Source organism: Triturus cristatus, chromosome 5_2 (assembly GCF_964204655.1).
Source record: "Triturus cristatus chromosome 5_2, aTriCri1.1, whole genome shotgun sequence".
In the NCBI taxonomy this organism is placed as follows: domain Eukaryota; kingdom Metazoa; phylum Chordata; class Amphibia; order Caudata; family Salamandridae; genus Triturus; species Triturus cristatus.
The window spans coordinates 950,829,786-950,901,874 of record NC_140588.1 but is presented as its reverse complement, the minus strand read 5'-3'; positions in this window follow the sequence as shown (position 1 = coordinate 950,901,874).

The following is a 72,089-nucleotide window of genomic DNA, read 5'->3' as shown; positions in this document are numbered from 1 at the left end:
GTAAAGCGTTTGCGCAACACACACACACACAGCAGCAACACACTAGGCACACTACAAAAGAAACTCCACACAAGGTTATATAAAAATAGCCTTTGTATTATCCAAAACACATTAGAATCATGAGCACACATATAAACTGTGCCAAATGGCAGCAAGAGAATATACTTTTATTTGATTTCATAAAAAACCATAAAAGGGTGGAAAAACCACCATAGATAAAACTTACAAGAATGTAAATTGTGATAATTATTATAAAAAGTATAAAAAGTTAACATGTAAGCAGAACTTTCAAATGGTTTCAAAACCAGGTAATCTAATGCTGCGTAAGTTGGTTAACGGGTTCTGCGTTGTCCAAATCTCTTGCTGCATTTTTTAAAAAGTTTATGGCTCTGCAGGACAATGGAAATGGCAGTAAGCAATATTCGCAGGGGGATATATACATGACAGGGCCAATCAGGCTACTGTCAGAACCATCAGACTGTAATGTAATGTAATGTAACCAGCATTTATAAAGCGCTCTATCACTCCACGGGCATCCTGGTGCTGAAAAAGACAGAGGTTCCACTACACCCACAGAGTTTACCCACCGCAGGCGATGCAAGCATTACACCCTAGGGAAAAGGTAGGTTTTAAGTTTTTTCCTAAACTGTACGAACTCCTCTAATTACCTGATATTAGGTGGGAGGTTGTTTCACAGCTGTGCCGCCGCACAGCTGAACGCTCTACCTCCAAATCTGGAAGTTCTTGCTCTGGTAGTGCGAACCAGGTGAGCGGTAGAAGACCGAAGAGTTTGTGACGGGGAGTGCCAGACAAATTGTTCCTGCAAAGGCAGAGGCCCAAGTCCATGAAGGGCCTTGAACACAATGCATGCAGCTTTGAATTGGATTCTCTGGACTAGAGGGAGCCAGTGGAGATCAATAAGAGCCGTAGATGCAGATACGTCCTATCTCCTCTTTTAAGGCTAACTTGGCGGCTATTGTTTGAATTCTTTGTAGTCTCTTAATGAGAAAATTGGGTACACCAAGAAGCAGGGCGTTACAATAGTCCAGCCGGCTCAGGGTGACCCTTCTAACTACTAGAGCCCTGGCTGACAAAGGCAACATGGGAAGGATTTTCCACAAGGCTTTAATGAGGGAGAAACAGGTTCCAACTGTTTTATTTACATGTTTCTCCATACTCAGCTTGTTGTCGAAAACTACCCCCAGATTGCACACATCGGCCACTGGTGTGGGAGGTGTGTCTGCCTGGATAGGCCAGAATTCATCTGGAAGTGGGTGAGGGACTTTTTTCACTGTACAGTGCAGTATTTCTGTTTTCCCACCATTTAACTGCAGGGAATTATCCATTAGCCAACTAGCAGTCTTCTGCATAAATTCGTGGAAGTCACTGAGTGACGTAGACTCTCTGCCTTCCAGAGACAGGATGAGCTGCATGTCGTCTGCAAAATTCACCAGCTTAATGTTATAGGATTTAATGATGGGAATCAGTGGTCTTAAATAAATTTTAAAAAGAATAGGGCTAATGGATGATCCTTGGGGAACCCCATGCTGAACCGTTCTAAATTTAGCTGGAAAAAGGGGAAGGCGTACATTGCCTATTCTCTAGATAGGACTTAAGCCAATTAAAAGCAAGGTCCTTCTGTCCCAGTTCCACAAGCCGCCTCAATAAAATGTTGTGATTGAACGTGTTGAATGCGGCAGAAATGTTGAGCAAAATCAGAACAGTTGACTGACCTCTTTCTGCCCGCATTCTAAGTTCATCCAAGACCACTACTAGGTCTGTCTCTGTCCCATGGCCCAAAAGCCAAATTGCTTGTCTTCAAATATCAAGTTAGTTTCCAAAAAAGTAGACAGAGTTCTGCTGACCAGGAGTTTTACAGGGTAAGGGAGAAGGGAAATAGGGCGATAATTGTTTGGGCACTGAGGGTCAAGGGTAGGTTTCTTCAGCAGGGGTGCCACTAAAGCCTGTTTCCAGCAGGGAGGGACTGTCCCACTGCTCAAGGATTGACCACAGATCCGATGGAGCTGTGGTATTAACTGTCTGCCATACTCCTTCCAGACCTTGTGGGGGAGAGGGTCCATTGGGGATCAAGATTTGGTGCTCCTAGCAAGTTTGTAGAACTCTTCTTCAATAGATAGGGCAAACTGGCTTAGAGTGGTAGGTCTATACATCTATCTGACATGCTGATGACTGAGCGTAAGTCTCAGAGACCGAATCACAAGAATTATCCTTGCTTACTGACAGCCCAGATATTATCTTAGAAATGTTCGCCTAAAAAAAATAGCTAAGCTGTCGCAAAGTTCTTGAGTTGCGACAGTTTTATTTTTTATGCAATCAGGTTTGGATAATTCTTTGACTATTTTAGTTAGGGGCCTCTAGAATAGAATTGGCAAAAACTCCGCCTTTGCTTTGGAGATTTCATTTTTATAGTAATTCAAGGTGACCTTCAACGCTTCTTTATCAGCAGTATCATAGCCTTTCCACCATTTCCTTTCTGTCAGTTTACAGTTTTTTTTAGAACTTTTAAATTCTCGTTAAACCAGGGGGTAGATGGCTTACGCTTAGTTTTTAAGTTTTTCATGGGAATAAACTGGTCAAGCGTCTTAGTGATCTGTTTACAAAATTCCTGGTAGTTAGTTTCCACAGGCTTATTTACGTCGAATACATTAGTATCAGTGAATAGAGATGTTTGTTTGTCAATATCATGCATTTTGCTCCACTCCCTGCCTTTGCGATAAATAGGTGTGGTGGCGAGGTCAAGGTTTTAAATGGGGATACCCAATGTGAAGGTAACAAGGAAGTGATCCGTCCAGCACAGAGGGGAAATGGCCTCAACTAAAATATGACCACCTTGGTGGGTAGGAGCCAATATCAGCTGTTGTAAGTTCAAATTCTCACAAGATTGTACAAGATCGGTAAGTGCTGACCCATTGTTTCCTTTAGCCCAGAGGTTAAAGTCCCCTACGATAACCATATGGGAATGTGAGAGTGCCAAATTAAACAAATTATCAATGAAATTCTGGAAATGAGAGTTGACTGTACCTGGCGGGCGATAGTACACCATGCCAGAAAACAAGTGTCCACTAGGGCTCGTCAGGGAAAATCCCATGAGCTCCATGCCCTCGGTGTCGTCAGCACACAGTAGTAGAAATAAAACAGAACCAGTCACTACTGGTACAATAATGACCTCAGCATTATGTCTAGCAACATAAACACAGTATGTCTGCATCACATTAGTCATAAGCATAATCACATTACGCAACCTCTGTAGGCATAAAAACATTATGCAATAAGCATCATAAGCATAAACTTATTTTGCAATAACTCACAATTAGGAGGGCACCTTGGTGACACTCCCCAGGTCTATACATCAACTTAGGGCCTTGCGCACTATCAACACCATAAAGCTGACCCCAGGCCACCTGGCCTTCTATGGGGCTCAAATTCCCATTGTACAAAATGTTAGGGCTCTCACAGGACCTTCAACAGGCCCCCAGGCTGCCTCAGCAGTGAGAACAAGGTGCCCAATGCACTGGGGGCGGGGGGTGGGGTGTATCTCATCCCCTTCTTGACATCAAAAAGAAATGCCCCCTCTGTTGCAGCTGCCAGCGGTTCTGGGGTGCAGCTGTGAAGAACTACCTTTGACACTGCCGTGCCTCCTGAGAGCCCACTGGGACTCTAAACACAATTTGCCCCCCGTTGCAGCCGCCCTCTGTCCGGCGGGGCAGCTGTAGGAAATTGGCCTTGGCACCACTGTGCCTGGGGAGCCCCACTCCGGGACTGTAAACACACAATTGCCCCCAAAAAGAACTCAGCCCAAGTGAGCTCCGTCCACGGGGCTCCTCCCTGTGCACCTCTCTGTGCACCAACTGTGCTGCACATGGAGCCCTTGCAACTCCAGCCAAACCCCTCCTCCGCAGCCTCACTCGCCGGGCGCTTGCCAGACTTCTCCGGTCTCCTCTGGCCAGGGGAAAAGGGCACCACCAATGCGCCAGTACAACCCCACTCACCGGGGCTGCTCTCTGTCGACTTCTCCATTCCACCTTCAGTGCAGGGGAAGCTCGGTGGCGTCTCTCCCTGGCGGACACTGCGGTGGTGGGTGGGACGCGGAGGGAAGTCTTCGCCGGCCTCGTGCCCGCTGCCTATCTTCCAGCCTGGAACTTCCTCCAGGCAGCCCCGCCCACAACCAGGCAGTCAGCCTGACCTCCGGATCGGACTCCTAGCGGCGGCCTCTCCTCTCCGTGGCAAAGTGCAGGGTGGGCTCCCACCGTAAAACAAACACCAATGCGTGGTGGGCTCCCACTCGGAGGTGCACACAATGACGGGGTGGGCTCCCACTCTTCAATACTTAATAACTCCAAAGCGGGTTGGGCTCCCACCAATAAATAACTCAAATGCGGGGTGGGCTCCCGCTTTCCTCTGTAAGTATGGGGCAATCCCCACATGTGGCAGCCTCTTGCAGCAGTCAGCCAGCACTCCTCCTGGAGTAAAAATATAGCGCGGTGCAAGCAGTGGTGTCTATGTCAGCGTGGGGCAGCATCACCAGTGATACGGAGGTGGCGGCGTGAAGGGAGGCAATGCAGTTTGCGGTGCCCACAGGTCACGGTGCAAGCAGCGGGTGGGTGGCTGTGTCAGGTGGCATCGTCGGTGAGACCAGGGTTGCGGTGCAAAGTGCGGCTGTGCCCTCTACAGTGCCTTCAGAACATGGAGTCCGCAGCGGCTTTGTTGATGGCGTTGGGTTACTTTTTCTTCTGTTGCAGCATAAAACACACAGAATCTAGTGCTGGTAACAGATGAACTTGAAGTCTTTGCTGGTCCTGAGACTTCTTGAACATGAGGCTATCTCTGTCTCAAGCCCATGGAAAAACTCACAAATGGAAGATTCAAAAAGTTCGATCCAGCCTTTCACTGCCCAAGACAGAAGCAGCCACTGCAGGCCAACACAGCAAAGCACACAGCAAAGTAGCAAAGTGGTAGTCTCTCCTCACAGCTTTTTCAGCTCTTCTCCTTGGCAGTCTTCTTGGTTCCAAAAGAGTTCTCTCTGAAGTCTTTTTTTATCCCTGAGACTTCCAACAGGAGGGAAGTTCTACTTCAAGCCCTTGAAGAACACTCTAACAGCAGGATGATGAAGGTACACTCCAGTCCTTTCCCTACCCAAGACAGAAGTTGCAAGCAGCAGGCCAACACAGAAGAGAACACAGCAAAGTAGTAGTTCCTCATGACAGCTTTTCCAGCCCTTCTTCCTGGCAGGTTCCTTAGTTCAGCAGTAATCTAAAATACTGGGGTCTGGGCCACACTATCTATAAAGCACATTACTTTGTTCTCTTGGTTCAGAGAGGCCCTGTGCTCAGCCAAAACCAGTTCTGTCCTCTCTGGTGAAGCTTCCCGACAGGACGTGGAGACAGCATTGTCCAAGGCAGACAGCGCCTATTCTGGTGCAAGGGAATTCACCTCCCACTACCCTAAATGCAGACCGGGCCTATTCAGGTGCTAGTGAAAACTCCTCCCACTACTCTGAATGCAGCCCAGGTCTATTCAGCCCATCCCTGACTCATCCAGGAAAGGCAGAGTACACATCAACCCCCTCATCCCCTGGTGGCCGTCTGAGAGAATGCACCTCCCCAACCCCTGTCACTCCAAAGCCAGACTGTCAATACACAAACCAGCAGAGGCACATAGAATGGCTAAGCAAGAAAATACCTACTTTCTAAAAGTGGTATTTTCAAACACAGACTATGAAAATCATCTTTACTAAAAGATGCACTTTTACATTCTGAGCCCAGGCATACTAAACTCCATTTCCCTATTGTGTCCCAATAGGAAGTTATGCTTATAAGATGTTATAAGTAAAACTCCCTTTATACCCTATGGCACAAATAGCCTTCCATAGTGAAAAACAAAATGCACTGTAATTAACAGCAGGACATGACACACACACCAGTACACATGTACATGTCCTACCTTCAACATACACAGCACACTGCCCACAGGGGTACCTTGGGCCTACCTTAGGGATGACTTATATGTAAGAACAGGCAAGATAAGGGCCTGGCAAGAAGCTGCATTTGCCAGGTCGACATGGCAGTTACAAACTGCATGCAGACTCTGCAGTGGCAGCTCTGAGTTACCTTTACAAGGCTACTTCTGTGGGTGGCACAATCATTGCTGCAGGCCCACTAGTAGCATTTGATTTACAGTCCCTGGCACTCTCAGTGCACTGTACTAAGGACTTACTAGTAAATCGAATATGCCAATCATGGAAACACCAATCCATAACAAAATTTACATAGAAAGCATATGCACTTTAGCACTGATAAGCAGTGGGAAAGTGCCCAGAGTCCTATAACCAACAAAGATAGGTCAGGAAAAAATAGGGGGAAGTAGCAAAACGTTTGGGGATAACCCTGCAAAAAGGGCCATCTCCAACATACCTTGTGAACACTTTCTAGAGACCTTGTCCTACAGAATCGGCTGCAATTACTTGCTTCTCTTCCTTGGCTCCAGCTTGTCTTGGGGCATGAAAATCCTTTGTGAATGTGTTGAGGCAGAGTCTTTGTGATGTGCAAGTGTGGTAGATGACAGCTCCCTCTCTCATCCTGACAGAGATGGCCCATCCTGACAACACCTATTCCCCCTTTGTCTTACATCTGGGAGTAATACACAAAGACCAACTGCCAGCTACACCTAGTCATTTGACACAAGATGCAGCACCAAAAGGTTAGGACATGGAAATGTTATATTTTCAGAATGGTGATTTAAAATGCAACTTTACCATTAAAAAGAGTATTAAATTACAACTTTTTAGAGACCAAACTTTCCTATGTGCTCCTAATTTACAGTTCTTACTGATATTTAATGTGATAAGGTAACAAAATGCTATACTATGGGAGAGGCAGGCCTTGCAGTAGTGAAAACAGAATTTAAGAATTTTTCACTACCAGGACAATTTAAATACACCGCATCATGGGTTGTTTAGTGCCTGCCATATTTGTGACTTATATGTATTAAAGAGGAAGTTTCAAGCATGGTGAAAGTTTTATTTTGCCATATCAAAATGGCAGTTTACAACTGCACGCACAGGCTGCAATTGCAGGTCTTAGATATGTTTAGAGGACTACTTAAGTGGGTGGCACAATGAGGCTTCTGGCCCCTTCGTAGCATTTAATTTACAGGCCCTGGGTAGATGTAGTACCACTATACTAGGTACTTACAAGTAAATAAAATGTGTCAATTAGGTGTAAAACAATTTCACAGTGTTTAAAGGAGAGAGAACAAGCACTTTAACACTGGTTGGCAGTTGTAAAGTGTGCAAAGTCCTAAGGCCAACAAATATGAATTATGCAAAGCAGGAGTAAAGTCAAAAGTTTGGGGTAAGACCACCCTAAAGGGGATAGGTCTAACAGTTCCCAATAAAATGTTAGTTTTGTAGTCAAGGTATTTTTCTATAAATCATAATCTTTAAGTCTCCTCATTTTTTCATACATGGCAAACTACTTCAGAAATAAAGTCTTTGAGAGCTGTATTGCTTCTTCCAACGGGAGACATTTGGTAGGTGTGAATGCAACCAAGAAACAAATGTTAATAATTTTACAAAGATCACAGCCTGTAAGCAAAGGAAGAAGTTTATTCAATTTTTCAGCATATAGAGGAGCCAAAAAACTGCTAACAGTCTTTCTACAAATTCTAACCTGGTATAAGCTCAAACAGAATCTCACAATAGTACTAAAGAAACTACAAGGTAAGACAGTTCTAAAATAGACATGGAGAAATTAAGGACACCTCTTTAACATTACCCCTCTCACATGACCTCACAACTCTTCTTACATTCCACTGTGGGGGTTTACCTTCACCATATTGATCAGTTTATCAAGTTTAGATGCCCCTTTCATAACATGGCCTGGCTTGAGATTACTTACATGCTTTATACTTTAAAACCAGGTAAACCCTGTTACCTTGTAGGCAAACAACTACAAAGTAAGGGGCGTCCCAAAATAGAAATGGAGAACAATTGGCCTTAAACATAATAATGGAAGAAGGAGATAGTCTAATTGTAACAAATAACCTGCAGGTCACAGATAATAAATCTAGCAGAAACTACCTAGCTTTTTATCCTTCTGAAGATGGTAAAAATTGCATAGGGATGTTTGTCATTCAAAATGACTATTATGTGCTTTGCTAACATAAATTACTGCTTTTGCTGCACAGCATTTTTAAAGTCAGTCTGTCCTCCAAGAAATCAATAAAATGACTCTGTACCCATAAAGGTGAAAATATGAGAGAAAGTAACCTTTTTACCCTAATATATTTAGCAATAATTTTTTGCAATACAGAAGGTAACTTGTAAAAATCAACATACTTCTCGATCAAAGAATAACAGTATTCTAATAGATCCCTTGCAAGAGTTCAGATACTAGAATCTACTTAGGGGCCAATTAGGACGTCGTTAGGAAAGGCTCCTAATGGAAATCAGATTCTGCAAATCTGATTTGGTGCCTCCTCTACCGGCCGAATCGGTCACCTTTCCGGATGGCCAAGTACGATGCAAGGAAGTCGTCTGGGCGTCTGAATCGGTTCTAAACGGGATTCAGGCAGCCAAAGTCATTCAGAGCCGAATAGTACAGCCCAATGGAGATAGTTTCCGAACGAGTGAGTACGGTAACCGATTCAGACAGCCGTTCCGAATCGGTTCGACTGAGACAAAAAGGCTGTGGGAATCAGACTTTGGGTGCCCGTAGTAGGCCCCTCTTTTCCCGTAGGCCTCTGGATTGGGCAGGTGTGTGTACCCAAGGGAACCCCCCTTTCCAACCAAGCACAGTGTGGTGGGCACCATGGGGTGACCGCCACAGGGTAGAAGGGTTTCCCCACCCACCCCTTTTTTCAAATGGGAGCCTTTGTTCTTGTTCAGAACACATTCTCCCATTGAAGTTAATGGGAATCCAACCAAACCGAGTCCGTAAGCATCTGGACACATCGTAATCAGTCAGTAGGACTCCCCGAATATGAATCGTTCAGAAAGAATTCCAAACCCCATTCAGTGGGAATGCTTTCCTGACAACATCGTAATCAGCCCTTTATTCTCCACATCACTCTACAGTACTTACAAGACCAGGATTTGAGATTGTTGAAAATTACCACATTCTGCCTGCTGTACCCCTATATTTTTTGCCTTGACTGCTTTTGCTGACCTGGTAACTGGTGGTACAATGCCTGTGCTCCCCCTTTCAACATGATGAAATTGGCATACCCATACCTGGCCAATTCAACGTACCCATAGGTCCCCAGTATATGGTACAATGTGTAAGTTAAATGTCACAAGTGGACTGAAGCATCCATTGAGCCACCCACTATAGTGACAATGTAAGCATGACTTCATGCCTATCCTCTGTATCCTCTGTTGTGAGTAGTACTGGAAGGTGTTTGTATGTGGTAATTATAAGAAAAAGGCAAGAAGATATATTAGAATATTTTGGGGAAAAAATAGTTTATGTATACACACTTGAGAGGGAGGGACAAGGAGCATAGAAGAAGAGAGAGGAGTAGGTCCTGTACCGATGCTCCGAGAGTAATTACACGTACAAATGAGGTAACAGTTCCTAAGAAAAACAGTGCCGCTATGGTCTACTTTGAGGCGAGAGATAGACAGAGCAAGGGCTGGGCTGAAAATTAGGTGGAGGTTAAAGTGAGAGAGAGGGTGTAAAAGGGGTGGTCAACATGTTTCGCGCACACACCCGCATGCACAACTACGGCGACTCCACTAAAAGATCTCCGACAAAGAGCCCTCCTGAAGGGCCCGTGAGGGACTACAGCGCCACCCCCACGAGGAGCACCGCCCGATGATGATGCTTTGCACCCGCAAGGGTGTGTGAGAGCACTTCTAGTACCACCTAGGAGTATCTGGTCTTCACTACACCTTCATCTTCGAACCTAATTTTCAGCCCACCCCTTGCTCTGTCTATCTCTCGCCTCACAGTAGACCATAGCGGCACTGTTTTTCTTAGGAACTGTTACCTCATTTGTACGTGAAAAAATAGTTTAACCTTTCAGTACTTTTTTGGTGACTATTTATTCCCCACCCTTTTCTTACCTAAATGTTTCCTCTTTCCCACCAGCGAGGTTTTAATCATTAACATCAGGAAAGTGTGTTACCCAATTGTATGTCTAAGTCCTAAGACAGGCGAGACACCTGTTTTCTACTCTTTTTTCCCACAATTCACCCCTCCTTTGATCACCTGAGTTTAAATATGAAATCACTCCACTAGTTTTACATCCAGGAGTTATTCTCATACCTTGAAACTATGACAGATGCAGCCTTCTTTAAAACATAGTTTAAAGGTATGTGGGTTGAAAAAAAAGATGTTCTGGTCGCCAAGTGTCATGAAAACAAATATTGCTCTATCAATTGTTAAATATTTTACTAGTAAATAAATCAAGAGTTTTTATTTTTAATAGAAAGGATTAACAATATTTGTTCGTCTTTTTAGGTCCATCAGAATCCAAAAATCAAAGAAACTTCAACTTCAGGATGATAAGCACAAATTTCTTACACAGAGCAACAATAGATTGCATTACTGTGTCTTCCAGACAGGTCTCTGTTAGTGATTTGTTTTGGGTTCTCTCTTACAGGTAAAATGTTTGACAGTTAAATACAGAAGGTGGCAATCCCAGGAATAATGACTCGCAAAAAACAAGAACAAAGAGAGGTCGCTGGCAGCAGTTTGAGGCACGTAGACCTAGTGTAAGTAGGATTCAAAGAGGAACTTCCCTGAGGTAACAGGAAGGAAACAACAATACCAGGCATTTTAAAGAGTATGATGCAGTTTTTATGCAGGAAGCATCCTAAGGATGGTTCTGTTCTCCCGAGAGCTAAAACTCTTATGATCATGTGATCTAGTGTTTTGACATTGGGACATAACGGACATAGCATAACGCATCAGCTTTAAATCATTTTATCCTACATGAATTTGTGCAACAGCTTTGACAGTGCACCCTCAACGCCCTCCCTACTTGCTTGGGCTTGGATGGTGTTTACTGATGAAATTCGTTCTACAGTCATGGGGTATGTACAGGACCTGTCCATATCCTTTGAGTCAATGAGTCAATAAAGACAACAAGTTATTCTTTTCAAATCGAGGATCACTCTTACATCATATTCAGCTTGGTCTCCTACTTGAATGGAAGGAGGCATAGGTAAAATCAAAGTTTCTTCAATTACTGGTTTAACCAATGAAATATAAAAAACTGGGTGTACTTGCATGGTAGTAGGTAATTTCAACCTTATGGCTACTGAACTTACAATTTGATAATCTTAAAAGGCATAACATACTTAGGCTGGAATTTGTTGCAACCCCTAAGACATAAATCGTTTGTAGTTAGCCACACTTTTTTCCCCATGCTTTATGACTTTCGTGGTTGCCTCTGTTTATCTGCATTAGCTTTGTACATTTGTTTAGTCTGAGCAAAATTCTCTTGAGCTGTTTGTTTAAGTGCATGAGATGTTCAGGAAATTCATATGCTGCAGGTACTAATTCTGGTGTATGAATCTCGATGTTTATCATTCTAGGGTATAGACCATATGTATAATAAAGTAGGGACTATCCTAATGATTCATTAAGAGAATTATTGTATGTGGAAACTGTATACCACAAAGAGTCTCAGCAATTTGTCCCATCTTGTATTGTTTGACAACCTATGTTTTGCTCAAAGCACTGATGTATTCTTTCAACTTGCCCATCAGTTTAAGGCTGATGACCAGAGTATAATCTAACTTCGATTCCTAGGATGTTACAAAGAAACTTCCAATAATAGAAAATATACTGTGACTCCGTCAGAGATATGAACTATAAGAGTCTCATGTATTTGAATCACAACTTGAACAAGACATCAGCTAATCTTTTAGCAAAACGTTATCCTTTTAAAAGGGTGAAATGCGCCATCGTTCTAAAATGATCGGTCACTAAAATTGTTTTGTATTCCTCTGATGTTTGCAGTAATTCCACTATGAAGTCAAGGTATTCTGTGTGCCATGGTCTTGGTGGAACTGCTCTGTGTTGAAGTAAACCTGCAGGAGGTGCATGAGATGTCTTATGTTGTGCACAATCTACAAAGGTATCTAAAAACAGTTTGATTTCCTTAGCAATAATAGGCCTCCAAAAGTGCAGTTTTAACAAATGTAAAAATAAATTCTCCCTGGGATATCCTGCTAGTTGAATAGAATGACTCTTATGTATTGCTTATTCCTGTAGGGTGCTAGTAGGGAGGTACAATGTATAATTTAAATAATACACATCATCTTTCTTGACTGCTGCATATTGCTTTATTGCCTTCAAACGTTTCAGATTCCTGCTCCTTTTGAAGCTGAGCCATGAACTCAGTGATTTACATAGTTGATTAGCAGGTGTTAAGGGAGAAAGATCAGTGGAATATTCTGTTGGTGTGTAACCATAACAAGACAAGGCATCTGCATTACCATTTTGATTTCCTGGTTGAAATGTGAGTACAAAATCATTATCGCTGAAGAATTGTGCCCAACCTTATTGCCTTGCAGAAATTGCACAAACTGATGTCAAGAACTGTATGTTACGGTGGTCAGTAACAATAGTCACGGTATGTTGGGCACCCAAAAGGTAATGGCACCCCTTGTCAAATGGCACTTTAATGGCTACTGTCTGCTACCACATAATTGATTTCTGTTGGACTCAACTTACAAGAAATATAAGCAAGTGGGTGCAATTGTACATTATACTCTGGTTACGCTGTGAGAACTACCCTCCAACCCCATAGCGTTTGGAGGTGCATGAGTTTCAACAATAAAAGACTGGTAGGTTCTGGGTGACAGAGAATGGGAGCAGTGACACATTTTTCATTCAAAGTTTAAAAAGCCTTTTCTGTTTCAAGCTTCCACAGAAAGTTTAAACAGCCCTGTGATAGGTGAAACTGTTGCAGCAAAATGTTCGACAAAACACTAGTAAAAGTTTGCAAAGTCAAAAATCTTTGCTCTTTGTTTACCATTGTGGGGCGTTCCAGGTATCAATGGGTTCAACCTTTTGTAGATCCATGTGGATTCCTGTTCGGGAGATTATAAACCCTAAAAACTCCACACTGATCACATGAAATAGGCATGTCTCAAGCGAACTTTAGAGAAGAGATGATTTTCGATAAATCTTTGTAAGAGGGACCTCACATGATTTATGTGTTCAATAATTGAATTTAAATTAATCAATATGTCATCAAGCTACACCACAGCACATACAACAATGACATCAATGAGGAACCAGCACAGACCTGGAGTAATGTCAGCAATATACAAGGCCAATAGCAGGCACTGCAAAACCCTCTTATGGAAAATAATGGAGGTAGGGACTTAAAATAGAAATTCCTAGGAAATAACGTTAAAAATCTTTTTTTACATGTTTCTAAAATATATCTATTTATTTTAAAGTATCTATGTTTATTTTAAAGTTACACATGTTAAATACATAATATTTCATTTTTTAAATATTGTAATACCTATTTTTAATTTAAAAATAAATGTAAAGTTAATTAAAAAACTATAATTACAAATTAATTCTATACATTTAGTAACTTTTAATATGTTAATTTAATACATAATAAATAAACTTAACACTTTAACTTTAGGTGGATATTTTTTAAATGAATCTTTAAAAAATAATTTTAATTTCATGTAATATAGTTTTTAATTTAATGTAATATACTTTTAAATTTAAATATAAATGTAAAGTTAATTAAAAATATAATTAAAAATTGATTCTATACATTTAGTAACTTTAATTATGTGCATTTAATAAATAATAAATTAATATAACAATTTTCCTTTAGGTGGATATTTTTTAAATAAACTTTACAAAATAATTTTAATTTTATGTAATATACTTTAGTGAAATATTTCATTCAAAACATAAGTTATAGTGCTCTTGCATTTTTATATATTTGAACTACTTTAAAAAATGCATAAAATTAACATTACATTTAACATAATAATATATTTTTTAATTTTAATAAACATTGACATTTTTCCTTATACTCTACCACTGATTGCAGAGTCTCAGCTAAGTTCAGATCGTCCATGGTAGTAGTAACTTTACAGTTGTATATGAAGTTTTGACTAACTGCAACTCCTTCTTTGGGGGTAGATATTAGGGGTGGGAGGAATTTGCGAAATTCGCTTTCGCAAACTATCGCGAAAATGTTGAAAATCTCCGCAAACACACCGGAAATATCGCGAAGACGCGGAAGTTTTTTTCCCACTTGTTCGCGGTATTTTTTGCGTGATCGCGGCTCGCCAACTTACCCATGCGGTTGCTCACGGGCGCGGCCATCTTGTTTTCACTTGTCTCGCCCTCCCGCGATGCTTACTTCCTGTTCCGGGTCGCGTAATGCATGGTCGCACCCGTTCACGGTAGATATTTCCTGTTCCCAAACGCTTTTACTTGATCGTGTTGCTTTTTGCTTGCTCGGGACGAACTTGCGCACGTGGTCGCAATGGCGCGGCCATCTTGTTTTTCACTCTATTGCATGGTTCTGGGGCCTGATTTTGAATCCTCCCTGCATCTTTTCAATCCTTTGTTTGAAGCCACTTTTTTTTATCTTTTTATTTATTATTTCTCTAACTATTTTCCTGCTTCTATAATTTTGGTTTTTGTCTACTTTTTTTTGTTTTTTAGCTACTTTTTCACTCTTTCTATTTCCTGCTATTTATTTGCTTTACTCCCTTTTTAAATTTCATTACCTTTTCTTTCCTGCCCCATCCCAGAACCATGTCAAAGGGTAGGGCTCGTCGCAGCCAGAGCCACGACCGCCTTCCTTGCGGAAGGTGGCGCCCACAAGGGGTGCAGGCACGGGCCTTATTTGGGGAGGTGGCGTTGGCTGCACTCATTTTCTTTGTGCAGCGCCACCTCCCCTCAAACCTGGCAGCAGGTGGCAGGCCTGGGTCTGGGTACGGCCTCCGGGAGCGTCGACAGCGGTGGAGGAAGGTGCGCCGGGCAGTGTTGCGCTGCTCTGGGGTCCGGCGCACCCAGGCGCAGTTGACACACCGGTGGTCCGACATCCTGGACCATGAGCAGGACCTGCTGGACATGCTAGGAGTGGAGGTCCCGGGTCTTGGTGAGTAGCTATTTAATTATTACTACTTTGTGTCTGTTCTTCTGCTCTGTGTTATATTGTGAATATCTTTTTTTTCTTCCACCCAGCTAGAATGTTGCTGCTTACATTCCAGGTTAATTACGTTTAAAAGTCTTCTGTGATTGTTATGACACAGGTGCTCCTCTGCACTACTACTTATCTTACTTGTTTGCAACTTTGTGTTTGCGCTCGCTTAGCGTGATTCTGTAAGAGTTTATTTTAGAGAAATTAAGTTACGTAATGCTACAGTGACTCTAGTCCTTACTTTGTCCTGTCACTAAGAGATAGGGGCGGATTGATAATTAGGTTTAGGTACTTTGTATGAGTTTGTAATTTTTTAGTGGTATGCATGATGCCCCCTCAGTTACGTCATGTGCTGCTAGTACGCCAGTCTTTATTATAACCTTTTCTAGTTTGTTCAATGAGTGGTGGTAATTGGCTTAGCACTAGCAGAACATCAGCATCAATCAATCAACCCAAAATTTGGTGTATACAAAAAATGTAGTCATGTGTCCTCCATTTGACCATATGCATTGTTGAGGACTAAGAGAAGTGGAAATGCATACTTAATGTACAATTGGCACGCCTGCAATAGGTGGGCTAGGTCGGGTGGTACGTCGTACTTAGGCTTAGTTGTAACTTAGTATTCTTGAATCAGAAAGGAAGACTGGATTACTGTTGATAAATAGTAACTTAAGTAGTCGATCCGCGAATCCCCCAATACTACCTGTTAACCAGATGAGATCGGTCAATTTAGTTATTGCAATTGTTGTTTACATAAGTGTTTTTTGACCGTTCTTTGAAAATATTGTATTTGTTTGACACCATCCATCAATGTTTGTCTCTTTCTTATATCTTTCCTGTTCCTCAGCACCCAGGGGCAGGCAGACAGGGAGTGGGCAGTCAGCGAGAGAAAACCACCACCAGGAAACACCAACGAAGGCTCCTCTGCTGGCCCCAGTAAGTCTTCTTGTTTTTAATAATATTTCTTATTCCATAACTTTTACTGCACCATATTGTTCCCGAACTATTGTTTCAGTTTCCCAATGCTATTTTTTACCAACAATTATCCTTCGATCTGTACGGTTTCAAAAATATTGTTATCCCTGCCTCTGCTATGATGACTCTCTGTACTGCTACTACTATCAGTCTGTCTGTACTGTAGTAGCTAAGCTTGCCCAGTTGGCCAGTGCCACTCTTTATTTGAAAGGTTGTAAATAAAACTCAGATTCACCAGTAGCTCTAGCCATTGAATCCAGTCCTTTGGGTCGTCCTCTTGTACTACTTCTAGTCTTATTGATCTTGAGTCTTTGTTAATCTTGAGGCTTTGACAATTCACAGCAACAAATGCCCAACCAGATTTATTACTATTTTGATATGATAGCCTATAGGACATACTACTACTGTTGTAGGGATCTTGCACATACAGACCTTTGCACAAGAAAATAGGATGTTGGTGATGGTAGGTTGGACCTTCCTTACACACCTCAATCAGAAATTCAGAACCCACCACAATCCCCTGCTCGACTATAGTACTGTCTTGTCATAACTATTAGGTCTCCGAACCCTCACCCCAAGATACCCAACAAGTAGACAGCCCAGAACATAACACACCCAACCTCTTAGTCGTGGAAGCAATGCACATGCACACCCTTCCTTTAATTTGCTCACTCGTGTAAGTTAGTCAACAGCAAATACCACCAAGTCTATGTAAGTTCAAAATGTTTATTTTGAATTGAGAAGCTCTGTACATTGTTCTATTATATAATGTAGCACCAACCGGAAAATCAATAACATCAAAACAATAAACATTGTTACACTTACTTACAGTTGGGAATTAAATCATGATAACTTAACAGTGGTGGAAGGCGGCACCACCATCCCCTAGGAATTTAGTTTATATAAATTTATAAATGAAGATCTCTGAGTGAAAGGACCCCTCACCTTAGAAGAACCTAGTACTGGTAGTTGTTGCATCATTCATAATCTCTGCAAAGCTCTGGTTCGTAGAAGGGAATCTTCCGTCTGCAATGGGAAAAATGAAATGGTGCGCGTTAGTATATTACAACTTGCAAGCATTTCTCTGCCGTGCCAAAAAGTGTAGCATTTATGGATAAGCAATTTGGACTAACAGTACACCAGTACTTCATAAAAAAGTGGCTTGTTAATGCTTTTGTTGACCGCTTGTATGCAGCGCGTAGACAGTAGCAGTGTGAGGCAGGTCATGTGGGCTCAAAGGTGTCTTATACAAAAAGCTGCAAGGTAACGTCACATGTGCAAAAATAAAAGACACAAAGGTGAAATGGCTGCATGGCTCTGGCTAACTAAGCAAAGGCTAGAATGACCCTAGGGGGGACCATATATAACTATTAGTGTCTACTCTACTACTACCTGATTTGTACTAGTGATGTATGTTAGTATTAACTCATTTTTCAATCTTGCTACTGACCAATAGGGGGAGGTGTACATGACGTCTAATAAATGTGTAATGTAATGTTTTCTAGGCGCACTACCGACCACCATTGCTGGGGCCAGCGAAGGCGACGCGGAGGGAGAGGATGCGGCAGTTGCTGCAGATACCGACGATGGAGCGGTAGGGGGAGTGCCAGCACCAGTGGCGGGCGGTGGTAAATTAGATTCATAATCCTTAACTATTGTTGACAGTACACTCACTGCAAGGGTGTACTGTATGTATACTGTACTGTTGAGACTTAGGGCCCCATTAGGATGACGGACGGATTGCCCCCGCCGGGCCGGCGGCAGTCACCGCCGACCCCGCAGGGGCAAACCTCCCGCCATCCCTGTAGAAAAGAGTCAGACCCCCCACATGTCGACCAGGCGGAAAAGGGTTCAATATGGTGGTGGTGGCTCTCTAAACACACCGCCAGCCATATAATCTGCATTTTGGAATGCCTTTGCGTGGCAGCATTGCCGGCGGCCACGGAAAGGCATGCAGAGTATGCTTGTGGGCCCCCATGGAGGGTACCTATGCTATGGTACCCCCTGCCTTTCAAAGCAAAACGTGACAGGCTCCGCGCAGGGTCTGTCATGTTGTGCTTGGAAAAGCACAACATGTATTTTTGTATTGTATTGTATTGTATTGTATAGACTCTTGTAACGCGCGATTCTGCCACCCAACGGGTATCCTGGCGCTATGAGACACAACAGCATGAGACAACACAGAAACGACTGGCCGGTGGTCAGGGTTGATGCCAAACTATTCCTGACGGAAAAGCCAGGTCTTTAGATCTTTCCTAAAACCTAGCAACGTTTTGGCCTGTCGCAGCTCTAGGGGCATCTGGTTCCACAGACGAGCTGCCGCCATGCTGAAAGCCCTACCTCCCATCCTAACACGTTTTACTCTGGTGACAACTGCCAGGCTCTGGCTAGAGGAGCGGAGGAGCCTTTCTGGTTGGTACCAAGAAAAACTATCTCGCAGAGGCAACGGGCCGGAGTTATGTAAGGCCTTATAAACCATAACCAACGACTTGAACTCAATCCTCCTCTTAACCGGGAGCCAATGGAGGTCCTTTAGTGCCAGCGTGACAGATGATTCACGCTGCCTTCTGAGAGCCAGTTTTGCTGCCATCGACTGAACTCTTTGCAATCCCTGCACAATAAAAAGTGGAGCACCCAAGTACAGTGAATTACAATAGTCCAGTCTACTCAGGATCACACTCTGGACCACCAGAGACCTTGTCTCATCAGGGAGGAGCGGGAGGATTTGGCGGAGAGCTCTCAACAAAGCGATACAGGAGCCAATAGTTTTGTTGGCCTGGGATTGCAACTGGAGGTCTTCGTCCATCATGACCCCCAGGTTACGGACTGACTTTACTGCGGTTATAGGATGATCCTCTGGCCATAGTCGAAACTCGGCCAGCGGAAGTTTGGAAATTTTAGCTGCGCCGCAGTGTAAGAGCTCAGTTTTCCCGGCATTCAACTGGAGTGAATTGGTCTTTAGCCATTCAGAGACCTTCCTCATACAAGCCTGGAACGAGTTTAAAGGGACTGCATGCTCTCCTTCCAGGGAGAACATCAGTTGTATATGTCCGCATAATTGACTACCTCGATCCCATAAGATTTTATTAGGGGGATCAGAGGTCCTAAGTATGCATTGAAGAGGATTGGGCTGATGGCAGAGCCCTGAGGTACTCCATGGCGAACCGGGAACCAAGGGGAGACGAATGGCGTCAGGGTCACTGCCTGTTGACGGTTAGTCAGATAAGACTTCAGCCATTCCAAGGCCCCGCTCGTAATCCCCAAACTTTCCAGTCTTGCCAGTAACACCGAGTGGCTAACCGTATCGAAAGCGGCCAACATGTCCAGCAGTACCAAAACTGAGGAGCTGCCGTCGTCGGCTCGCATTTGGAGTTTGTCCAAAACGGTTTTTAGCATTGCTTTCGGCACCGCCCACCAGAATGTAAAAAAACAGGATGCGACCGCCACTGTGCCGGGAGCATCCTCCTAATTGTCCCCACGGGACCCCCACCCTTTTTAGCGTGAGGATGGCAGGCGGACAAAGTCCTCCCGCCATCCGATGTCCTAAGTAAGTATGAGCTGTTGTGAATGTTTGAAGAGTGAACTAGACTACACACCCTTTAATTGGCATAGGGGCGGGAGTATTGAGTAACCAATGGTCTCATCTATCTGATTTCAACTCCGCTTTGAAAGTTTTATGGAGAAGAGCACCTGGTGCACTGTTCAACTAAAAAGTGAAAGACGGGTGGAAGGAAGAAGGACGGGCGAGATTTAAAATGTTATGTACTGTGCTTTATAGTGCTACTCTACCATGCCACTATGTGTATAAATATTTAACTTGTCTTACTGTTTTTCTAAGAGTATATTTTACAATTGTCTTGTTTTTTTCTTTTTGATACACAGCTACTCCTAAAGTCAATCGGAAGGAGTTGGCCGCCAAGGCACGCTGCCGGAAGCTGGAGGCAATCCAGCAGGAATATCGGCGGCTGGTGGTCTTGGCAGAGGAGGAGGAGACTGCAGCAGCACTTGAAGCCTCCTCCAGTGCCCCGGGCCCCAGCCACTGCCATCCAGCGGTATGGCGCCACCGTCTGGCGGCTGCCCGCCGCCACCGCAATGCCATCTCTGGTGCCCCCCCCACTGTGGCTGCAACTGCCGCGCCCTCAGACACCGCATCGCCCGTCTAGTGGAGCAGATGCGTGTCCTCCTGCAATCCCGCCCCACACCTTAGTCTTCTGCCCCTTTTTTAATTCTTGTTTGGGTGGGTGGGAACTGGTTTGGGCGTTGGGTTTTTGCTTTTTGGACTAGTATTTTCTGGACTTTCCTATGGACATTGGTTGGGGTTAGGGAGGGGGGTGGGTCAGCTTTTGTGGGTTTTTAGTTTATTTTTGTTAGGGTCAATTAAATATATTTTTCTACGTTACATGCAATGTTGTTAATGTTTTGTAGGTGGGGTTACTGTTTTACATCACACTATTTCCTTGCTGGTGCAGGGCCGCCCATAGCCAGTGTTTGATTTAAATAATTGGCTGACTGTGTAAGACACAAAGAGATAGATGCGACACCCCTCACTGAGTGACTTGTCCTACTAGTACTTTCAGTCTCTCCTCTAGTCTATGCATTCTTTATCTGGACTCAAAGGGGCGTGTGAAATTGAATTCATTGAAAACATGTCCATTATTAATTCTGCCTCCCACAAACTTCTCTTACCTTTGCTTGATGTTTAACTTAGGCACAGCAATGGCTGCATGGTGAAGATGGTTTCCTTTTTCTTACATGCCATGATTGGGGTGGTGGTGGTAGTGTAGTAGTAGTAGTAGTAGTAGTAGACACTGGCAGGGCAGCAGCATTTGCAAAAAAAGAAAATGAGACAGTCAATCGCTTTTGAGAGACTGTTCGAGGGGTAGTAGAATGAAGTACAGTACAGAACTTACCGAGCAACAATAATATGCTAAAATATTTTACAACAAAACATAATGGTGGTTGGGATAGCCTACTAGACAGAGTTACAAACTATAGTTGTGTCGAGTCACTTGACTAGGCCTACAGCCTAACAGTTAGTTCTGTGTATGAGGAATGACAACAAACAAATCCAATCAATGCCGGCAATTAATGCTGAGGTATATGTTCCTTTGTTGAATAAAATCACCTCTAAAATATACTACTCATGGGTGGGCAAGAAGAAGAAGATCATTGCTCTGCCTTGAAATTGAAGTACTGTTGCTTTCGCCACATCCGCCCCAGCAAGCGTGTGATTAAGTATTGGTGTACATTTAATTTAGTCACACCTCAACAATAAGTCACACAGCCCGGGGGAAGAGGGTTAGGGTTTGTTGAATGGATGGGAAGGGGGTTTGGGGAAAGGTTTGACATTGAAAAACAGTATGCATGGACAAACAAACGACAATCTTTGAAGACTACCATATCAATATGTTAAGGGAGAAAAAGGAAATGCATGCATGATGATGAGAGACCCGGATTACATACACTTCTTGTTCTGTTGTTCCGGCTTTCATACTTTTACAGATAGCAAATAGAAATTTTAAATATTGGTAGGGAAGAATCGTAAAGAGAGAGCAAACCTAATGATGATAATAACAACAACATGAACACACTGTTGTAAAGATTGTAGACAAAAAAATTATTCAAATTATTTAAAAGAAGATGAAAGTTGATACTGTTACTGTGTTATCCTGGTCAAAAATGTGGACTGGATTTGCATCTCGGCATTCCTCTTGGTCCTCTCGTCCATCAATCTTGGGTGTCGCCACTCGCCACTGCCCGGCTAGAAAAAAAATGTTGATTTATTGGTAAGGTAAGTGTGCATTGTAATGTTTTCCCAAGTATAGGGCAAGGCCCGGCCTGTAATTGTAGATGGAAAAACAAAGGGGATATTGAGAAACAAAGTTGAAACAAATGCACAAGTTATGGTGTAGTGCAACAAGAACACTTTCCGAGGTGGCATGTATGCCTCATCTCTACTCTAGTCTGTTTCCAGCATTGACCTTCAACAATAACAGGAGAGAGCAGGCCCACAGTGACAGGCCTGACTGCACATTGCTTAGCAGTAGCACATCCTACGTTTAGACTTTAGAGTACCTTTTTTTTTTTTTTTTTAAGGAGTTGGACAAAGGCAAAGCACATTATCCATTCCAAACATAGCATTTTACAGTTTAAGTTAGTAAATCAATGCACCGCAGTCATCCCACCTATACACTCAACTCCACTTCTACACAGACATTTGGGTCTGCTGTGGTTGTTGTTGACGTGTTTACCTTTAGGCTTTTAAGTTTTATGCCACTCATGAAACGTCCTCCTGACTTGTTATTATTCCATCAATCATCTCCGATACTTGTACTGACTGACTGTGAAGATCGACCTGCAGTAGAAGTAAAATTGTTATTACACAACAAGAGTAGAAATGTTATTGACTTGAGTCACTCTTTAGTGTGTACAGTAAGATTACTAGTACACTTTGACTTCACTTCGTGCACAACAAACAAACAACAAAAACACAAATACCAATCGCTCAGAGTCAGGTGTCCAATGCATGCCATTAATTGTCATTACCTGTTCCTTCACATCTTAAGTTAACGGGCCGTCTATTTTGCCATCATCTTTATGGACGGTGCTGTTGTAAATCATACTCAGTGCGCAGATAGAGTCCCCTTCTTGTATTGAATTAAAAGCAATGTATCAAGCTGCAGGAGAAGTACAAATTTCTTATTTGCAAGAAGGGAAAAATTCACCTTGAGTTAAGTTTAGTGTGTACTGTAGAAAGATGATTAGTGCACAATGACATAACTTCATGCACAACAAACACAACAAAATCACTCAGTCTGCGACTCTGCGTCCAATGCATGGCATCAATTATTACCTGTTCCATCTCATTTTCAGTTAATGGGCAGTCTCTCTCGGCTCTGAAAGGAGGATAGCTATAGTAGTCATCTGATTCATGCTCCACTTCTTATGGCGGGACTAGGAAAGTTTAAATTTTTTCTTCTATTTCCCATCATCCAATCATCATTCATGAGGGCAATGGATTTGGGCGGGAGATTCAGTATGATGGAGCGGAGGAGCTGGATTCGTAGGACTGTACTGACAAATTGCAGACACCTGAAACTTGTATCTTAAATAAGAAGAGTAGAAGACGGTGGTAATGGATTTGTTGTGATTCACAAGTTTGTAACCGGAACGACAGACACACAAATAAAGGGGGAAAAAAGGGAGGAAGACAGTAAGGGCAAGCCTAATTGTCAGGGAAGTATAGCTCGTCCTCAAACTCTGGGGGGTCAGCCAGTAGTAGGTAATCATGTGACACACTACTTCAGTCACCTGAGCCGCTGTCCTCATTTTCCTCCATTGATTCATGTATTGTGTAATTCGGTGGTATGAAGTGCTGATTCATTTTGATCATTGTTAACCTCTCCACGTTTTTGGGCGAGAGACTGGTCCTTCTCAATGTTACAATGGAACCAGCAGCACTGAAAACACGTTTGGAAGAGACACTTGCGACAGGGCAAGCCAGATAGCTTATCGCCAACCTGCTGAGCAGTGGCCATTCAGACCTTTTCCTATACCAATACTGCAATGGGTTTTGATCAATGTACACCTCTGTTGGGTCGTCCAGATAGGCCTGGGCCATCCGCTCAATGTTCAGGGGTGCTGCTGGTAAGCTTTCGGGCTCTTTTCTCTGTGCATCAGCACTATGCTTATTAATACCTAACTGTACATACCAATCGTCTAACGATTCTACTGGGCCTAATGATCCAGTTATTGTTGCTGTTGTCGATAGTGATGGTGAGTGTTGTGATCCAAACGCACTGCCCTCAGCCGACGAAGTTGCACTTGATCCTGCATGCCCTGCTGCAGTACTTCTTGTGGGTTGATCTTACGGCTTTTAATTAGCAGCTGTTCGTTTTTCAACTTACTGGCTGCCTCAGCTATACAAGTTTTGTAGCGGGCAACATCGATCTCTGAAAAAGCAAAGAATGTCTTCAGTCCAAATTTTGCACATGGATCCAGAATTGTGGCACAAATGTAATGTTCTCGTGACAAAATTTTATTTTCTATCCTTGTATTTTCAGCCAAGCGACGGGCTAAGCTCTCCACCAAGTCATAGGCTTCCCTTTTGTCCTCTACAGCTTTGTATGATTCAGACACCTTCTTCAGCTGATGCTCTAGCATTTGCAATAATGGGATAGCTTGGCCCATTGTACAGTCCTCCTTGCTGACTTCACGTGTGAAGACCTCAAAAGGACGAAGCATCTCAGTCAGGCATTAAATTAGGCTCCATTGCTCCATCTCAAGGTTCATGCCTTTAACAGTAGCATCCCCTCTTTTCCAGACATATTCATGGAGTGACCTGTACTGCTCATACAGACAATCAAGCAAGTAATACGTTGAGTTCCAACGTGTTGCCACCTCCTAGATGAGTGCCTTGACTGGCATCCTATTTTCACGTTGGATGATCCTCAGCTGCTTCTGAGCTTTAAAAGAATGGCTGAAATGAGTGCATATTCTTCGGCAGAGGGACAGTAAGTTGCTGACTATGGGTTGTTTTTTCAAAAAGTCTTGAACTATAATGTTTAGGCAGTGCGCCAAACACGGAACCCTGAAATAGGAACCAAGATCCATGGCCTTAAGTACTTTACTGCCATTGTCTGTGGCAACAAAACCAATACTAAGCCCTCTTGGGCGCAGCCATTCAAAAACCTTGCTGCAAAACTCTTGCAAAATGTTTACAGCCGTATGAGATTTCTCCATGGCGAACATGGCTACAGTTGCATGTTTCCGAGTACCTTTAAAAATCGCAACTGTGTCAACAGCACATCGTGCACATAGCTTATCTCTAACCCCCACAAAAGAGACCCAGTGTGCAGTGATGCACATGTAATCTGTGGCTTGGCAACTGGTCCACATGTCTGTTGTCAGGTGGATATTGTGTACAGCACTCTGCTGCAAAGCTTGTCCAACCAATTCCAGCACATCATGATGTAGTGCCGGAACAGCAATTCTTGCGAAATAGGACCGGCTGGGAACCTTCCATTTAGGGCAGATGGCTGACACAAATTCAAAGAAACCCACCCCTTCCACAAATGAAAAAGGAAGAAGGTCCAGCGCTAACATTTTAGCCAGCTTCGCATTGTACAACCGTGCCGTTGGGTGGTTGCGTTGGAACTGCCCCTCCAACCTAAGCATGCTCTCAATGGTAGGCTAGATTACTTTCCTTTGTGGTGCTGTTGTTTTCATTAACCCACTTAGGCTCAACGACACAGTTTGTCTCATTGTGGTACTCGGTCACCTTGGTGTCTCAGCCTGACTCTGAGTATGGCTCTTACTGCGGCGCCACTCAGATGTTACTGAGGAGGATGCGGGCGGTACCACTGCACTACTGGGGACAGGGCTAGAAATGCCTCCCTCTTCTTCACCTTCCACCGCAATAATATTGCTCCCTGATTCTTCCCGACCAACTTCAATGGGTTGAGTTTTTCTACTTTCTTTTAACTGAAGTAGGTGATTCTCCCACACGATAGTGTTGTGTATTCTGAGATGACTTGCTTGGCCTCCGGTACCATAGTTTGTACCAAGCTTACCCTGCTGAACACCTTGTCGACAAATTGAGCATATAGCAACGTTCTCCTCCTTGGTGCTAACAGAAAAGAAGTCCTAAACTGGGGAGGAGAACCAGATAAATTGGAGGGGGACTTGGAATGTGACCCTGTGCAGCTACACTGTGACATTTACTACCACTACCTACTGAGATGGTTGAGCTGGATGTAGGTCCCTGCTGGGCCTTGGAAAAAATGGCAGCTGGAGGTAGTGGTGGTGTAACCTGGGTTGGTGATATCCGTGCTACATCCCGCTCAGTAGCAGCCTTTCTGGATAGGGTGAGAATGTTGGTCTCCAATCCCTTTGGGGCGGGAGTGATGTGCGTGATGACTGGCTCGTCTTCATCAACATCACCCCCCTCTTCTACATCTACCTCCATAACTCTAAGTTTTTCTGGGACCTTCCTTTACAGAAGCATTGTCTTGTGGTGTGCATCACTCTCAGACTGAGCTGGTGGATGCCAAGTGGCGCCACGATCATCAGAAGCGGGGCTTGAAGAAGAAGATGATGGACTAAGCCTCCTTTTCCTTGCTGGTTGTCTGGAAGACAATAGATCTTCTGAAACAGTGGTTTGACTTTGCTCCACTTTGTCTGCAGGAAGCTCGATTTCCTGAAATGACCCTACGTCAGGAGCAACAACTACTATGGTGGGCTGTTGTTGCGGCTGCTGCTGTTCTTGTTGCGGCCGCTGCTGTTCTTGTTGCGGCCGCTGCTGTTCTTGTTGCGGTTGCTGCTGTTCTTGTTGCGGCTGCTGCTGTTCTTGTTGTGGTTGTTGCTGTTCTTGTTGCAGCTGCACACTTATCTGCTGAGTTTGCGCCTGCGTTGATTGTGTACTACTTTGCGATAATGACATTTCAACATCGATGCTTGTTAGTAGACTGGCTACCTCTGCGACACTAAAGCACTTGGCCCTAGGTTGGTGGGGTTGGACCGCTGGTGCTGAGGTGCTGCTCCCAGCTTGTTTCCCGGAGAACGCTGCTGCAGGCATAACTTTTTTGGTGCCAAAAAAAACATTGGCCGGCACACCACCGGTCGTGGTTAATGGCACTTCCTTTTTCTGTTCCTTCTTCTCACCGGCAACTTTCTTGGTACTGGACCTGGTAACTTTCTTTGGGGCCATCTTCTTCAGATGTCAGGCAGGATGCAGATGCACAACAAGTTCTGGTCACACGTGGACGTGATGCGCAGCAGGACTTCTGTCTGGCTGTCAGTACAACAGGTAGCTGGGTGATGCTGATGACACCTCCTCCTCTGGCTTTTTGTGCACCTAAAAGCAAATAAGCCAGGAGAAGAACATCAGTGAAATGTTGCATTTTTTGTTGTGGTTCAGTTACTTACTACTGTACTAGTGCAAACAAAAGATATAGTCTAGCCATTTATGACTTTTTTTCAACAAGGGCTATGTTATACTACTCAATCAATCAATCAATCAATGACACTTATAAAGCGCGCTACATACCCGTAGGGTCTCAAGGCGCTGGGGAGGGGGGGGGTGCCGCTACTGCTCGAACAGCCAGGTCTTCAGCTTCTTCCTGAAGGAGAGGTGGTCTTGGGTCAGGCGCAGGTCGGTCGGGAGGGAGTTCCAGGTCTTGGCGGCCAGGTAGGAGAAGGACCTTCCTCCTGTAGTCGCTCTTCGGATGCGGGGGACGGCGGCGAGGGCGTGGTTGGCTGATCGGAGGTGGCGTTTGGGAGCGTAGAAGTTGACTCGGCTGTTGAGGTAGCTCGGGCCTTGGTCGTGTAGGGCTTTGTGTGCGTGGGTGAGGAGGCGGAAGGTGATTCTTTTGTTGACGGGGAGCCAGTGAAGGTCTCTCAGATGTCCGGAGATGTGGCTGGTTCGTGGGATGTCGAGGATGAGTCTGGCTGAGGCGTTCTGGATCCGCTGGAGTCTCTTCTGGAGCTTGGCGGTGGTACCGGCGTAGAGGGCGTTGCCGTAGTCCAGTCGGCTGGTGACGAGGGCCTGGGTGACGGTTTTCCTGGTCTCGGTGGGGATCCACCAGAAGATCTTCCGTAGCATGCGTAGGATGTTGAAGCACGCCGAGGAGACGTTGTTGACTTGCCTGGTCATGGAGAGGGAGGAGTCCAGGATGAAGCCCAGGTTGCGTGCATGGTCTGTCGGTTTGGGTGCGGTGCCCAGGGCGGGGGGCCACCAGGAGTCGTTCCAGGCGGAGGGTGAGGGGCCCAGGATGAGGACCTCCGTCTTGTCCGAGTTCAGTTTCAGGCGGCTGGTCGTCATCCACTCGGCTACCTCTTTCATCCCTTCGTGCAGGTTGGCTCTGGCGGCGGTGGGGTCGTTGGTCAGGGAGAGGATCAGCTGGGTGTCGTCGGCGTAGGAGATTATGCTGAGGTTGTGTTTGCGTACGATGGCCGCGAGGGGGCTCATGTAGACGTTGAAGAGGGTGGGGCTCAGAGATGATCCTTGAGGGACGCCGCAGATGACTTCGGAGGCCTCTGACTTGTACGGTGGTAGGCGGACTCTCTGTGTTCTTCCGTCGAGGAAGGAGATGATCCATTCCAGCGCCTTGTCCTGGATTCCGATGTTGCTGAGGCGCCGTACTAGGGTGCGGTGGCAGACCGTGTCGAATGCCGCGGAGAGGTCTAGGAGGATGAGGGCCGCTGTTTCTCCATTGTCCATCAGGGCTCGGATGTCATCGGTGGCGGCGATGAGGGCGGTCTCGGTGCTGTGATTGGCTCGGAAGCCGGACTGTGAGGGGTCGAGGGATCCGTTCGTCTCGAGGAAGGCGGCCATCTGCTTGTTGACGGTCTTCTCGATGACTTTGGCTGGAAACGGGAGGAGCGAGATGGGGCGGTAGTTCTTGAAGTCGGTGGGGTCCGCTGTTGGTTTCTTGAGTAGAGCGCTGAGTTCGGCGTGTTTCCAGCTCTCAGGGAAGATGGTGGTGTCGAAGGATGTGTTGATGATGTCTCGCAGGTGGGGTGCGATGACAGCGTCGGCCTTGTTGAAGACGTGGTGAGGGCAGGGGTCGGTCGGTGATCCGGAGTGGATGGAGTTCATTGTGCGGATGGTGTCTTCGGTACTGATCGGGGTCCAGGCGTGGAGGGTGGTGGTGGGGGGTGGTTGTTCGGTCATGGTGTGCGTTGGTTGGTTGTAGAAGCTGTTGTGTATGTCCGCGATCTTGTTGTGGAAGTATGAAGCGAGGGAGTTGCAGAGGTCTTGCGATGGGGTGATGTCGTTGTTTCCTGCGCTGGGGTTGGAAAGCTCTTTCACGATGTTGAAGAGTTCCTTGCAGTTGTGTGCGTTGTTGTCCAACCGGTCCTTGAATGCTGTTTTCTTGGCGGCGCGGATCAGCTGGTTGTGTTTCCGGGTGGCAAGTTTGAAGGAGGTCCTGTTGTCCGGTGTCGGTTCCTTTCTCCAGACTTTCTCGAGGGCTCGGCAGTTCTTCTTGGAGCTCTTGAGTTCGTCGGTGAACCATGGAGCCTTCTTGCTGCCGGGTCTGCTAGGCGGGGTCCTCAGTGGGGCGAGTTCGTCCGCGCAGTTGCTGATCCACTTCGTGAGGTTGTCGGCGGCCTGGCTGGGGTTCGCTGAGCTGGCAGGAGGGTGCTGGCTCAGGGAGGTGGCGAGCTGGTCTGCTGTGATCTTGTTCCAGCTTCTGTGGGCGGCCTGTTGCTGGTGTTGGTGGGTCGTCGTTCTCTTGAAGGTGAAGTGGACGCAGCTGTGGTCCGTCCATTGAAGCTCTGTGGCGTGGCTGAAGTCGATGTCTGTGCTGGAAGAGAAGACTGCGTCGAGTGTGTGTCCGGCGAGGTGGGTGGGGGTGGACACCAGTTGCTTGAGTCCCAGGTTGGCGAGGTTGTCGAGCAGGGTGCTGGTGTTGCGGTCGTTGTTGTTCTCTAGATGGAAGTTGAGGTCTCCCAGGAGGATGTAGTCAGCGGAGGGGAGGGCATGCGGGCTGACGAAGTCGGCGATGTCCTCGCTGAATTGTGTGCGTGGTCCAGGGGGTCGGTAGATCAGGGTGCCTCTGAGGGTGGTGTTCGGGTTGGTGTGGATCTGGAAATGCAGGTGTTCGGCGCTGGTCAGGGTGTTGTCGGTGCTGGTCGTGAGACGGATGGTGTTCCTGTGGATGATGGCGATGCCTCCTCCCATCTGGTTGGCGTTTCGGTCCCTCCGGACGATCTTGTAGCCCTCTGGGATAGCGATGGCGATGTCGGGAGCTGAAGAGGCGTTCATCCAGGTCTCCATGAGGAAGGCAACGTCAGGGGCTGTGGCGTCTAGAAGGTTCCAGAGTTCGATGGCGTGTCTGTGGACGGAGCGGGTGTTGAGCAGGATGCACTTGAGGTGGGTGCTGCTGGTGTTCGACTTGGCGGGTGCTGGTGCGAGGCTGGTCCGGATGCAGGAGAACTTGCAGGCGTGGCAGCTGAAAGGTCCGTGGGTACGTCGTGGAGTGGCTTGATGGCATTCTGGGAGTCGGCCGGTGTTGAGTGCGGTGAGGGTGGCGGCGGAGTACGTCAGGCGGGTCGGTCGGGGTCTTCGGGGGCCAGGGGTCCTAGCGCTGGACGCGATCCGGTCGCGGACGGGCGCAGACGGGCTTACCTTTGGCGCGCCTTCGGCGCACAATCGGCGCGCCCGCTGCGCGTGACCGCTGCGCGTTCGCACGGTCGCCATTAAAAGGCGAAGTGCGCGGGTGGGCGGAGCAGCTGGGAGGCGGGAGCGGGGAGGGAACAGAAGAGAAAAGGGGCGGGGCTAATGGCGGTGGCGGGAAGCGGGAGCGGGGAGGGAGAGCGGAGGGCGGCGAGGTAGGCGGGCAAACAGGAAGGAGACAAGCACAAATGCACAAATGGAGGGCAAAACACGAAGAAGAAACGGTACAAAAAATACAGGCAACAATGCAGGTCAAAACGGAGGCAAAACAGTTAACAAACGATCATACGGCATACAAAGAAAACAAGCACAAATTTCGGTCAAAAACCGGCGAAAACCAAAGGGGAGCGCTCAGGGCGGCAGCGAGGCCGGCGCTGAGGCAGAAGGCAGGCACTGGGGCACACGCAGCAGCTGGTGGCCGTGCGGCGCGGGGGTGTCCCACAAGTGGGTCACACTCACCTGCGTCGCACGGTCGCCATTTAAAGGCCAAGTGCGCGGGTGGGCGGAGCAGCTGGGAGGCGGGAGCGGGGAGGGAACAGAAGAGAAAAGGGGCGGGGCTAATGGCGGTGGCGGGAAGCGGGAGCGGGGAGGGAGAGCGGAGGGCGGCGAGGTAGGCGGGCAAACAGGAAGGAGACAAGCACAAATGCACAAATGGAGGGCAAAACACGAAGAAGAAACGGTACAAAAAATACAGGCAACAATGCAGGTCAAAACGGAGGCAAAACAGTTAACAAACGATCATACGGCATACAAAGAAAACAAGCACAAATTTCGGTCAAACACCGGCGAAAACCAAAGGGGAGCGCTCAAGGCGGCAGCGAGGCCGGCGCTGAGGCAGAAGGCAGGCACTGGGGCACACGCAGCAGCTGGTGGCCGTGCGGCGCGGGGGTGTCCCACAAGTGGGTCACACTCACCTGCGTCGCACGGTCGCCATTTAAAGGCCAAGTGCGCGGGTGGGCGGAGCAGCTGGGAGGCGGGAGCGGGGAGGGAACAGAAGAGAAAAGGGGCGGGGCTAATGGCGGTGGCGGGAAGCGGGAGCGGGGAGGGAGAGCGGAGGGCGGCGAGGTAGGCGGGCAAACAGGAAGGAGACAAGCACAAATGCACAAATGGAGGGCAAAACACGAAGAAGAAACGGTACAAAAAATACAGGCAACAATGCAGGTCAAAACGGAGGCAAAACAGTTAACAAACGATCATACGGCATACAAAGAAAACAAGCACAAATTTCGGTCAAAAACCGGCGAAAACCAAAGGGGAGCGCTCAAGGCGGCAGCGAGGCCGGCGCTGAGGCAGAAAGCAGGCACTGGGGCACACGCAGCAGCTGGTGGCCGTGCGGCGCGGGGGTGTCCCACAAGTGGGTCACACTCACCTGCGTCGCACGGTCGCCATTTAAAGGCCAAGTGCGCGGGTGGGCGGAGCAGCTGGGAGGCGGGAGCGGGGAGGGAACAGAAGAGAAAAGGGGCGGGGCTAATGGCGGTGGTGGGAAGCGGGAGCGGGGAGGGAGAGCGGAGGGCGGCGAGGTAGGCGGGCAAACAGGAAGGAGACAAGCACAAATGCACAAATGGAGGGCAAAACACGAAGAAGAAACGGTACAAAAAATACAGGCAACAATGCAGGTCAAAACGGAGGCAAAACAGTTAACAAACGATCATACGGCATACAAAGAAAACAAGCACAAATTTCGGTCAAAAACCGGCGAAAACCAAAGGGGAGCGCTCAAGGCGGCAGCGAGGCCGGCGCTGAGGCAGAAGGCAGGCACTGGGGCACACGCAGCAGCTGGTGGCCGTGCGGCGCCGGGGTGTCCCACAAGTGGGTCACACTCACCTGCGTCGCACGGTCGCCATTTAAAGGCCAAGTGCGCGGGTGGGCGGAGCAGCTGGGAGGCGGGAGCGGGGAGGGAACAGAAGAGAAACGGGGCGGGGCTAATGGTGGTGGCGGGAAGCGGGAGCGGGGAGGGAGAGCGGAGGGCGGCGAGGTAGGCGGGCAAACAGGAAGGAGACAAGCACAAATGCACAAATGGAGGGCAAAACACGAAGAAGAAACGGTACAAAAAATACAGGCAACAATGCAGGTCAAAACGGAGGCAAAACAGTTAACAAACGATCATACGGCATACAAAGAAAACAAGCACAAATTTCGGTCAAAAACCGGCGAAAACCAAAGGGGATCGCTCAAGGCGGCAGCGAGGCCGGCGCTGAGGCAGAAGGCAGGCACTGGGGCACACACTACACTCTCAGGAAGGATAGGAAAGTTAATAAGAACCACCAAAATAAAAATGTAATGGAAGTGGGGTGGACCCTATTTGCCATTGAATTATTTGAGCATCTCAGCATCCATGGAGCTGTTGCTGGCAAAGGTGGTGGATGGATGGAAGCAGTAAGCTAATAGGAAAACCATGCAGGCCTATATGGCAAAAGCAGGACACTAATAACTCCCAACACAAAAAAAGGCCACGAGCCACATGGACACTCACAAATCACAAACAAGCAGGGGGCCTGGGAAACACCAGGAGCTTACAAAAGGCCTATAAAAGCCAGGTAAAGGATGCATGCTAAAGCACACTGCCCTGCCATTTTAATGCAACAAAATGCAAATACGAACATTCACAGGCCCCAAAAAGGTCTGCAGGGTGCATGCATTGCACACCAACGCACACCAGACACACACAACAAAAGCATGTCTTTAAGACACATCCCCAACTCAATCCACTGCCATCCATGCCATAAATGATGTCTAAATTCAACAGACCACACAGAAAACACTTGATTAATAAAGCTGTGGCTACCTGCTCTGATCCTACTGGATTAAAGCAGGCCTGTTGACAGACAAGGCCAGGCAAGTTTGCAGGTCTAGGCTTCAAAATGGTCACCAGCCACATGGCCAGGCCCAACAACATCAGAAAGCCCACCCCAAAAAAACACACTTCCCCAACTCAATCCAATGCCATGCATGCCCTAAATGATGTCTAAATTCAACAGACCACACAGAAAACACTTGATTAATAAAGCTGTGGCTACCTGCTCTGATCCTACTGGATGAAAGCAGGCCTGTTGGCAGACAAAGCCAGGCAAGCTTGCAGGCCTAGGATTCAAATGGCCACCAGCCACATGGCCAGGCCCAACAACATCAGAAAGCCCACCCCAAAAAAACACTTTTCCCAACTAATTCCAATGCCATCCAGGCCCTAACTGATGCTTGAAAATGAAATACATTAAAAAAACACCAAAGGAACAGCTGCTTCATCATGCACACACCCATGAGGCCATGACTAGCTCGGGCCTACTACTGACTACTATTACCCACAACATTTTTAAAAAGAGGAATGATGATAGTTACCAAAAATAAATTGTAGTTACAACAACTACAATGCCCCCAATCAAACAGACACAACAACCACTTTAAATATCCAATTAAAAAATCCTCAAATCCAGTTGCAATGATGCAGCAGACAAAAAGAGTGATCTTTCCAGCTCAAAATCCAAAGGCAGAATGAGCAGGAGATGGACAAAGCACTGGGAGGAGCTTGCTGGACAGGAGAAGGAAGTTGGAGATTCTGTGGCACTTCCTCCCTCTCCCCACCTTTTTAAAAAAGGACTCCTTGCACAAAAAAGGACAGCCAAATGTCAATCTGAGGAGTTGTTTTCATCCAAAATCATCATTTGCAGAAGGTTTCATGCTGCTAGAGCTGATATTCTTCTCCAAATTGAAAATTTTACATGTTCGAGTTCTCGAGCTTCACATTACTTCCGCCGGATGTCGATGGCGTGTCCAAAATGACTTGATCGCGTTCTCTCGCTCCCTGTCGCGTTGGATATGACGTGTTCGGGGTCTCTTTCTCCTTTTCGTGTTCGATTAGACGTGCCCGCGTCCTTACTCTCTCGCGGTGGAGAATGACGTGTTCGAGATCTCAATCTTCTCATACTCTCGCGGTGCATGATCGCGAGAAGAAAGACGTGATCGCGCGACAAATAACATGATCGTGCGACAAATGATGTTAATGCGGGCGCGAACTTTCGCGAGACAGCGCAAATTGGCTACCAACAATCCACATCTCGTGGAGAATGCGACGGGGTCGGGACAACTTGTCGGCAAATGCGGGGATTCAGGTAAGGCGATCGCGCGCACTCGAGAATGTATTTTTTTACAGCGCGAGCAAGAAAACAAATTACCGGTAAGATGCGGATTGCGGAAATGTGGACATTTTCGCCCTTTCCGCGGAACGCGAAACTGCCAAATTATTGCAATTTCCATGAGCGGAACGGAATTTTGGCCCAGGCCTAGTAGATATATGCAAGTATAAACTTTCAAGTGCCTTTTACACTCAGAAAGTGTGAATAGCAAAAGGAGTAAAGTTACCCAAAATTGTAAGAGTAAATGTACACATTTAGATTTACTCACATGAATCTTTACCTTTGTAAATAGACTACAAAGTGTAACCATCGCAATCAACATGCTGGGTGGTTACAAATCAGGGAATTCCTGAATAGAGAGATTCACTCCAGTGATCACAGTCAAATATAGTAATCAAACAACTGATGCATCAGACCCAGCAAAAGCTATGCACTGCATTTGAAGCATGTCATGAAAACTATGTTCATTCACATGGGGCACAGTTGTGTGTTCCTGTTTTAATGCAATTGCGCATTCTAAAAGACAAACATTTAACTCAGAATGCCTTCAGCTTGAATGTGAGCAATTTAATTTCTTTAAAATTGATAAACAAATTACTACCATTGTTGGTAAGTCTCACCACGGATAGTCTATCAAATAATTTAGGGCCTGATTTAGATCTTGGCAGATGGGTCACTCTGACACAGTGAATTATAAATCCCATTATATCCTATGAAATTTATATTTTGGCTGATGGGATATCCGTTACCGTTGTGATGGAGTAACCCATCCCCAAGATCGAAATCAGGCCCAAAGTCTGCTAATTTGTATTCTTTGTAGACAATATAGAAGGCTAGGATCTGTAGGAGATCAGTCAAACCTCAGACTTTTTTGAGTGCAGTTAATGCTTCCACTTTGGCTTCAAGCATTTTGCAGATTTCCAGGCAAATTGTCTGAATGAGCTTATTCTGTCAGGATGGATTTTAAAACCTGATAGTGGGTAGATGTTACAAGTGTTCCTGTTTGTTAATGAAGCACTCTGTGATGAGAATATTTCAATATTTCTTTTTTTTTTTAAATGATGGATAATGATTGCCAGCCTTAGCACACCTCCTCCCTTTGTGGGGACAACTGAGGGAGGAGCACTTTGTAAGAGATGCAATATTAACCACTCTGTTTATTGGTAAGAACATAACCCACTTTGCAAAACATTCAGGACAAATTTACTGTTTTTCTCATGCAACTCAACACAGCAACCAAGTATTGCAAAGAAGAATATTTGAAAGCTGAGGTAAACATGTCATAGTTCTCATAATTAGGAGTGTAAGCTGGTGTAAGTATCAAAAACTAATGACAAACCTAAATCTGTTACCAATCCTAACTGGGTGTCCCGGAATTATTGATCACCCAAACATAAAATAAAATGCAGGTATAGCTGTTCTCAATAAATTAATCATTTAGAATTTGCCGCTCAAGCTACTAGCCAGCATTATTCTAATTGATCCAGTCTAGAGATTTTGAATCTTTTCTCTTGGAAGTAGACAGAGATGGATCCTTCTCCTAGATGTTGTTAATGAAACATGCAAATTTCATTTTCTTCCAAACATTGACAGATCTGTTTAACAATAAAAAAAGAAATGAACTCTTACAGATAATGTAAACTGAGGAGTCTCAAAAAACCAAGGGGCATATTATCAAGCAAGGCGATAAAATTATCGCTGCTTTAGCGGCAGAAAACTGCCGCTAAAATGGCGATAATGGGCTTGATATTATGCTCTATGGAATTCCAATTGAAGCCCATGTTAGACGTCTTTCACATTTAACATGGGCTTCAATTGGAATTCCATAGAGCTTATTATCAAGCCCATTATCGCCGTTTTAGCGGCAGTTTTCTGCCGCTAAAGCGGCGTAATTTTATCGCCTGGCTTGATAATATGCCCCCAAGACATCCTAATGATCAGTTAACAAAGGCGACTCAAGAAACGCTCCAAGGGACATGTAGATGTGTGCAACTAGAAGGATCCATCAAACATTAAAAATGCCAAGTTTATCTATGCCCTCTTTGATCTAGTAGATTATTAATGATTTACCATTCATTAATAAATCCAAGTCACCAGTTTCTAACCTGGTGTGGACTCTTTCTATGTGTCTCTTTTTCATGGAAAACCACACAAATAACCAGTGCAGTCCTTTTAATCGTCACTGACTGCCAAGAATAGGAAGGAAAAGTTAAGCATGGGAGGCATCTTGTCGAAAATAGAAGCATGCCTGGCAGACTTAGAGGCCAATACTCATTGAAAGCTTATGGTCAACCCAAAAGTTATCTTAGTTTTTCTTTATTCCACCACTCTATTACCAGCCTTAAACAGCTATGTCGTCATTAGTTACCTGTTGGTGCCTTGCCCATTGTACTTCATTTAATTTATATTTTTGTGGTACAATAACATTTAAAATAGCAAACAATCATTCCTTTGCTTTTTTTGGTCTATTGTCTTACTAGTGTAGTAGTTTTACTTTTAGCCAAAATTGTAGAATTTGTCTTCATTTTCATGGACTTTGTCTGATGGATGATCAATCCCCACAAATGAGATGCCTGTAAAACCATGCTCATCCACCATTCTGCCTGTTGGAGATGGGTAGTTTTGGGGGTAAAATGTTTCTTTGCTTTGATAAATCTCAGTCCCTTCTCCTGTTCAAGAGATAGAATGATCTTTCTGACTATGACAATTGTACCAGCTGCAGGGGAAACCTGTTCAGAGGATACATTGGGTAAAGGAAATTATAGATACTTTATTTTGCTGCATGCTGAGTTTTGGCCATTTTCCCTTTGCTCACACGAATAGATCAATGACTCTTAATCTTTGTAGAATTGCGTTCGGTAATATCAGTAGTCTTGTAGCCTCTCCTCTATTGTCATAGTTGATGACATTTGCTGATCCCAAATTGCCTGTACCTCTGTACAGAAGAAAGTTCTGCAACTGGCAAAAACCAACCTGGTCAGAAGCTGGTTCAAGTCATGTTGTTCATATTGCTTTATTAGCAGATCTCTCTTGGAATGATGATTGTTTTACCAGTGGCAGGCCTACTCAAGCTTAAAAAAAGTAGCATTGAAAGCCACAAAACTATTTCTTTAATCAAAGACAAATTTGCATTGGTGGAAAAGGAGCATTGCTGGTTTGTTTTTAACAATTATTTTGCCATTAAACCTCAACCATATGTGAGTGTAGGATTCAACATATTGGTGAAGGAGAAATTCCTAAGACACAACCTGGGCAAACTTCTGATTCTTTCTCTTTTACCTCCATGAAAGTGGAAGCAAGGGGTCAACAATTATTGCCTTGGTGGTATGGAAGAGAAGATCTTCTTCACATAATTTGCACTTGTACAAGCCTACTGAATGATTGACGCTCAATGCTCCACCCCATCATCAATCAAAAAGGCATTTGAAATTGCAGACAGGCGGTACTGGCCTGTTTTGATCCAACTGACACTCAATTAAACTGCCACTTCACATGATTCCTCAACAAAGTAGATAGGAGCCTGGCCCAACTGCCACATTGCAATGAAAGAAGAGGCGAGTACATTTAAAAAAAAAATCAAAATTTAGCCTCGTCACGCTTACTTTAACATCAAGGTTTATCCATCTATGCTGAAATGGAACAGGCTGTTACAATTACTTTGAAAACCTTGAAAGCCTCGCCTTTCTATGCGATATGCACATCACACTTTCAATCAGAGAATTAAATGCTGTTAAAACTGGCAAGCTGCACCAGTGAAAATTGCACTACATAAGCTTACACCTGATGCACTGCCACTTTAACCAGTAGAAAGCTGCAGCTTTACTCAGTCTATGGTTAAGGTCTGCGGGATCAAGAACAATACCAGCACGTTTTGACTGATAAGCCCCTCCTGGAGATTCAAACACAAATTAATGAGAAAAATAGCCATTTATTATAAAGATGTGTTTTAAATGCACTTCTCTTGTCATTTGTATGATTATTACAAGACAAATCCACCGAGGATTATCTGTTCAAAAACTTTCGCTATTGATTTTTACTCATTGCTTGAAAGCTCAACGTTTTGTCTTAAGCGGCCTGTACTATAGTGTGGTTTTTATATCTTTTAAAATCATGTGCTAAGTTGTGTAAATTAATTTGTATAATGTTATGTATATTCAAAGGTTTTTATTAATCATGCACAATAAACTTACTTACTTACTTACTTACAGTGGCAGGTCTACTATTTCAACATGCTTCTGCACCCACTACTGTGCTATTCAGAGGTTTATGAATACACTGCTTCAGTTCTTATTTTCTTTCAAATTTACAATCTTTCATATTCCATTTCAACCACTTTCTTGACAAAACAGGTCTTATAAATGGAGACATCCAGTGCTGAAAAGGGAGTGAAAGTAGACAGTTCATATTTGCCCATGGATCCAATTTAATTCCACAGATGTCTACTTTGGATAACTCAAACTCCTATTGTAGTTATTTTTATCCAGACGGAGAGTTAAGCCATTGACCAAACCAGCTGCTTCTTCAATGACATAGGATATTTTTGTTCCACCTTACATAAATGGGCCTGCAGCAAGTGAAACAATGGGATGACTTGGCTCATGCTACAATCCTCCTTCCTGTCTTTCAGCAGCAAAAGCCCTAGAATTTAGATCAGACACAATATTAGCCCTCATTTGTCAACCTCCATCCTCATGGCTTTGCCAGTTATGTCCCCTCTCCTTTGTAGGACATTAGCATTTATAGACCTGTACGGCATTGCACCATGTAGAAGATGGAGATGGGTTGGGACTGCCTAGATGAGAGTCTTATGGGGACACTGTTAGCATGCTGAATACCCCTCAACTGCTTGCAGTGACAGGTGACCAGTATGTTATGGACTACTTCTTGCTTGAGGAAGCTCTGTACAATTAGGTTGATTTAATGAGCCAAACTAAGGATCCTCCATCTTCCATGAATTTAACAATATAACTGCCATTGTCAGTGGCAATAAATCTAATGATGAGACTTTAATAGACTTTGGTATTGAACTCTCTGAGGATCTTAGCAGCTATTTGTGATTTTTCCCTGGAGAACATTGCAACTGTTGCATGCTGTAGAAAGTTGGAGTATTATGTGGTGATGCTGGTTTGGTTTCACCATGCAATATGCAACACCGACCACAAAGATTGTCTCTGTATTCACAATAATAAATCCTTAGCTCAGACCCAGTAGTGTGGCAAAGAGGAGGCAGGCTTTACTATAGGGGCATGTGTTAAGCATTTCAGAGTATCAATATGGACAATAGTTGGATACGGGTTGACTTCCGCTTCCAGGTGACAGATCACGATAACGAAGCTGATTGATGACTGCTGAGCTTGCTTGTTGCTGCCGCTGTCACAGGGCACTGTACATCAGCAGCCTCAGTAGGTGGGGGCTCGGATCCAGTCAAAGGGGGCCATTCCAGCAGAAGCCAGTGCCAGCGGGAGGTTAACGGGAGGTGCCCGAGCATGATGGCATTAGATGCCGTTCACAGAGTGAGCGACTGGGACCCCACAGAAGTGGCCCAGCTAGGTCTGGGCATGGCTTTGGGCTGACCCAATGAGCTCCCACTTGGGTCCCTCTCCCCCTCTGCCCTTCCTGCACTGTTCATTGGACAGCCTGCAGGCCTGTTCTGGGCAGGCGAAGACCTCGGAGACTCTGGACAAATTGAAAACTAACCAGCCAGCAGGGCAGCGGCAGCAGGAGGTGAGGTGAGCTGAGCACGGCCATATTAGATACTGCTTGCAGAGCTTGAGCCCGGGACCCCGCAGAAGTGGCACAGCCAGGTTTGGGTGTGGCTTGCTGCCAGCCCGGTGTGCTCCCACTTTGGCCCTTTGGTATTCTTTATCAGGCCCCCCATACGTCATTTGGCTACCACTCCACCTCAAAATGTAACTCGAGCCTTCAAGCTCTCTAAGCCCCTTCTTAAAAAGTTCTTAAAAGCCCTCACAATGCCCAGAAACCATTTTCAAGCCCTTAGTAAAGCTCCCAGCCAATAACAATCCCTCCAGGACCGGTGATTTAACTTACTGCTCTTCTGTGCAGTAAAAGACAGCACAAGCTGAAGCAGAGCAGCAGCAGTACCTACAAGCGGGCTCATAAAAACCTTTGGCAAAAGCACGCTTGTGCCTATCTTTTATTCAGAGGTGGACCAGAGGGACCCATCCATCAGTCTACCTAGTTGGAATGAAAGGCTGCATTATACCATATTGTCGCACTGATTTGCTTACTCTACTAACACTATTATAAGCCTAGGTGGCAAATTTGTTCGCCACAGCATCACAGCATACCAGCTTTCTTCCCGGCAACCAAAATTGAACAAGGACTGGAAATCTTCCTGCAACACATCATGGTGAAAAAGAGAAGCCGGCTCAAAAAAGCAAGCTGACCCGTCAGATCACTGCTTCACCTTGCTTCAGGAAACTGATCCACAGGATCTCAGCACAGTGATTGGCACTGGCCCTTTGCTTGATGTCAGGGATCAAAGGGCCAACATGCTCAAGCAGTTAGACACTATTGGGCCAACATCAACAATAACTAAGTATAACCAAAGGAAACCCCAAGGACCACCAACACCTTGAAAAGGTTTCGGGATGAAAACCCCCAACCATCCCCTCAAGGTCAGATCCAAGGATACTTTTTAAAAGTCCTGCAAAAGGCCCCTTTTTACCCCTCTTCCAGACACCTAAAAAGGCCTAATGAGCAAAACAGGCAGTCCTTATCCATGCACAGGGCAGACCCTGAAGATTAATGCACAATAGAAAAAAAATTCAGGTGATCAAAATCTTACCTAGGGATACATCAAAAGCTTTGCCATCAGTCCCGTGCAGGCCCATTGTCGTTTTCCCTATGTTAGAATAAGCCTGTTGCAGACTGTCCTCTGCTTTGCGCACAGTACTATAGAAACGTATCTTGCTTTGTGCCACACTGTACTTTCACACATAAACTGTTGTTGTTTTCACGTTCTGTTCTTTCCTGGGATTTAGTCTGACCACTGTAGACAAGGGCAAACAGCAATGCCCCATGTTATTCTGTTCTGGTGGCAGCTGCAGTCTTTGACGTAGAAAACCACTGTGCTGTCATACAGGATCTACAAAAGTGTTGTGACACACTGGCTAAAACCCATTTACCTTTGAGTCAGCTATCTGATGCAGCGGCTCTGATTCCTGTTTCTGGCTGGCTTCCTCATGTTGGAGATCTGGTTCATGAAAATGTGGCAATCAAGAAATAATTCAGTCCCTCCTACCATGCCCCTGTTCTATTGCTTGGTCTTCAGGGTACCCAAACTGGGAGTTTACCTCCACTACTAGGATTTAAAGACAATCGCTTTGCTTTCATTGAACATGTCAATTTACACCATTTGGCCAATACTCAATAGTATGCTTCAGGGTGTCCCAAGTTGGGATATATATTCCTTTACAGCCTGTTAGCTCCAATGCTTCTGATACTCCTCAGAAGACAGAGGGGGCTGTTGAGTCTTCAGTTCACCCGGTACCTGCTTTACCTTCTTCACACTCTACAATGGCAATCGTTTACTCTGATCCACCCCTTGAGGCACCTTCAGGAGTGAAATCATTAGGTCTACATCTTGAATCCCAGCCTCCTTTATTCCAGCTGAGTTCTGGTTACTATATCGATCAAGATAATTGTTCTTCAGATAGGTCTTCATTGTCTTCTGCTTTACCCCCACCACCAGCGCAGATCTGTGTTTTTATCTTTTGGTTAAAAAGCACTTATCTGGTTCCACTTTGGATATATGTCTGGATCATGTTTTCTATGGTATTTTTATTCATGTGGATTGGATTTGTGACTGTTTTTGTCCATTTGATTAATGGCCATTAACTCCCAGAATGTTCTGCTGCAGAACTTGTCGACGGGGTGTTGGCCCCACATTCCTCCTTGCATAAAATGAAAAGAGACCAGTCCCTTGTTAACGTTTCAGCGGTCCCAGTCACTGAATTGTATGGGATAAAGTACTGTTTGATGTATTCTATGCTATGGAGACCCTGAAGATACCATATGTATTCCGTGTTTCCTTGGGTGATGTGATAGTACCTGGTTTGCAATCAGATGATTGGGATGTCAATGTTGTAAATTCTATGTTTTCTGAATTGCAATATTATACTGTATTTGACACTGAGGATTTATATTGAAATTCTGCCAACTGCACTTATTTGTTCTGTTATCAACATTAGGGACATCGTTTTTTGCACAAGGCTAATGAACAGCGTCCCCAATATAATTATACTCAATGGGAACATTGCCCAATGCCATCTCAGGGTAGTTCCAGCACACAAAAGATGAAGTATACTTATTTTACCAGTTATAACCTTTCTTACCCGCCATCATACTATTTGAAATTAGCTCCCTCTCTTTCAAATGTATTACTTATTTACTTATTATATGCATCCATTTTTATTGACAACTTAGCCCTGCAGGGATATGATTATTGGAAAGACAATATATTGATTTAATATCAGTATGGTGCACAAAGTAGTGGCAAGTCCAAGGTACAGAATCTCTATTCCGTGCATGTCTAATACATACGCAGATCATCTTTCTTAATGACACGGTCCAACAGACTACTTGTCTAGGGTTGGCTAAGATTAAATATCTGAATACTCCCACTATTCCAACCTTGGCACTCTTTGATAATTGGCAATCTTATACAAATTATGATGAAGCCCAACTAAATAGTATGATACAAAACAATACTTTTCAAATGCTCCATAATAACTCTGACAGGATGGTCATTATAGCCATTAAACACATGTTTGTCATTGTCGTTTTGTGAACACTACTTCTGGTTTCAAATTAAATAGAGCTGATCCATGTTATCTACAAACATCCATTCCAACCACTTATTCTGTAGGTAAATTATGTCAACAATGGTTACAACATTCCACATTGGCTGCTGTGAAACATCTTTCTCTCCTACCGGATGACATAAACCTATCAGATTTCCTTTTGGGTCCAAAAGCCCCTCGTTCAAAATGATTTGTTTATGCTGCATATAATGAATTTTGAAATTTTTGCAAATGGAGCCTGCAGTAGACCTACACCAAATTGATCAGGATGATTTAGATAACATGCTTGATGTTTTTGACAACAGTAGTAATACATTATCATTGTGTATTTATACTTTAGATATTATTGTGTCATCTGTAATTGATATTGTACAAAATGAAGTGTCTATCTTGTATCATGAGTTCTCTCAAAGTAGCACAAGAAGGGAGTGAAGAGGTAATGCTCAAAAGAGCAGAAGAGGTGGATACGTCCTCCTCAAGTTATATTGTCAAAAAACAAAGGGATCCACCCTTATGGGAAAGTATAGAAGTGTTCCTCCAGACTACGTGTGTCTCCTACAATAGTGGAAAGCACACAGCTTTGTTTAAATACCCCTCACCCACCAAAAGGACCCTTGGTGGCATGCTTCATCATCGGGGTCTTCCCGCCCCGCTGCGGGGCGGGGCGTGCTACGACCTACGACTACTTGGGAGCACTGGTTATGAAAAACAATACTGTGTGTGGTGTAGGAGTATGAGTGGAAGGGTCAGAAGTGAGTAAATGGTGGAGTGTGAAAAATTTAAATATACCTGGTTCAGTGGAAAAAGTAAATGTTAATGTTTCTTTGAGCTGGTATCATTAAAAGTGGGGAATGAGATGGAGATACTATGCTTTAATGAGCAGTGTCACCTGTGTCAACATGTTTCGAAGCCCTCCCCTGGCTTCTCATCTGGACCTAGAAGAGATCCCTTCTACACTCAAATCAAAACAGCTGTGTATTTACATATAATCCTTACTAAGCGGTGCATATACATTTAACATGCACTGTATACTATACCCCAGTAGGTATATTGCTGAATGGGTTCTGAAAGAATAAAAACAGAGTTAAAATAACATATCACATCCAAACTGCACCATATGTGGTGTTGACCAGTAAAAAAAAGTGATATATTTCTGTGATATATTTTTCCTATCTTTCTCCGTTATAATTGGTAATCAGTGCTGTGTTATGCCGGCGAGATTGGACAATAAAAAAAATACACACACAAAACCTAAAACACACACTCTATACCAAAGTGCCGCATGGTGTGCGTGTCCATATGATAAGTATAACAGTGTATCTGTTAAATATATCTCTCCTTCAAAAAACCGTTTAGTGACAGATAAAGAAGCCTCCAAAGTTTAAGCTGTTCACGTACTCTTCTTGGTTTTGAGACCCTTCCTAATTGAGCAGCGTTTCACTGTTGCAAATCGGCTGTGCCGTACTTACAATATCAAGGATACCTCCTCACCAGGACACTACCTCGCCGCAGCTCCGTGGAATATCGAGCCAGTGTGGGCCGTGTCCTTAAATACTGAGCATAATTGGTTGTTTTGCCGCAAAAAAAACTGCACTAATTGGTACAAACACTAGACCATCAGAAAATCCAAGATGGTGACCTAGAATGGCACCTCCGGCTGAACGTGTTTGTTCCTCACTTCCTGTGGCTCGAGGGTGTTTGTTCCTCACTTCCTGTTGCTCAAGGGTGCCTGTTGTATAGCCCTAGGAGCGAAAAAGACTACTTCGCTAACTAAAAGGACACTACCTCTTCCTAACTCTTTAAACTATCCGAGCGTAAAATGTGGACCAGCCGGTTAATGAAAAAAATTATAATAATATTAAAAGTAAACCAGGTCTGGGCAAGTATTTACTAATGGTACATGTAATCGCATTTATGGTAGACACTGTACCAAGGGAGTGTGCAGCCAGATATGCAGGTGTTTCTAAAGTGTTTTTTTCATGTTTCATAATATGCATGACAAAAAGTTGCTTCAAAAGATTTTTATGTAGAGGACATATAGGTGCCGATTCCGATCCATTAAAAAAATTTACCGTCCAACTCGTATTCGTATATTTTTACGTACGAATCGTACAAGTACGGTACAAACTGCGAAGTACGATTCGTACGTGAAAAATACATACGAATTGCATCGGGAAAATGGTCTGAGAGGGAGCCGTAAAATTTTACGACCGAATAGCGTAGGGAGCCGGACATTTTTACGTGCAAATCGTAAAACAGAAGTCCGAGCAGGCTAGTACGATCCGTACCGCTCGTCCGAATACACAACCGCATGTAAAAGGCCCCGTACGGAGCTAACGCTGTAGCCTACATGTACATGGGTAAACTTGTGCCCGAATACGAGTCGTACAGCCCCCCTCACCCCGCACGTGTCAGGACCGTACCCCCGTATGTCAGCACCGTACCCCCCCTCCGCACTGTACCCCAACACCGTAGCACAGCCCCGCACCTGTACGCACTGTACCCCAACACCGTAGCACAGCCCGCACCTGTACGCACCGTACCCCAACACCGTAGCACAGCCCGCTCCTGTACGCACCGCACCCCAACACCGTAGCACAGCCCCGCACCTGTACGCGCCGCACCCCAACACCGTAGCACAGCCCGCACCTGTACGCGCCGCACCCCAACACCGTAGCACAGCCCGTACCTGTACGCGCCGCACCCCAACACCATAGCACAGCCCGCACCTGTACGCGCCGCACCCAACACCGTAGCACAGCCCCGCACCTGTACGCACCGTACCCCAACACCCTAGCACAGCCTTGCACCTGTACGCACCGTACCCCAACACCCTAGCACAGCCCGCACCTGTACGCACCGTACCCCAACACCGTAGCACAGCCCACACCTGTACGCACCGTACCCCAACACCGTAGCACAGCCCGCACCTGTACGCGCCGCACCCCAACACTGTACCCCAGCACCCTCACCCAGCATCGCGTATGTACGGACCGTACCTACGCGAAAAAGACTCGTACAGAACCAGGACACAGTAAAACAGCACAAGGAGGGTCAATTCGACTCGCACAACACCACAAAACACGTCAACATGACAAAATACATCTCTATGACTGACCTGCCACATCAAACTGCCAAACAGAGGACCAAATCACAACCACCTCTTATAACACACCCACCACAAATTCAAACACAGCCACACCCAAAAATTGGACCAATAAAAAGGGCCCACACACACAACCCATGAGCCATTGCAACAGACCCACTGCTCACAGACAACACAGACAAACAACTGCACCTTACTCGCACCTTACACACGCCTAAACTACACCTTCAGTTACACACCTTCACACAACCTCCTTCACAAACACCCCCTCTTCACCTTCACACGCACACCCTCACATTCACACCCACACACCCACAACCATCCACACCCACACACCACACCATGCCAAAGTTCACTACGGCGGAGCTGGAGCTCCTTGTCAACGAAGTCATCAGAGTCGAGCCACAGCTGTTTGGAGCATTGGTCAGACAGACCAGCATAGCCCAAAAAACCAGCCTGTGGCAGAGGATCGTCGATAAGGTGAATGCTGTTGCGCCCATCCGAAGGACCAGGCATGAAGGCCAAGCCAGGTGGTACGATCTGTGCAGGGCAGTCAAGAGGAAGATGAATGAGGAATACGCCCAGAGTAACATCACTGGAGGCGGGCTGCCCCGCAGACCCATACATTACCATCCCTGGGAGGAGAAGGTGATGGCCACGCTTCTGCCCATATAGTATAACATGGGGGAATGGCATCCACACCCCAACTACAACAAATGCACGCACCTACCCCCAAGCCCTCACCGCACACAACCACACCCTAAAAACCACGCTCATGCCACTAACGTCTCCATGCCCCATTCACAAATAAAGGCAATGCCATGTCCCAGGCCACACCAACCACAAACCCAAGACTGGATGTCTGGGATGCTGGGAGGGTGGGGCTCACACAACACATTGTGCAACTCAGAACCAGACACCAATGCCCACAGCTCATATGGCCTAGGTACATACCCATGCACCATGCCCAATGCACAGGGACTGGCAAAGTAATGACAAGGTATCTGACACTTGGCCCTGCTGTAGGCAGCACAAGGCCCTCCTGTGACCACTGTACACTCAAACAACAACTCCACTAGCTCACGTACCCAGCACAGGAACTCACACACACTGTCATGCCAGCATGCACCATGAGGGGACAGACACATCACCTGGGAGACCCAATGACAAATCACACTACACACAACAACAGGCCTGGTCACACACCCCCCCTCACACAAGCACACATCCCTGGGGCAGGCAACAGATTTAACCACTCTCACAATTGACATGTGACACAACAAGACCAATCCATAGCCAAATAAGCATCCCAGCAAAAAAACTACTGGCAAACACTCAGGAGCACATACCAATCTGACCCCCGCAACATACCCATCCCCAAGTGGACATTGAGAGGAATGCTAGGCACATCCAACCACCTGGAGGAACCGTGACTACTTGAATATGTATGGAACATGGATGTGGCATGAAACAGCATTAACATTGTCTCTCTCTCACACACAGGGCAACATCATCGACCTCCCCCCAACAATGGGGGGGAACAATCACAGTCCCAGGCTCAGCGTGAAGATGACCCCACCAGCAGCGACGACTCTCACCACTCCGTGGATGACCCCGACCAACCTGGCTTCTCTGGTGCCCAAGCCCCTGCAGCACCTGCGTCAGGTACATCTGTGCCAACCACCACCCCCATTCCTGCCACAACCCAGGAGACACCCAGGAGCCCTGCTCGCACCAAACACAGCCAGTTTGACCAGGAGGGACAAGGTTCTCCGGGCACCCAGGAGGAGGCAGACGACCACGCTAATGCCATCCCTCAGGTGTCCCGTAGACCCAATGTGCCCACAATGGCAGGCCCGGCTCGTGTGGGCAGGGGTGGTGGGAGTGGAGGCAGGCGGAGGCGAGAACCTGACCAGCCAGCTGAGGGAACCGGTATAGCACACATGCACCGCATCCTGGACACATACCGGCGTGACACCAGGGGCATCAGCCAGGTTGTGGCGACCCTCAACAAGATTAAGAACCTGCAGGCCGAGCAACATGCCAGTCAACAACAACACCAAGGACGGATGGAGGCAAGGCTGGCTGAGCTCCTGGCGGTGCAAACGGACATGAGCCGTTCTCTCGGTTGGATTGCCGACAACATGGGCAACCCTCCCTGTGACACCAGGCGAAGACCAGCACCAGCCACAGGGAGGGAGGAGGAGGAGGAGGATTCCTCCGTTGGAGCATCACAGACATCGTCAAGGCCTGCATCTGAGGGTCCCCGGAGGAAGGTGGCTCATCCACGGAAAAGACCGTGAGAGTCAGCGGACCATTCACATCTCCCAGGTCACCTGGCCTGGCACCTGGCCCTCTGGCGCAACAGCACCACCTCACCCAATTACATTCTCTTTCACATGGACTTGCTGGTCACAGTCTGACCAATGATGACCAACATTGTGGTCTGGACTCTGATGACTCCAACTGACAAGGATGCCATCTCCCCCTGTGAACTTTGGATTCTATGCACCCAGTAGAGCACCTTACTTCATCCACCAAAAGACTTACCCCACCAAAAATAAATACTTAAGTTTGTCATGAGATGTTGCTGTCATTTGGCATTATTCACCAACATATGTGTGTTTAAATGTCAAACTATGCCTGAGTGTTGAACTAACTCCACACATCCATACCCTGGGAACGGAGTCTGGTACAGGACACACATGGGTCACAAGGTATCATTCAATGCAGACATGGAGCACAATACTCACCTGTGATGGCCTCAAGCTGCTGAGGGGGTGCTAGGGAAACTGTGAGGACACACCTATTTGGAAGAGTAACATTAAGGCGCAGAGGTCATGCCTCATTTGGAGGTTCCCGGGGAGGGAGTCCCAGGTATGTATACCCAGGTGGGAGAACTATGTCCTGCATGCAGGAGTACGGTGGATCAGAAGAATGGTGGCCAGGTCAAGGTTGGATGCACGGAGATGGCACTACGGGGTCTCGGATGACAGTGGTACAAGGTTGGTTTTGGGTCAGGGTTGTGGCCTGCCTCCTGAGTGTGAGTGAGGAGTCTGAAGGTCATCCTGCAGCACACAGTGATCCATTGCAGCTATCTCTGCTGGACGGTGATGTGGCTGGGGCGCGGGATGTTGACGCTGAGGTGTGCCGATGCAGCCTGGATGTGGACAAGTGTCCCTGGATTTTGGATGTGGCTGCTCCGTAGAGGGCAGGGCAGTATTTGACACGGATGTTGTCGTGGACCTGGGGGATGGTCCGTCTTACCTTGGAGTGGATCTATCTGGGGATCATGTGCATAATGCTGAGGGTGTTGCAGTGTGAGGTACAGATGCTGGTGATTACCATGGCAAATTAGAGCAAGCAATCCTTGATGCACAACATCTTGTGTGCGTGGACACTGGGTGCCTGTGCGGGGCCTCTGTGGGTGGGACACAAGCAGTTGAGCCAGCTGTAAGGGGACAATCCTCAGATGTTGACCTCAGTCCTGTACAAGTCCAGCCTCAGGTGGCTGCTGTTCTGCCATTCATCTATGGATCCCATGCAATCCTGAATATTGGAACTGGAAATGTCTGCGTCCTTGGTGAGGGTGAGGAGCGCCTGGCTGTCAATGGCATACGAGTTGATGATGAGGGCGTGTGCGCATGTGATGGTGGATAGGGGGGTCCTGGACACATTGTAGATTGACACGCTGAAAGATGATACCTGTGCCATGTGCCTCACGACGAAAGCATACTACATGCAGAAGCCTTGAGTCCCACTCCCATGGCCTTGCAGGGGCACAGAACCGGTGGGGAGTAGGAGGGACATGACCTGGTAGGTGTGACAGGTCCTGGAAGGTGTGGCAGCGCTGTGTAGGCAGTCAGAGTTGCACACTCATCATGCAAAGGTGTTGTGTGTGCGCTCAGTGCATGCCTGAGAGCAGGCGGGGGATGTGTGGATGGACCTTGCTTGGAGGGTGGCTGCAACATCACACTGTAGTGTGATGTGGGTCATGCAAAGACATGAGGGTCATGCAATGTGCACGTTGCATGTGCAGACAGTCCAACCTTTGGTACCGCGTGGCCGCAACTGTGGCACAGACAAGCCGAAGACAGCCAAATTAATGTGTTGAGGGAGGAAGCGAGGAGTACCTTTGATGTGTGTGTGTTGCCAAATCTGGAAACTACGTGTGCCCTTGCTGCAGTGGCTGCAACAGCAGGCGGCATGTCCTGGGAATTATGCCACAATAGCCACACAAAGACTAGGATGTCAGAAAGGACTACTGCAACAGGTGTATGTCAAGGAAGGAGTAACCGGTTTGCAATGGCACACCCAGAGACAAAGGATGCACAATCACCAAAGATGACTGACACCGGATCATGAAACTGAAGGCCGAGCTACGCACAGGAAACACACCCCATAAGGTGTTGACGGCCCGTGGGGGGGACTAACATGCCAAAACACATACACAGCCATGGACATCATGCACAATAGAGAATCAAATACATGAAGAACAGCATGCAGGTTGCTAATCTACACATAGACTCATATGCACAATCCTTGACAACCATGCCAGAGATGCCGCATGCACAGTGGCAAGTGACCTGCATTGACAGAGATGAGGCACCTTGGAGGCTGAGGAACACCTTTATTACTCAGGCTCACGCCTATGCAAAAGCATCAACATTAACAGACTCACAGGTCTATTGGATTAACATGTGGGACCCACACCGGACACCCCCTTTGCACCACAGATGCTGAAAATCCATTGTACTGGCACACAAGTGAAGGGGTTGAGCCAAACAGGCCCTGCTGCACACGGAGAGGCTACAATTCCCCATTGAGCATCATATGGGGATGTCCCACAATATGTCCACCCGTAGCCTCCCGTATGTTTCAGAGTGATGTTGTACACACATTGATAAACACACTGAGGGGGGGACCAGGAGCAAGGGTTAAAGAATAGGTCCTGTACCAACGCTCCTAAGTTGACTATTCAAACAAAAAGGTAACAGTTCCTAAGGATGGCAGTACCAGTAAGGTATCTTGCCTGAAGAGTGGAGAGGGAGCAATAAAGAAGGTTCGTGGTGGTGTCTGTGGTGCAGGCCAGATACTCCTGGGCGGTGTTCAAAGTGCCCTCACACACCCTTGCGGGTGCAAAGCATCATCATAGGGCGTTGCTCCTCGTGGGGGTGGCGCTGCAGTCCCTCACAGGCCCTTCAAGAGGGCTCTCTGACGGAGATCTTTTGTTGGAGTAGCCGTAGTTGTGCGTGCGGGTGTGTGGGGATAGTGGGTGAAGTGGTGAAACTAAAAAGACCCTAAGGTACCCCAAACGGTTTATTAGTGAGTCCGTAGGGTCTGGATAAAATCTACCGGGGAGTGGTGCCTAAATAGCACTCTAATGAGAAGGGGAAGGATAGGTAATCCTACTGCTCTCAACCCGTGTGTGAATTGTTTAGAGTGAGAGTGAGGACGTGGAGTGGGTGGTCAACATGTTTCGCGCTGCCCTAGGTCCCTAACGGATCCTTAGCGCTTCGTCAGGACCTTAAAAAGTTGAAAAGTGGAGATAAAAGGAAAAAGGAGTATCCTATAATCCCATCTAATAGGGGAGCACGTATTATTCGTGTTCCTAAAAGCGAACCTAAGGGGAAGGGGGGGGAAGACAAAAAGAAGCAAATCTGAGAAGGTCAACGCTATATCCAAAATAAGGTACAAGTCACCAATGTGGAGTGCGGACCGGCTCGACGGCATGCTGAAGTATAGATGCCAGTGTAAGGGGGTGGAGCAGCCCTGCCCTAGTAGGGGCTGGAGCGGGAAAGACTCATGGCTCTATGGAACAAAATGGAATAGTGATCATGCACGTCTATAAAAGGCACGTCGATTGTCAGGAGTGCAGGGCTTAACGGTGCTATGATCAATAGTGTAGGTGGTGGCAACTGTCAGGATAATCTACTAACGTCGTGGGGTGAGGTGGAACTAGCACTGGAAAGATAGTGAGAACTATCTAGCGTGGTAGTGTAGGTGAGGGGTGTATAGTACCGTCAAGGTGGAGATGCACGTATCAATGACGGAAAGTGTGGTACGCAGATGGCAGGAAATGCGAGGCTTATAGTGCAGAGGTAATGCATAAAGGCCAGCAGCACAATCAGAGTCTAAGCCGTCTGACTTTGTAGGACAGTCAGGCGGAATTCAGTGTCGGGTATGCGACCGTGATCATGCTGCAGAGACGTGAAGGTGACAATCGAAATATGCTGCCAAAACATGTGGACTAGGTTGAGGACCGAAAGAACCTACCCGCATTTGTATGGGTCCAAGCTGTGCCGGGTAAAGATCAACTGGGACAAGGGCTACAGCTGGGAGGAAATACCATGTAAAAAGCAGGAGTTACTGTCATCTTTCACACAGCAATATAAACAAATGGGGAAAAAAACACGTTTAGTGCAGATAGCTAAACAGCTAAAGAGCGGTCCGTAAATATGATATCTCAAACTTACAACATGGGAAAACAGACAAAAACGCTAAATACGCTAAGGAGTAGAATAGCAGAGCATCTATAGTCTATGACAGAGAGGATAAATAGTTAGGTCAGACCATGACGGTAAGATCCAGCTGGTACTTACACGAGCCCCAGGTAAACTGTTCTGAAAACCTAAGGTGCCTCCAGGATCGCCGGTAATTGGGATGGGGTGGAGGCTCAGTATTTAACTGGAGTTGATTGGATGCTCGCAGTTACGAATGTGAGTCAGGTGTGGGTGTCGTAGAGAATAAGGAGAGACTAAACACTCGGTCCCTGGTGGTGGCGGCCATGATGGAAAGGTCTGTCTCATAGTAACAAAAATCTCACATGATACTGAAGAGTAGAGTCTTCGTGTGAACTCGAAAAAAGCGTGCCTTCAGGGAAAAACAATGGTAAATGTTGTGACGGAGGCTGTGTGTCAGAGACACAAATAGCGATACTCGGGAGTTGTCCTGTAATTGGCGTATTCGAACCCCAGGCAGGCTGGATAGTGGTAGGCGGCAGCCATGATGGAACAGCTCAGTGTTCATGTTAAAGTGTGTGTTGAGATGCTATTGCCTCGTAGTTGGATGAAAAAGGGACCGAGTTTCGGAATACCATCTGGCAGCATGATGTCATGGTCTATCTCAATACATATGTAGCTAAATGCGATCAAAAAATGTGGAAAGAGATAGACGTGTGTGGTGATGTATCCTACATATGTCTACAGTAGACTGTCACAGGCTCCTAAGAGGGTGGTGCCTGAGGTTGGAAAGGTACGGGATACGTCCCTGATACTGTCTATTAGATTATTCAAATGCTAGTGCCTCGTGTCTAGGAAGGACTGGAAAGCAGTCCCAATGTGCCAAAAGGCAGTGTGATGCCATGATCCAATGTATCTTAATATTCAATAAATATGCATAAGACCAACTTGTGTAGCCCTGTTACCTACAGATATCAGCCAGCACTTTGTGGAAGGCTACCCAAAGGTCAGTCCCTTGGGCTGGAGAGAGTGGTGGTCCTAATCCTATAGGTGTCATTGTCAAGCATAAGTCAAAAGGTATAGTATGGATGTTCTACTGAGGGATCATTGGGTAAGGGAGCTCCAAGGGATGTCGTCATTAAGACCAGTGACATTCGAACGGAGTCTGAAAACCCAACGTTGTTCAGTTTTAAACAGAGTTGCTGGTGACCATGAAGGGTTGTGATCAATCACAGTCCAACTGAAACTGTCTGGGGGGTGGTTAAGTTCCAGGAAGTGATTCTGCAGTCTGGTCTGGGTTTTTTTGCACCGTATCGTACTCTTATGTTCTCCGATGCAGGTTTTGACAGGTCTAGTGGTCATGCCTATATATCGGAGTCCGCAAGGGCAGGTGAGTAGATAAATGCAATTTTTAGAGTTGCAGTTAGTGTGACGTTTTAGCTGCCATGGTTTGGGTAGTCCCAGGTCCAGCTCTTTAATGGGTTTGGTTTGGGAACAGGAGGTACAAGAGCCGCATGGGAAATGCCCTACGACTGGAGGTAGGGCCCATAGAGTCCCTGATGGTTTGGTATTCTTTCTAGGACGGGTATGTACTAGAATGTCTCTCAGGTTCTGGGTGCGTTTGAATGAAAACAGGGGAGGTGGACCTGGATCAAAGGAACCCGTTTTCAATATTTTCCAGTGTCTTCTCACTATCCTCTGGATGTTGTTAGAGAGAGGGGTGAATGAAGTCACGCACGTCAGGGTCGTGTTCTCTGGTTTGATTTTGGTTTCCAGCAATGCATCACGATGATTGTTTCTAGCCCTTTTGTGCGCTGTTTTGATGATGTTAGTAGGGTATTTTCTGGCAATCAGGTTCTTTTTGAGGATGGCCGCTTGAGCCTCGAACTCAGTGAGAGTATTACAATTCCTTCTCAGTCTAAGGAACTGTCCCACAGGGAGGTTGTCCCTCAGTGCTTTGGGATGGTAACTCTGGTAGAGTAGGAGACTGTTCCTATCGGTTGCCTTTCTGTAGTTCGTTGTAAGTAAACAGCCATCTTTGAGGGATATGGAGAGGTCCAGAAAAGGAATCGACTCGAGAGATTGGGTCCCTGTGAATTTGAGGAAGGGATTGATCGTGTTCATCCAGGCAAAGAACGCAGTACATTCATCAGCACTACCCCTCCAGAAGACAAGGATGTCGTCGATGTATCGGCGCCACAGGAGGATGTTTTGCTCCTCAGGATCATCTGTTCTGGGTCTTGCCATTGTACATTCTTTGGTCCCGTTCTTCTTCTGCCTCTTCCTCTGCCCCTCCCTCTGTTTAGAAAAGGTGGGGTCTGGAATTGATGATATTGAGGCAACGGTGGGTTAGGTCCTAAGTGGGGGTTCCACAAAGGTTGTGGGCCCATCCAGGGTCCCTGATACATGGGTGGTTGGTATCCAGAATCCATCTAACCCTTTCCAAGATAACATCCTCCTGTGGCGCCGATACATCGACGACATCCTTGTCTTCTGGAGGGGTAGTGCTGATGAATGTACTGCGTTCTTTGCCTGGATGAACACGATCAATCCCTTCCTCAAATTCACAGTGACCCAATCTCTCGAGTCGATTCCTTTTCTGGACCTCTCCATATCCCTCAAAGATGGCTGTTTACTTACAACGAACTACAGAAAGCCAACCGATAGGAACAGTCTCCTACTCTACCAGAGTTACCATCCCAAAGCACTGAGGGACAACCTCCCTGTGGGACAGTTCCTTAGACTGAGAAGGAATTGTAATACGCTCACTGAGTTCGAGGCTCAAGCGGCCATCCTCAAAAAGAACCTGATTGCCAGAAAATACCCTACTAACATCATCAAAACAGCGCACAAAAGGGCTAGAAACAATCATCGTGATGCATTGCTGGAAACCAAAATCAAACCAGAGAACACGACCCTGACGTGCGTGACTTCATTCACCCCTCTCTCTAACAACATCCAGAGGATAGTGAGAAGACACTGGAAAATATTGAAAATGGGTTCCTTTGATCCAGGTCCACCTCCCCTGTTTTCATTCAAACGCACCCAGAACCTGAGAGACATTCTAGTACATACCCGTCCTAGAAAGAATACAAAACCATCTGGGACTCTATGGGCCCTACCTCCAGTCGTAGGGCATTTCCCATGCGGCTCTTGTACCTCCTGTTCCCAAACCAAACCCATTAAAGAGCTGGACCTGGGACTACCCAAACCATGGCAGCTAAAACGTCACACTAACTGCAACTCTAAAAATTGCATTTATCTACTCACCTGCCCTTGCGGACTCCGATATATAGGCATGACCACTAGACCTGTCAAAACCCGCATCGGAGAACATAAGAGTACGATACAGTGCAAAAAAACCCAGACCAGACTGCAGAATCACTTCCTGGAACTTAACCACCCCCCAGACAGTTTCAGTTGGACTGTGATTGATCACAACCCTTCATGGTCACCAGCAACTCTGTTTAAAACTGAACAAGGTTGGGTTTTCAGACTCCGTTCGAATGTCACTGGTCTTAATGACAACATCCCTTGGAGCTCCCTTACCCAATGATCCCTCAGTAGAACATCCATACTATACCTTTTGATTTATGCTTGACAATGACCCCTATAGGATTAGGACCACCACTCTCTCCAGCCCAAGGGACTGACCTTTGGGTAGCCTTCCGCAAAGTGCTGGCTGATATCTGTAGGTAACAGGGCTACACAAGTTGGTCTTATGCATATTTATTGAATATTAAGATACATTGGATCATGACATCACACTGCCTTTTGGCACATTGGGACTGCTTTCCAGTCCTTCCTAGACACGAGGCACTAGCATTTGAATACTCTAATAGTCAGTATCAGGGACGTATCCCGTACCTTTCCAACCTCAGGCACCACCCTCTTAGGAGCCTGTGACCGTCTACTGTAGACATATGTAGGTTACATCACCACACACGTCTATCTCTTTCCACATTTTTTGATCGCATTTAGCTACATATGTATTGAGATAGACCATGACATCATGCTGCCAGATGGTATTCCGAAACTCGGTCCCTTTTTCATCCAACTACGAGGCAATAGCATCTCAACACACACTTTAACATGAACACTGAGTTGTTCCATCATGGCTGCCGCCTACCACTGTCCAGCCTGCCTGGGGTTCAAATACGCCAATTACAGGACAACTCCCGAGTATCGCTATTTGTGTCTCTGACACACAGCCTCCGTCGCAACATTTACCATTGTTTTTCCCTGAAGGCATGCTTTTTTCGAGTTCACACGAAGACTCTACTCTTCAGTATCATGTGAGATTTTTGTTACTATGAGACAGACCTTTCCATCATGGCCGCCACCACCAGGGACCGAGTGTTTAGTCTCTCCTTATTCTCTACGACACCCACACCTGACTCACATTCGTAACTGCGAGCATCCAATCAACTCCAGTTAAATACTGAGCCTCCACCCCATCCCAATTACCGGCGATCCTGGAGGCACCTTAGGTTTTCAGAACAGTTTACCTGGGGCTCGTGTAAGTACCAGCTGGATCTTACCGTCATGGTCTGACCTAACTATTTATCCTCTCTGTCATAGACTATAGATGCTCTGCTATTCTACTCCTTAGCGTTTTTAGCGTTTTTGTCTGTTTTCCCATGTTGTAAGTTTGAGATATCATATTTACGGACCGCTCTTTAGCTGTTTAGCTCTCTGCACTAAACATGTTTTTTTCCCCATTTGTTTATATTGCTGTGTGAAAGATGACAGTAACTCCTGCTTTTTACATGGTATTTCCTCCCAGCTGTAGCCCTTGTCCCAGTTGATCTTTACCCGGCACAGCTTGGACCCATACAAATGCGGGTAGGTTCTTTCGGTCCTCAACCTAGTCCACATGTTTTGGCAGCATATTTCGATTGTCACCTTCACGTCTCTGCATCATGATCACGGTCGCATACCCGACACTGAATTCCGCCTGACTGTCCTACAAAGTCAGACGCTTAGACTCTGATTGTGCTGCTGGCCTTTATGCATTACCTCTGCACTATAAGCCTCGCATTTCCTGCCATCTGCGTACCACACTTTCCGTCATTGATACGTGCATCTCCACCTTGACGGTACTATACACCCCTCACCTACACTACCACGCTAGATAGTTCTCACTATCTTTCCAGTGCTAGTTCCACCTCACCCCACGACGTCAGTAGATTATCCTGACAGTTGCCACCACCTACACTATTGATCATAGCACCGTTAAGCCCTGCACTCCTGACAATCGACGTGCCTTTTATAGACGTGCATGATCACTATTCCATTTCGTTCCATAGAGCCATGAGTCTTTCCCGCTCCAGCCCCTACTAGGGCAGGGCTGCTCCACCCCCTTACACTGGCATCTATACTTCAGCATGCCGTCGAGCTGGTCCGCACTCCACATTGGTGACTTGTACCTTATTTTGGATATAGCGTTGACCTTCTCATATTTGCTTCTTTTTGTCTTCCCCCCCCCTTCCCCTTAGGTTCGCTGTTAGGAACACGAATAATACGTGCTCCCCTATTAGATGGGATTATAGGATACTCCTTTTTCCTTTTATCTCCACTTTTCAACTATTTAAGGTCCTGACGAAGCGCTAAGGATCCGTTAGGGACCTAGGGCAGCGCGAAACATGTTGACCACCCACTCCACGTCCTCACTCTCACTCTAAACAATTCACACACGGGTTGCGAGCAGTAGGATTACCTATCCTTCCCCTACTCATAAGAGTGCTATTTAGGCACCACTCCCCGGTAGATTTTATCCAGACCCTACGGACTCACTAATAAACCGTTTGGGGTACCTTAGGGTCTTTTTAGTTTCACCACTTCACCCACTATCCCCACACACCCGCACGCACAACTACGGCTACTCCAACAAAAGATCTCCGTCAGAGAGCCCTCTTGAAGGGCCCGTGAGGGACTGCAGCGCCACCCCCATGAGGAGCAACGCCCTATGATGATGCTTTGCACCCGCAAGGGTGTGTGAGGGCACTTTGAACACCGCCCAGGAGTATCTGGCCTGCACCACAGACACCACCACGAACCTTCTTTATTGCTCCCTCTCCACTCTTCAGGCAAGATACCTTACTGGTACTGCCATCCTTAGGAACTGTTACCTTTTTGTTTGAATAGTACACACATTGATGCCTTCATCACAAACCACAATCCCATAACAGATGACTGTCACGAAGTGTGACTATCAATTCATGTGAGTCATGCCACATATCATGTGCCCCATGGTGAGTCGACATGTATGCATAGTAACATAACCTGCACAGGAACAATGCCCACACATTACAAACAACTACCACATCCAAAAAGCCTTGCTGCAATCCTTACCCAAAGGAGAATTTTCACCATGTCCGTGCATGTAACCCTGATTCAGCACACGTTGCATTACTCATGAGGAATAGCAGGAGCACAACGATGCCACGAGCAGACAGCATGCGCAAATACCTGGGGATGAGAGACACACAAGAAGTCAGGAAAAACATAGTCATCCGCATGCATGGTCATGTACTCTACATGAATAAGGTTGACACCATGCCAGTTGTCAATTGAGTGTGTCAGCTAAATTGTGTGGAATGACATCAGCACTCGAGTGACACACCAGCACACACCTCAAAGTCACTTAGCATACAGTCAGCTGGACACACACATTGCAACACATGCCACACAAGGCTCAAAGCATGCACACTCAGACCCAGGGACTCACCATTATGAGAAGAAGTTGCGTATGAGCTGACTCCGGATGTCCTCCTCCTCCTCCTCCTCCTCCTCCTCACGTGCCTCGTGACCAAGGCCGTCATCCTCCACGGATGGATGTTCCTGCTCATCGGGATCCAGGATGAGTGGCACAGCTTTCTCCACTGCCATGTTGTGCAGCATGCAGCACACGAGGAAGATTTTGCAGACCTTCACCGGTGCATATGGGAGGGACCCGCCGGTCTTGTGGAGGCACCGGAATCGGCTCTTCAGGAGGCCAAACGTCCTCTCAATTACTCGCCTGGTCTGCCCATGGGCGTTGTTGAAACGTTGATCTGCAGCTGTTCTCGGGTTGCGGAGAGGCGTCACCAGCCATGGCATGTTGGGATAGCCAGAGTCCCCTACATGGAATCATCATGTAAAGAAGTGGATCAGGAGATGCCGTCACATACTAAGATAACGCTGAATACTGGACAAACAGAGTCTACTCACCAACAAGACATGCTCGTTCATTGTGTAGCTGCAGCATCATTTCTGGCACCCTGCTACGCCTCATGATGTAGGCATCGTGTGCTGACCCTGGAAAACGTGCACAGACATGGGAAATCACCATGTTAGCAAGACACACCACAAGGGCATTAATGGAGTGGTAATGTTTACGGTTACGGAAGGCTACCTCTTGTGCCTGTGGTGGTACCAAAGCCACATGTGTCCCATCAATGGACCCAATTACATGGGGCATCCCTCCCAGGGCATAGAACTCACCCTTGATACCTGTCAACTGTTCACGAGTTGGAAAATGGATGAATTCATCCAGGTGCTCCAACATGGCTTCCAAAACATGCAGGACACGGCTGAACATGGTCTGAGACATGCCACCCACATCAGCAATGGTCAATTGAAACGTACCGGTGGCAAATAAATGTAGGGCTGCCATCACCTTCATCTTGGGGGTCAGCGCAGTCGGATAACTGTGTCGCGGTTGGAGGTGTGGTGCCAGCCTGTTTGTCAGGTCCACAATTAACCGTTGGGGGAATCGGTAACGGCGTATGCAGTCACGTTCCCTCATGGCAGCCAATTCTGGCATTGGTCGGGTGAGAGGCGGTGCCCTGCAGAAAATTGGAAGGAATAACGAAGATTGAGTACATTACTACACCAATGTCAATGAACTGAGCACATGTTCAACAGCTAATACACATATGCCACATACAGAGTCTGGTCTGTGCAATACATCCTGCACACGTATGCCAGCCAGGTGCTACTCCTACCAAGAGCCAGCTACAAACATGGATTGTCAAGGTCTACATGACATGCCATGAAAGTAGCTGTGGGCCAGTGTGAGTGAACAGCCAGACACATACATCCACATATGTGCATTTGAAGGATGTCATCTCATACAGACAGCTGCTGGCAAGCTAGACGCACAGGTCACATGTAATGGAAAAAGGACGGACCACACACCTTGCCATGAAGGGGTACATGTCAAATATGATCACACAGACATTGAGACTACGCAGATATGTGCTAAGCTCGCAAGTCCCTGTTAGATGCATACAGACACACGTCACGTGTTATTCCACAAGTGTCCTGGTGTGCGTAATAGTGTGACATGGGCATCTACACACAGACACATGTTGAATGCAGCTACAGCAGATGCCGTTGACGGAACACCAACAGCAAGATCATGGGAACACATGACACACACATGACATAATCACATCGTGGCACGCTGGTAGTGAGATGTCAGGTGTCATCATCAGTATACCTGGCATCAGGGGACATTTGCGGGTGTTGGGGACTGTGCCTTCCAAGTGATGCAGTGCTTGACAAGGTTGAAATACATGCACACATGTAAAAGGTGTGAAGGGGAAGTGCGCCACATGGTGCCCCATCACACATGAAATGTGTACACAGGTCATCACACAACTATTGGGTTAAAACATGAGGAGACATGTGCCAGCTCACTGCCTGACACACCTAGGCCCTACACATGATGCACTGCACCGACAATGACTTGATGTTCATCCTTGTGCGAGTCATACACCTCCATACCTTTCCTGTGCGCCTCCTATCACCAGTGTAAGCTGTGAAACACACCGTACACATGCTCTGAGGGTGTGTGTACGGTCGTATCACAATATGGGGTTTGGGTAGGAGTACGCGTGTGTGCAAGGGCCGTACACACGTACGTGTACACACTGGTCCTATCCCCATGGAAGTGTTGGTGTAGGCATATGCCATAGAGATACGGCTCGTAGCCGCATATGTACGGCCCGTAGCACTATGGCGTACACCTACGTCAACACTACCCTAGTGCTACGGGCCCTCACACGCGGGTACGGCCCGTAGCACTAGGGTAGTGTTGGCGTAGGCGTATGCCATAGAGATACGGCTCGTACCCGCGTATGTACGGCCCGTAGCACTATGGCGTACGCCTACAGCAACACTACCCTAGTGCTACGGGCCCTCCACACGTGGGTACGGCCCGTAGCACTAGGGTAGTGTTGGCGTAGGTGTACGCCATAGAGATACGGCTCGTACCCGCGTATGTACGTCCCGTAGCACTATGGCGTACGCTTACGGCAACACTACCCTAGTGCTACGGGCCCTACACACGTGGGTACGGCCCGTAGCACTAGGGTAGTGTTGCCGTAGGCGTACACGCCATAGTGATACGGGCTGTACATACGCGGATACGGCACGTATCTCTATGGCGTACGCCTACGCCAACACTACCATAGTGCTACGGGCCCTACACACGCGGGTACGGCCCGTAGCGCTGGGATAGTGTTGGTGTAGGCATACGCCATAGAGATAGGGCTCGTACCCGGGTATGTACGGCCCGTAGCACTATGGCGTACGCCTACGGCAACACTACCCTAGTGCTACGGGCCCTACACACGCGGGTACAGCCCGTAACACTATGGTAGTGTTGACGTAGACATACGCCATAGAGATACGGGCCCTACACACGCGGGTACGGACCGTATCACTGGAGTAGTGGTGGCCTTGGCGTACGTGTGGAATGCACCGTACCTGTGTGTGGATAGTGAAATTACATAGGGGACACATGAGAGACAAGTATAAGGGCCTAAATGCATGCTGGTTGTCATGGAGACCGAGTTTCCAGTTCAAATTTTTGCATCAGGTGGCCAGCAAAAGTCGGTTGGAGACAATATACTATGTTGCAAAGTGGTTGTTGACTTGACATCATGCTCAAATTTTGAACCATGCAAAGGCCCTCACTGGGGTAGGTTTAAAGGGATTGGAGGAAACGTAGGATGCAAATGAGATTGACCAATCACTCTGTACTCCTGTAAATGAAACAGCCCAGCCAGGACCCATGAGAGAGCACTTGCCTGCACAACCTTTCATTCCACACCACTGCTGCTGCTCGTGATTCCTCTGGCACCATGTCCAGGTCTGTGGAGAGGGCCCAGCCATTCACCCAAGTGGTGAATGAGGCGTTGCTGGACGTCATCCTCCCACAGGACCCCTGCCTATATGGGAGACCAGGGGAGCAGGTGAGTGCTGACTCCACTAGCTGTGACTGTGCCCCTTTTTTGTGTCTGTCACTTCTGACATTGTGTCCAGGTGTGACAGACATGCAATGTTGTTCATGGTGGGTCCCAGGGGGGGGAATGCCTTATGTCTCCCATGCAGAGCCTGATGTGGTTCATATCTGCACTCCTCACTTAAATTGTGCTTACTGTGACAATCACTGCATGGTGCATGCCACATTCAGCCTGGCTAATCCCCTTTGGAATGTTGTTTCCATAGTCCTGATGTGATTCTGTGGTCCCCCCAGTGTGACTGGTGACTGTACCCACAGATGTGTGTGAGTTGAGTGTACCTGTGGTGATAGTGTCCAAATGATGTGTACGGCCCCTGGACATTGATGTGTGTGTGTAAGTCCCCTGTCATGTGGGTGAGTGTCTATGTGGAGTGTTGCACCCCAGCTGCATGGAGGATGCATATGCCCTACCCATCTGATGTGAGCAGGGAGCCGTGCTGTTTGTCTGACGTGCTGAGCTAGGCCCACACCTGTGACTCCCCCCAGTCAAGTGGCACATGTGCAGAGTGATGTTTGTACCCGCAGTTGCAAATGGCAGGTGATTGTCCTGTGCCTGTGTGTGTCTGTGTACTCCGCTGAGGTTGCGTCAGTGGCCTGGGGCATGTGACTGCTTTGAGGTGCTGTCCATTATCCTGGTGTTGCTTGTGATGCACAGTGTGAGCCATGATCATTGATTCTCTCGCACCCCTCATGCCACCTGTGTACTTTAAATGCCACGTAGTGCATTTGGCCTTCCCCAGAGGATAATATCCCTATGACAAAGGTGCAATGAGTTTGCTGCAGACTATGCCCTGTTCAAACAAGCCCAATTGTTCTATTGTGTGTCTCTGTGACATGGAGCAGGTGTATTGATGTTGTCTCACTTTGTCATCCTCACAGGTAGCCACCTACGCCAAGGGGGAGATTTGGAAGCGGGCCGTCAGGGCCGTGAGGTCGGTGGAGGGTCGCAGTCGGCGCCTGGCCCAGGTGAGGAAACGCTGGCAGGATATCCGGTGCTGGACCAGGAGGATCGCCCGGGTCATGCTGGGTGACTCACCAGAGGGCAAGAACCGCAGGCGCCGGCGCCTGACCCACCAAATGAAGCGTGTCCTGGCGGTGGTCTTCCCTGACATGGATAGGCGGCTACAGGAGAAGCAGCAGCAGGAAGGGGGTAGGTACATGTGTGTTTGTTGTGTGTCACCAGCTTTTGGAAGTCGCCTGGATACACTGCCAGGGTTTATATGTGCAGTGCATATCCTGTTCCCCAAAGTCAATCGGTCCTGTTCTTCCTCCCTTCCCCTCCTTGACATGTGTTCCCTGGTCTGTGTGTAGTCACTCTTGCACAAGGTAATCTAGGCTGGCAGTTAATCCAAGTGCCCAATGCTTGCAGCATCATGTGTGGGTGTGGTCTGTGACATGTGTTGGGACCTTGCCTGTGCCCTGTCCAGTTTAGTCATTTGGGGGTCCATGATTGTTGGCACTGATGCAGAGTCTCAGCATAGGAGTGTGAGGCTTAAAATGAACGGCCTTGCAGCATGCATGACCGATGTTGTGGCCTCAGACATGAGGTGCATGAGGGGGAGATATGCATAGTGCGGGGACGGTTGCTCCTGTTGCAGTCAGATCTATCCAGGACCATGGAGCAGTGTGGCCACTACAGTCCCCTGAGACACCTTTTCCTAGGAATCATGTGTGTCATCCAACACTGTGGACATTCTCAGTGTCTTCAGCATAGGTTGGCCTCTTGAGGAAATATGAATTTTATGATCAGTTATGTCCCCTATCTTAGACCCCAACGACTCCATGTACATGCTACAAGTACATGTATGTTCCCTCCAGTTCCAGCTATGAAGACGCAAATACATGTGCGTCCAACGTCAACATGTCCTCTTTCAGATCCGCCATGAATGGGTCGAATATTCCATTCCTAAGTATGATTGGCCACCGACTTTATATGGTTCACTTTTCTAGTTTTACAGTTCAGGCGAGTAGGCCCTGAATTCTGTCATCAAGCCTTTTCCTGCTTCTGCCTCTGAAATGCTCCAGCCTGGACCTGCATCCGTGTCCATGAACTTTGTCCTACTCCCTGCGCGGCTAACGGTGCCTGACGCGGCCTGTTGCCTGCCAAAAACTGTATTCAGCCTTCAAGTTATCTGCTCCGCTCCTCATCCAATGCATTCCTGTCTAGTAGTTTAGGTAAACATCCTTCCAGCTACCGAGCAAAAGGCTCGGCCTCGCTATCTCTATGCAAGTAATTCATAGCTCCTGTTACCATGGAAGATTCCTGCCCCCTCGCATCTCATGTAGACACATAGACGCTTGTACATGCACTAACAGTCAGTATAGAATAGATTCCGTCCGAGAGACCTTTCCTTTTGGATAAAACAGTTCCTTAAACAAAGATATTAGATACGATTTGGGATTAGGTTGACCTGACCCCCCAGACTTCTGTCTCCATATGTAGAGCTAAATGTCAATTCCCCTTCACCCTCTAGTTGCACGTCAATCACACGTCATGCGGCTGCGCGCGCATCTCTGCCAAATATTTCTGCTGACACTGCAGGATTCTCTTATGGATCCACCCACTTGTGACATCATTTTAAATGACGTTTCTAGTATACGCCTGTATTTACGCCTATTTTCATTACGTATGTGTATTCTTATCTGTATTATCAGCTGTTACGCCTCCTGCATCTGTCTAAATGCAATGCTTTTCATATATATATTGTTACTTGTTAATAATGTATTGCCGATCCCTTCCTGAACCTTCGTGGTGATGGAATAAGATTGCCTGGTTCGAACTATAATTCCTTTGTAAGGAATAAAGCCCTTTTCAGAACCTCTAATACCACGGATTCTGCCTCTTATTTTGACTGAGTTATTCTTACTAGACTTTACCGCATAAAAAATAGTACAGGTAATTTAAATATTTACCACATAAATTGGCGCCCGAATAGGGACACTTTCTCATCTCACGCGCCGGAGGTGCGTTGCAGGCCCGGTCTCCTGCCACAGCCGGACGGACAACAACGCGTACCCGCAGGATTTCCTGTATCTCCCTCCGGCCAAGCGGGGGTGACTGAGGCTGCGATCAACACCCAGACGAGGCGGTGAGAAGTGCGAAGTATCCCGACCAGAGCCTAGCTGAGAGAGCAAGATCCGAGGTATACAGAGGCCCACCTGGTTCTGAAGTTCCGAGTCCAGTCCAGTCCAGTCCGGTCCAGTTCAGTTCAGTTCCGAGGCCTTCCGTTCCGTGCTACCCGGTGAGTACCGTTGCTGGGGAGGCAGTTAGACGTGCACATTAATTTGTGCCGGTCCTGACGGGTTTGGGTACACAGATCCGGTCTGCACTGTTTTAGCAGTGTATCTGTACTGTTTAGCAGTATATCCAGTATGTTCATGTATATAATTCAATATTATCTAGTATTAGTATTATGTCAGTAACTAGTTTTCTTCTAATTATCATTGTTCGTTAAAAGTTAAATGCTAAATGTTAAATGTTTTACTGTGTTCAAAAATTGTGGTATGAATGAGTGTTCATTATTGTGTTTATTGTATTAATTGTGTTCAAGTTCGGTTCAAGTAAGAATCAAGTAGGAAGGTTTAAAGATGCCGTTCTTTTCAAAACTAAGACAGATCAAAACTAGAAAAGGAGTACTCGAAGAAGCTGTTCCCATTCCACCTAGGGACACTCCAGGGTATTTTATGTATCATAAACATGGCCTAGATGCCGTATTATGGGCCATATGTAGGTAATTTTTTTTTACCGACTCTTAAATACCGAATTTTACCGAATCGGTATTTAAGAATCGGTAAGTTATATGTAGGTCAACATTCGGTAAAAGTTACCGAATCGGTAAAATTCGGTAAACATGAATCGGAATTTACCGATTCGGTAAATACCGAAGCGGTATTTTCCGAATCGGTAAATACCGACGTGGTATATTCCGATTCGGTAAATACCGACGTGGTATATTCCGATTCGGTAAATACCGAATCGGTAAATACTGAATCGGCAGTTCAAAAACACATGACTCCAAGCAGCCAATCCTGTGCAACCTCCACCCCACCCAACCAGGGAGTGGCCACACCCAGGCAGGTGCACACAATTAGCAGACTCTGCAGAGGCAGGGAGTGCTGAGGAGAGGAAGAGAGCAACTGCCAGATTCAGACCTGGAGACTGAAAGAATGGCCAGCCAGGACACAGAGAGGGAAGGAGGGGAGAGGAAGCGAAAGCTCAAATTCAGCCCGAAGGAGCTGCAAGTTCTGGTGGAGGAGGTCGTCAAGCAGCACCAAAAATTATTTGGGAAACTGTCACAGCAAGTGCCTGAGTCAGAAAAAAGAAAGATCTGGCTTGGAATCCAGGCACAGGTGAATGCCATAGGAGTGACCCCCCGGGACATCGATGTCCTGAAGAAGCGGTGGTATGACATCCGCATTATCACAAAGAGGAAGGTGGCAGATTTAAAGAAAGAGGCCAGCCAGACAGGAGGTGGACGCAACAGAGCACCAGCCCTGACAGAACTTGAGGAGCTAGTGGAGACAACGATCGAGCCAGAAAGCATCGTGGGGATTGGGGACGCTGACAGCTCCGCCAGAGGCACATCCAAACAAGGTAAGATGCTTGCACAGCAATGTGCCCCCCCTACCCCTAACCCAACTCCCCAAATGTGCAATGAGAATCCCACTCCAGTGCAGGTGTTAGTGCATGCTAGCAATGCATCATGGGAGATGTAGTCCCTGAAATCCCAAACATGATATGATTAGCATAGATTAACAGGGCATGTGACACACAGTAGCTTGAAGCAGGCAGAGGACATTGAGATACTGTTTAGAAAATGTTTTGTCATGTCAGCAAATCAATGCTTCAGGTACACTTAGCTGATGTCGCTTTTCTGTCCACAGGCACTACTGCCCACAGAACTGGCCATGAGAAGGGAGAGAGGGCACACCACACACCCAGCACAGAGAAGGCCACCACCAGTTCCGGCCAGGGAACGGCACCACAGGCACTTACACCACCCCAGCCAGCATCGCCGCTCCTGCCTGCATCCCCAGTCCTGCAGGTTTCACCACCATCTTCACCTCCTGCACAGCACAGGTTGAGGAGGCGTCCTGCAGCTAGGTTGGATGTGACCGACTCATCATCCGAGGAGTCGAGGGGCCCGGAAACGTCCACTGTACCCCAGGATGCAACCCATGCCAGTGTGCCTTCCGAGTCTGAGGGAGAACACACAGTTGGCAGACGGCGCCGCAGGGCTCGGCCGCAGAGTCCACCTCCCCTTGGGCAGGGCCATGGAGTGTTCTCAGGTCTTGAGGGCACCATGGTGAAAATCCAACGCGTCCAGGCAAGGGCAATGGTGTCCGTTCAGCGACAGATGCGTGGGCTAAACAACACCTTCGGAAACATCGAAAAGGGCATCACCACCATGGCAGGGGGCATTGCTGATATTGCAGCGGGCATGCGGGACATGTCCCAATCCATCATGGAGCTGTGCTCAAGGTTCGATGAGGACAGGGCCACACGGCGCAGGGGACATCTGAGGAAGGATCAGACCTCGAGGGCAGTGAACCGACTGGCAACTGCCACATCGCTGATCTGCAGGCGCTCTGTGGCGATGCAGGAGGGCCTTGCACAATGCAGCACAGATGTGTCCAGGGGGATGGTTAGGGTTACAAGTGCACTGGAAGTGCTGCTCACCAGCCAGTCTGCAGCAACTGGCGCTTTGGATGCTGGCGATACTGAAGACACGACCAGCAGAAGCAGCATAACCCCCCCCGTCCCAGACACTCGTCGGAGCAACAGGCGTCACCGTGGTGCCACAGGTACCCCAGCCACTGAGGACGCCCCCTCAAATCCTTCCCGCACTGCTGCGCGTGGCCGCAAACATTAATGCCCCATGCAAAACAATAACACATTAGGGTGAAGTAACCCTTAAGTCACATGATTTATTATTTCATTGTTGTTTCAATACAGTTTCCTTTGTGTTGTGGCGTAGTGCTGCCTGATTAAACTACGTCATGCCATCCAACTACCGGCTGTGTCCCCTTACTCATTCAGAAATAGTTGGATGTGATCTCTGCCCGTCTCACTCTTCCATCTGTTGCTGTTTGTACTCCTGCTGCGTTGGCCTCTGCATGCGCAGTTTCATCATCATTGTCCTCAATATATGTCATTTCGACCTCTGTGCCTCTCTTTGTGGCAAGGTTGTGCAGCATTGCACAAGTGGCAATAATCTTGCAGCAGAGGATGGGTGTGTACTGGCGTGCACCTCCACTCTTATGGAGGCAGCGAAACCTGCTCTTCAGCAGTCCAAACGTGCGCTCCACCACATTGCGAGTAGATTTGTGTGCCACATTATATCGTCTCTCGCTCTGGGTTGATGGGTGTAGGTAGGGAGTGAGGATGAATGACCGCACGGCATATGCACTGTCCCCTAGGTGAGTAAAAGGGAGACATCAGTCACATGTCTCAATACACTATGTTTGGCACTGAGTACTATGTAGCTTCACTGTTACTTACCTAGCAGGTATCCTTCTCCAAATTCTCCCGCAAGCAGTCGTGTGTAGATCCCACTGTTCTGGAAGATGTAGGAGTCATGGGTGCTCCCAGGGAATTTGGCAACGATGTCAGTGATGATGTTCCCTGCATCGCAGATTACTTGCACATTGATGGAGTGGGTGGACTTTCTGTTTCTGTAGATGTGCTCAGTGGCAGCTGGTGGGCAAATTGGGATGTGTGTGCCATCTATGCAGCCAATGACATGGGGGAACTGTGCCATTTGATAAAAGTCAGTTTTAGTTTTCTGCAGTTCAGCCTGTGTGTTTGGAAAGCTGATGTAGTGGTGCATTCTCTGCATCATGGCATCCAGGAACTTCCTGAAGAAACGGGACAGGCAACTCTGGGATACACCGCCCACCGCAGCTATCACCCCCTGGTAACTGCCAGATGCAAGTAGGTGTAGGCAACAGAGCACCTGCACATGTGGTGGTATGGCATGGGCCCTTCTTGTTGGCTGGTCCAGGAGTGGGTGGAGGTCCCTTATCAGGTCCAATATGGTTTCGGGGTGTAGCCTGTACCTTTCATGTATCTCTGCGTCAGTGAGTTGGAAGAGTGTGATGCGCTGTCTGTAGATCCGTTCCTCCCGTCTCCATATCCTCAGTCCTGCAGCCTGTAGACGTAGCCGCCTTGCAATGACATACAGAGCGGCCATGTTGTCCATGCTGTTGCATTTTGGGATTGCTTAAATGCACTGTTGGAAATTACCACCTGCTTTCTATCAGTGTTAATTACCGACTCTTATTTACCGATTTTGGAGGATTTCTTAATTACCGAATTTACATACATCTCATTTTTCCGTATTACCACTTCATATTTACCACTTCATATTTACCGATTCGGAAAATATGTATTCGGTAAATTTGAAGCGGTATTTTTGAAGTCGGTAAATTTGAATCGGTATTTACCGATTCATATTTACCGAATATGGGTTTTTGGCCTCCTACATCTCAACTATCTAAATACCGGTCGGTAACGGGTTTTTTACCGAATTTCGGCCGTTACCGACCGGTATTTGGCTACCTACATGAGGCCCTATATCTTGACTTATGGGTGGACTACACCAAGGATCTAGCAGAAAGTCAGAGGTGGCCCGCAGCTGGGACATGGGATGCAGATTGCATCATGAGAGTAGAAGAAGAATTATGGAAAAAGAAAGCCAGACAGTCACAGAAAGATGCCATTGAGTTATGGCGTAAAGAATCGCATAGGCGCACAGAGAAAGCGCTCAGACAGGAAGAGAAAAGTAGGGAGAACTCAAATAAAGCCCGAGAAGACATATTAGTTAAGGAAGGTATCCGAGTAAAAACAGAACAAGTAGACAGACAACGAAACACTCTTATGAATGGTATGTATCCTCTTTTGGCCGAAGGTTTACCTAAGGCCACCCCGGAAATACCGAAAGATTTGCCACCCCCATTACTCCCGATTAAAGCACATCCCAAGACCGCAAAAGATATTTTCCTTTCCTCCTATTTAGACGATGTAGCTCCGGAATATGTTAATGTTCCACCACACACGCCACCTGTCGATGGTGCTCAACGCCGAGAACATCCGCCCCCAACTCCGCAACCACAAACTCCTCCGCACAATCCCACGGGTCCATCTGTTTCCACCGCTTTTCCTGCATCCACAGTCTCTACCTTACATCCCACGAATCCTTTCGTGCCTAGCACCTCAGAAGGTGCGACAGCAATTTTTGCCACACCACCATCACGAAGCAAATCGTCTCTTAGAGATTTAGCAAACCAACGTACACCCCAAATAGCAACGTCCGACATGTTTAAGGAACATCTTGTAGATTGTAGATATGATCCAGTGCCCGGTAAAAATGACAGAATGCTGCTATCATCACTACGTATACGACGAGCTTCAATATATTTAACGACGCTACCAGGAATGATTAAACATTAGACAATATATATCGCTTTGGCAAGGCCCTGAAAGTATTGACGAAGCCATGGAATACCAGAAAGCGGATATACAGAGACAACTGTTACGTTTCTCCATAAACTGCTTGATCAGAGACAGAGATAGGTCCGAGGTAGACCAGGATGAAATACAAGTACTTACCCGATGGGGTCAGAATATATCAGAGGGAAAACACGACACAACAGATGTATCAGTATGCACAAAATGACTACCCAAAGTATCAGCGCTACACATGAAATAGCCTAGAGAGGGAAGTTGGGTTACCCCTTATTGAGGTTCCAGTAGATCAAGAGGGTCCTTATGTACAGAGTCAAGTATTGGGGAAAGACCGAAAGTTTCTACTCGATACAGGGGCAAGCAGAACCACTATCAGTCACGATGAAGTTCCAGGGGCACCCCTCTCAGGCTCACAAAATATTTCCCTTGGTTTCTCAGGAAAGCCTACTATGAACGAAGTATCACAACCACTTGCATTCACAGTCGGTCC